The 72,089-nt window shown below is 45.9% G+C and overlaps 1 protein-coding gene across 1 annotated transcript; it reads left to right on the top strand.

Moving 5' to 3' along the window:
- The first annotated feature begins 26,518 nt into the window (after window positions 1–26,518).
- Window positions 26,519–68,041, top strand: LOC138283817 (RNA exonuclease 1 homolog). The gene is made up of 3 exons (XM_069221938.1): window positions 26,519–26,972; window positions 66,188–66,247; window positions 67,436–68,041. The coding sequence occupies exons 1-3, from the start codon at window positions 26,630–26,632 to the stop codon at window positions 67,921–67,923; spliced, it is 891 nt and encodes a 296-aa protein (XP_069078039.1). The 5' UTR covers window positions 26,519–26,629; the 3' UTR covers window positions 67,924–68,041.
- Window positions 68,042–72,089: the final 4,048 nt, after the last annotated feature.

The following is a 72,089-nucleotide window of genomic DNA, read 5'->3' as shown; positions in this document are numbered from 1 at the left end:
TCTCTGCTTCCTCAGTCCCCAGACCACAGCAAATGCTTCTCTCTCAATAGCACTCCACCTCTGTTCCTGTGGTAGTAGACTTCTGCTAAGAAAGACTACTGTTTAGTCTATGCCCTCCTCATTTAGCTGTGCTAGAACTGCCCCTATGCCATGTTCTGAAGTGTCTGTCTGCACAATAAATTCCTGGGAGTAGTCAGGTGCCTTGAGCACGTGGGCCATGCACATGGCTTCCTTCAGGGAGTGAAAGGCTTTCTGAAGAGCCTCTGTCCAATTCACAAACTTAGGTTGCTTTTTAAATGTGAGTTCTGTCAAGGGTGACACAATGGTTCCAGAGCCCTTCACAAACCTACAGTAATAACCAAAAAGGCCCTCACCTCGGTTTGTTGCCCTGGAGGGGCTGCACCTTTCCTCCACCTACTAGGTGTCCCAAGTACACCACGGAACCCTGCCCGATCTGGCACCTACTGGCCTTAATGGTCAGGCCTGCCGGTTGCAGGGCTTAAAGCACCTCCTTGAGGTGAAGCAGATGTTTCTCCCAGCTGGAACTATAAACGGCAATGTCGTCTAGGTAGGCTGCGCAGAAGGCATCCTTGCCAGCTACGACCCCGTTAACCAACCGTTGGAAGGTAGCGGGGCATTTTTCAACCCAAAGGGCATCACCCGGAATTGGTAATGGCCCTCACACGTGGATCTCTCTTTAGCCCCCTCAGTCAAGGCGATCTGTCAGTACCCTGATGTGAGATCAAAAGTACTGAGGAACTTGGCAGCGCCTAGCCTGTCTACGAACTCATCAGCTCAGGGGATGAAGTGAGCGTCAGTCCGTGTGACTGAGTTGTGACCCCGGCAGTCCACGCAGAACCGAAGTTCTGGATTGGCATCGGGTGCATCAGCCTTGGGTACCAGCACCACCGGGCTTGCCCAGGGACTACTGGACTTCTCAATAACCCCTAGGGCCAGAATCTAGGCTACTTCCTCCTTGATGCGGGCTTTCACTTCGTCTAACAACTTGTAAATGTTGTTCTTTACAGGGGGACTGTCTCCTGTATCAATATCGTGGACATTCCATGAGTGAGTGAAAGCAGGGAAGAGAACTGATCCAAAAAGTCATAGCAGTCTCCTCTCTGTTCTGGAGTCAGGGAGTCTGAGAGATCAACACCCTCCACTGACCCATCACTTTCTTTGGCAGAGGGAAGGTCGGGGGGAGGCTCACTCTCCTCTTCCATGTCCTCATCTGTCACAAGGAGCAGGTTGAGGTCAGACCTCTCAAAATGAGGCTTCAGCCTGTTGTGGTGGAGAACCCTTAGGGGGTTTCTTCGGGTCTTGAGGTCCACTAAGTGAGTGGCCTCCCCCTTTCGCTCATTCACTTCAAATGGGCCAGTCCAGCGGTCCTGGAAAGCTTTCGGCTCTACTGGCTCTATCACCCATTCTTTGTCTCCAGGTGAGAATTCTACCAGAGTGGCCTTCTGGTCATACCACTCCTTCATCACCTTTTGACTGGCCTCAAGGTTACTCTTGGCCTGTTTCCAGAAATGCTGTGACTGGTTGCGGAGGGCCAGCAGGTAACTGACCACATCCATGGAGGTTTCTTGGGTGCTTTCTCCCATCCCTCCTTGTCTATGCTTAATGGTCCCCTGACAAGGTAAGCATAGAGAAGTTCAAAGGGGCTGAACCCCAACCCTTTCTGGGGCACCTCTCTATAAGCAAAAAGAAGGCATGACAAAAGGACGTCCCACTTATGCCTCATGGCCTCAGTTAGGCCAGTAATCATGCCTTTTTAGGGTCTTGTTGAATCTCTCAATAAGCCCATTGGTTTGAGGATGGTAAGGGGTGACAAACCGGTAAGTTACCGCACACTCATCCCACATGGACTTCATGTATGCTGACATGAAGTTTGTGCCTCTGTCAGACACAACCTCCTTTGGGAACCCCACATGGGTAAATATCCCCATCAGAGTTCTGGTCACAACCAGTGCAGTCACTGTCCTCAGAGGGATTGCCTCTGGATAGCGGGTGGCATGGTCCACCAAAACCAGGATAAACCTTTTGCCCTGGTGGTTTTGGGGTTCAAGGGACCAATTACGTTGATGCCCACCCTTTCAAAGGGGGTGCCAATGATGGGGAGTGGGATCAGAGGGTCCTTAAGCCTTTTTTCCTGTCTTCCCACTAGCCTGGCAGGTTGGGCAGGCCCTACAGAAATCTGAGGCTACCCGCATTCTAGGCCAATGGAAGTGGGTGACAAGCCTTGGAAAGGTCTTGTCTTATCCCAGATGTCCTGCCAGGGGGATGTTGTGAGCCAGACCCACATGCTGCCCCAGTGGCCGGTACCTAGGCTCACTGCATGGGAGATCATTCTCCCAATATATGTGGTGATCACCAGAGGCTTCACAAGCTGATTGGGCTGCTGCCTGTTGCTTCAGACCCTCAAGATTGGGGCACTCATTCTGCCTTTTGCAGAATTCCCCCCTGGTTGGCCCACCCCCTACTTGCCAGCCAGCAATTTCAGACAGGTTACCTAGGTCAGCAATATCCTCACCAGTTGGCTCAGGGACCCCCTCCTCTGGGACCCGGTCCACCACTGTGGGAATATCTGGGGCTGGTTTCCCACACCCCTTGCCCTTCCTCTGTGCAGCTGTCTCGGCCATTGTTCCAGGCTCCAGACGCCCTTGACTCCCTTCCCGGGCAGCCATGGACCTTGGGGTCATATAGACCCACTCAGGCAAACCTAACATCTCTAGGTGGGATCGGAGCTCTACCTCATTCCAGGCATTATGCTCTCGATCATTGCCTAACAGACACTCTACAGGCATGGCGGGACTCACAGATACCTTTAGAGTACCAGAGAACCCCCCCCCGACTCACAGGGACCCAGAGCCACCGGTAGGTGACTCTCGTGATGGCAGCTACTATAACCTGGTGAAATGTATTAGGGATGATTTGCTCCGCTGACACCAGCTGACCCCTGACAGTAGTCATACTGACTCCTGTGTCACGCAGAGCCTCCACCCTTCACCCATCAATGGTGACCCACTGCCTACACTTGGAAGTATTGCTGGGCATGTGGGCTTTTGGCACCATTTCCTTATCTCCCAGGGACAGTAGTGACTCTTCTATTTGCTCCCCAAAGCTAACTGAGACTGTCTCCCCCCCAAGCGCTACACTAGCCAACCTGGGTGTCTGCCCTCCAGTGGGGGGCTCTGCCCTCCTGGGACACTGGGAGTCGTCCTTAGAGTTTCCATGCTGGTAACACTCTAAGCATTTGGAGATAAACTTCCCTTTCTTCTTGTCAAAGTATCCTGGCTTTCTGGTAGTTGCAGTGGAGACTGGATACCACCCCCCCAGGAAATTATTTTGGGGGCCTTTTGAGAACCCCTTATTTTTAAGTTTTTCTCCTCCCTCTTTCTTGTGTTGGGAACCCTGACCCCCTTTGTGTGTGTCCCCCCAGATACCTTCTTGGACACTCTGGTGCTAGCCCAGCGATCCCCCTCCCCAGCAAGCTTCCTAGGATCAGTCAGCTTACTGTCTATTAAATGCTGGCACAACTCTGTAACACAAATACTAAGCAGATGCTCTCTCAGATTCATTTACTTTGCTGCCCAACACCCATCCATTCAGTGCCTTATTGGAGAAATCAAAGCAGCCTACCCAAGTTTGTGTGGAGAGTTTGGTGCTGTCCCTGAAACTCTCACGGTATTTCTCAGGAGTCAGCCCAAACTTGGCAAGTAAAGCAGCTTTCATGGGTACATATCCATTTTGATCTTTTGGATCCAGTGTAAGAAGTGCGTCCCTCCCCACTACTGGTACATACCCCCACAAGGCCGTCCCCATTGCTCTTCAGAGACCCCATGAGCCCTTAGTACAACTTCATAAGCAGCCAACCATTTATCACTGCCATCTCCCACCACATTACTAGGCACTAGACTTTTAGGTATACGGACCTTCCTTTCCCCAGCCGGTCCTGAATGTATGCTGCCACCATCACTGTTGGACTCAGACTTCCTTGCCTTGATATCCAGCTCTTTGAGACTCAGTTCACGAGCCAGAAGAATCTTTTTCTCAGCCAAAGCCCTTTCAGCCTCAGCTTGTTGGGCCTCTCTTTCTGCTTTCCTCTCCTCTGCTTCCATGTTTAACCTTTCCATCTGTGGTTGAAATTCTATCTCCTCCCTCCTTTCCTCTGTGATCATGGCTAGAGACACTGGTCCCTGGTTTAGAAGGGGATACAATGACCGGCGTAACATCCCCCACTACAGGTAAGAAATCCTCAGAGGGGCCATCCTCTGGACCCTCCTCCTCAACATTTAATCAGAATGGGCTTCTGCCCAAGCCCCCAGCGCCTTTTGGTATTCCTCCTTTCTGGAGGCACCCTGGGTGGGTACTCCCATCTCCTTGCAGAACCCCTTCAGCTGTTTAACAGGATATGTCTCCAACTTGACTAGGTCAAAATCATCAGCTCCTGCATGAGACCCAGCCAGAGACATGTTCAATGAGGATTTAGTTAAAAATCAGGCATAAAATGAAATTGCAGAAAAAGATAAAAAATCAAGTTAACCTTCAACTGTGGGTAGGTAGTGAACACTTAGCTATTGTATGTCACCGCACAAATATAAGTCCTATCCTCACGGCTGATCACCAACTGTTAGAAATGGGGTCTTTGGTTGGCAGTCAGGTTATCCCCTGTCCAAGCAAGGACCCTCACTCTAGTCAGGGTATGTCACACACAATCCAAACTATCCTGTGCCCACCCTCTGGTAGCTTGGCACTGAGCAGTCAGGCTTAACTTAGAAGGCAATGTGTAAAGTATTTGTGCAACAAACCATGCAATAACATAGTATAACACCACAAAAATACACCACAGTGTTTAGAAAAATACATAATATTTATCTGGATAAATGCAGGTCAAAACGATCAAGAACCAATACATATAAGTTGAAATATCACAGTAAAAATGATATAATGCTTTAGAAAGCAACAAGTGTATCTTGCAAGCACAAAGTACCTGGTTTGAGTTCAAATTCTCCACAAGGGACCACAGAGGAGGAGATGCCTGGAAAATGGGGAGGTGTGCGTCGATTGTTCTGGTGCACGCAGATGATGCGTAGGTGAGTTTGCATGCAGGGCAGCCTTTGCATCGATTTCCGCCACATAGACTGTGATCCTCTTCAGGTTGCAGGATTTTTAGACGCCCGGGGATGATGTGTTGAAATCCTGGGCGTGCAAGACGAAGTCACAGGGGCTGTGTCGATCTGGTGGGCGATGCGTGGAAATTTCTGCCCCACAGCAGGCGTTGCGTCAAGTCCTCTCAGTAAGTCAGGCTGTGTCATTCCGGCTCAGCTTTGCATCGATCCGGTGGGCCATGCGTCGAAGTTCCGGTCGCAATGCTGGTGCTGCGTTGATCTTCTCTTGCGAAGTCAGGCTGCATCGATCTGGTTCGGCGTGCAGTGATTTTCTCACCGCAGTGCAGTCTGTGCGTCGTTTCTTGCAGGCTGTGCACAATACACAATTAGTTTTGATCCCTAATATCTCAAAAACTAATGAATGGATTTACCCCAGATCACAAAGAGCACAATGTGCAGACCAATATCTATCTTCATGTTAAGTTTGGTGTAATTCTGTTCAGCAGCTTTTGCTTTAGCCTGTCTTAAAAAAGTCACGCAAAATGCAAAGAGATTTTACACTTTGGGACCCTCTTTTTTTCCTCAGCCCCTATTTGATGGATAACCCTAACACTTTCTAGGTGGGAGTTGAGGTGGAGTAACTTTTTTTTCAAGGGTTTTTTGGAAGATTCATCAAACAGAGCCAAAGTTATTAGCTAACCAAAAAATGCTCTTTCAGGGGAAAAGAAGATCTAACTATACCTACCTAGTCTTTGTTGCCATTTACAGTTTTCTCATTAATGATTATAGTGCAGTGATATTGCAGTGATGTCATAGAACATGTCATGACTGATGTAATATGTGGGGTAATTAGAAGTGCATGGCAAGGGAGCAAGTTATAGTTACCTTAGGGCATGAGTTGCAGTTTCTTGAGACAAGTATAACTATAACTGCTGAATTTCTATTGTTTTGAGTGTGAAATAAGATTCTAACTGTAACGTCCCAAAACCTTTGTTTCTTTTGGTGAATTTCTAAGGTTTTTTTAAGTCCTATTTCCTATCTATAAGTACCTGTAATCTTTAGTGAATTCCTAAAGTTTTTTAACGTAAAGTAATAGTTAAGTACTATGCTTGAGTGGGTGTGTGAGTGGTTTTGTGGGTCTGTGAGTGGGTGTGTGAATGGCTGTTTGTGTATGGGAGTGGGTGTGTGAGTGGTTGTGTGGGCATTTAAGTGGGTGTGTGAGTGGGTGTGTGAGTGGGTGTGTCAGTGGCAGTGTGGGTCTGTGACTGGGTGTGGTAGTGGTTTTGTGGGTCTTTGAGTGGGTGTATGAGTGTGTGAATTGATGTGTGACTGAGGTTGTGAGTCTGTGTTTTTTTAAATAGGGTCTGAAACTGCTGAAGGCCATGTGTGGTGAGGGGTTGGATGGTTACAGGGGGTTGGCTGCAAGGCCAGACCACAGGTCAGGCCATGTGGCCAAACCCTGCTGCATATACATAAGTTAATGGCGGTCACCACTAGATAGTTATAGTTAGGACCAAGGGCCAGATGTAGGTGGGTTGGGTTTTGCGGCTCAAAAATTGTGAGTCGCGAAACCTTATGCACAACAGTGTCCCTGACACTGTTTGCGACTCGCAAGGGGGTCGCAAATGCCCACCTCATGAATATTCATGAGGTGGGTCGCAATTTGAGACCCCCTTGAGAATCGCGGCACTCACAGGGATGGTGGCCTGCTGGAGACAGCAGACCACTATGTCTGTGACTGCTTTGAAATAAAGCAGTTTTTTTTTTTTGTAATGCAGCCCGTTTTCCTTAAAGGAAAATGAGATGCATTACAAAACTAAAAAATGAAACGTTTTTGTTTCTTTTTTTCAGAGCAGGCAGTGGTCCATAGGACCACTGCCTGCTCTGGAAAAATGTTTTTAATGCCATTCACAAAGGGGAAGGGGTCCCATGGGGACCCCTTCCCTTTTGCGAATGGGGTAGCACCCTTTTGAAATGGGTGCTAACTGCGATTGTTTTGTGACCACGTTTGCGGTCACAAAACAATACAACATCGCGCTGCGACTCGCAATTAGGATGGAACACCCCTTCCTAATTGCGACTCGCAATCACGTTTTGCAATTCGGTAACCAGGTTACTGAATCGCAAAATGGGGTTTGGGCATCGCGATATGCTTTTTGCATGTCGCAAACAGCAGAATTCGCTGTTTGCGACTTGCAAAAAGTTTAGTACATCCGGCCCCTAGTTCCTATAGAAAAAGTTGTTTTTTGCTTGCCTATATCCTTGGCGCCACTTGATGAATCTTAACAAAAATGTCAAAAAAAATTGACAGCCGCATAAGCTGCTGTCTGGAAAGTTTTGGGGAGATCCATGAAGTGGGTGCTGAGATAAAGGGGGGGTGAAATTTAGAGCCATTCCGAGGTTAATTCCCATAGGAAAAATTGAACAGTGATAGCACCAAAACCACTGGCCTGAATTACACCAAATTTGGCAGAAAGGTAGCTCTTGGTCCAGAAAGAGCCCTCCTTGTTATTTGGTGTAAACCTGTTCAGTAGTTTTTGAGAAACTGAAGAAAATCCAAATTTGTAAATCTTGGGACATGAAGGATTTGTGTCCTGTTCCGCCCGATCATGTACTGAGATCTGTTTGGCTGCCAACACTTCAAACGTGGAAATGTTGGCAGACATCTTGGGACTTGGCTTGAGCTGAGTCCAGACAAAAATGTGAAAAAAAAAAGAAAAGGGCCCAGGATACTGACACCCTGACCCCTTATCTCTGTTGCTGGGGTCACGTAGGGACCCCCATCCCCGAGCGAAAAAGCTTTTTTTTTAAAGAATGATCCAGAAAAAATGTCAAAAAAGCGAAGCGCAGGCTCCCATGCTTTGTCTTCTCCGAGTCCCCGGGTAGGCAAATTCCAGAGGACAATGCTTATCAAAGTGTGCCCCTGCAGCCCTGGGGAACTCCACCTTCCCAAGGCTTATTTAAATATAAATAACAAGAGGGTACCTCCCCCCCTGCCTCCCTGGGGACTGCCACCTCCCCTGGGGCATTAGTTAAAATGAATGCGGGGGGACTGCCTGACCCCCTGCAGCCCTGAGGACCACCGCCTCCCTGGGGCATTATTTTGATTGTATGTGGGTGTGCATGGCACCCCTGCAGCCCCAGAGACCACCACCGCCCCAGCAAACTGAAAAAAATAGAAAGGGGGTCTGTTTCCAACACTTTGCAGCCCAGGGGACCACCACCTTCCCAGGGCTCTTTTGTGCTGGATATTGACTGCGTGGCCCCCCTGGAGTAGCCACAGATGGCCTTGGAGACTGCCAGCTCCCAGGGTTGGCTCCTGCTATGTCCCTCCCCTAGCTCTTTCTCTTTTTGTTGGCCCTGGGATACGTTTTTAACTCTTCTTTCTTCTTTCCTTTTTTCCCCCTTCTCTTTTCCTCTTCTCCCCCCTTTCTTGTTCTCCCCTACCCTTTTCTTCCCTCCCCACCCCTCCTGTTCTTACTCCCTCTGAACTAGCACCCTTCCCTCTCCTCCACGTTCTCCCTTTTTTCCCCACCCCCCTCTCATTCACAGTGAATCACGGTTCGCAGCTACATTAGTAACCATGGGACTACATTTCCCATGATTCTTTGTGGCCGCCGAACATTGCTACTCCACAGCGTCTGCAACCCTTGTGTAATCCGCACCCCAGGCAGCTATGGGACTACCTTTCCCATGCTCCCTGGCGATAGCCGGAAGAGTTTTCCGCTATCACGCCTTTGCATCCGGTGGAGCGCCGTGCTCCACGCACCCTCATTGCCAGCGCCATTACAGTGTATCTTGGCTGTAAAACTTCTGTTTCTCCCCGACCCTAAAACACAAGCGGTCGGGGAGGGGAACAGATTAGGTGTTCAGGAGGGTGCCAGCCTTTGGAGTAGTGAGTGTCACCTGGAACCTGCTTCGCGCAGCATCAGCACAGACGGCCTCCCGCACAGATAAAATTTGAGTGGTTACTTGGGTGATGAGCGATAGCCGTGCCTCATTGTGTGTGTGTGTGTGTCTGTGAGCTTTCCTCATATATTTTTTATAGTGTTACGCTTCCACTGTATTTTTTGTTACGCCTCCGCTGTATCCTTCACAGTGATATGCCCTCAATATATATGATCCCAGTGCATCTCTGGACCTTTGGTTGCAGCCTCTGCTTGTGTGTGCACCTACATAGACTTGATTATATCTCTCATACATTACCCTAGAGCCCTGGCTTTACAAACAGCTTCTTTTAGGAAAGACCTACATCCTTTGCACTGATTACAGTATACCGCTACCACGCACCAAAGGCGCATCTTTTCCTGATCTTACCCAGTTGCTAGCATAAGTACTGATCACCTTAGCCGACCCACCATCCTGTAGAGCTTACTTCTTGTCTTTATGTCTCTCCTTTTTTTAGTGTGTTACTATAAGGGGACTCCCCCCCTCCCATAGACCAGGGGCAAATAGCCCAGCACGAATGGGGTTCCTTGTCCCTTTATTTGGGGTTTTCTACCCCTTATATTGCGTCAGGTCTTCACTTTGCTAGTGCATGCACTTGTGATTCTTCTAAGCATGCTGTGTCACTGACTCGTGTGTTGTGGTTTGCTGTGTTACACCTTGATATAACTAGTATTGTTTCTGTTTTGGTTTTTATTTTATCTTAGTCTCCCGTGGTTTAGCTTCCCATAGGTAGGCTTTCCTCTTTTTTCACTAGAGCACCTCCTAATGAGGCAGCCCTACAACTCACCATCCCTTCACACTTGAATATTTAGTGCATATACTTAGGGATCCCAGGCTCTGATGAATGCCCCCAGACCTCCTTTGGCTCGCGGAAGTGGGCAAAAATATGTTGGCCATTAATCAACAAATAGGTGACCCTTCGAGCCATTATTCTCAGTAGGTATCCCATCATTTGTTTTTAACCATACCAGCAGTCACCATGAATAAAGGTGTACTATCACACAGGTGACTGACTAGGTGTTTTTATATTTTCCATAGCACAACTGGATCCCTTGTTTATCCAGATAATTCTAATTTCAGCACTCCCTTCAAGTTCTTTTAACTGTGAGGTTGAGTCCATCCAGGTGGCACTGTCCTACCCGGATTGGGCTAGGTGGTCATATGATGAAACAAGACGCTATATAGTGTGTGAGACCACCTAGTCTGTAAAGGAAAATTGCTTTCCCCCTTCACAGCTACTTTTGACACACTACCAAGTCTCAAAATCTGAGATTTAAGGGCCACTGGTCCCCAAATCACACACCATACTCCTTGTGTATATGGGTCTAACTGCAGGCCAGGCCTTGTGGGCAACCCCTACCACGCACTGGCAAAGGCCGTGCAAGTTTGGGTGCTTATAGGGGGTTGGCTTCCGGCCAGGCCCTGCATTGAACATTACTATGGTGGTCATTACAACCCTGGCGGACGGTGTTAAAGCGGCGGTAAGACCGCTAACAGGCCGGCGGTAAAGAAATTGGAATTACGACCGTGGCGGAAACCGCCAACAAAGACAGCCACTTTAACACACCGACCGCCACGGTGGTACAGACAAACAGCTTGGCGGTCACCGCCAACAGACAGGCGGAAGACAACGTACCGCCCACAGTATCACACCCTACCAATCCGCCACATTTTCCAGGGCGGATTTCCCGCGGACAAAAACACATCAGAAACAGGATTCCGAAGGGAAAACGCTCACCTCTACATACCCCACGAGGAATCCGGATGCCATGGAACCTGAGCTGCACATCCTGCCAGCTCTCATCTTCTTGCTCCTCTACCAGGAGCACGAATACCGGCGGCGAAGACAACGGTGAGTACTGCACCTACAACACAGGGGAGGAGGGAGGGAAAAACAGGGACACACACACGCAACACCCCACCCTCACCCACTACAACACACACACAAATACATATTTATACATTATAGTTACACCCACTAAACCCCCCGGAAGAATGCAAAGACAAAAGGAAATGAGTGTAACCATTGTAATATATTAAAATCAAGTAAGCAAAAATATATATATGCACCATAAACAAAATATACACCAAGCTTAGTAGTTGAGGTAGTGCTCCAATGAAGTCCGTGGAACATTGGGCCCACACGGTATGGGCGAGGCCCACACAAGATCTCCGACCATGACGGAGAGAACACTGCAGGGGCATCAGAGAGCAAGAAAACAGGCACCTCAGGGAGAGGGAAAGGGGGGACACCTCAGCCGGTTGAGTGCACGACGCCAAATCCATGAGGGGGCCAAAGGCCCACTGTTCCATCCTGGGGAGTGCAAAGCCACAGTCTCTCAAGTCTCTACAGTGGGTGGGTTGCCCACTGTTCAATCCTGGGGAGTGCAAAGCCACAGTCTCTCAAGTCTATACAGTGGGTGGGTTGCCCACTGTGCCATCCTGGGGAGTGCAAAGCCACAGTCTCTCAAGTCTATGCAGTGGGTGGGTTGCCCACTGTGCCATCCTGGGGAGTGCAAAGCCACAGTCTCTCAAGTCTCTCCAGTGGATGGGTTGCCCACTGTTCAATCCTGGGGAGTGCAAAGCCACAGTCTCTCAAGTCTATACAGTGGGTGGGTTGCCCACTGTACCATCCTGGGGAGTGCAAAGCCACAGTCTCTTAGGTCTATACAGTGGGTGGGTTGCCCACTGTGCCATCACGGGGAGTGCAAAGCCACAGTCTCTCAAGTGGATGACAGTCTCCACTGGTTCTGGAGGGGGCATGGTGCACAGAGTGCTTCATCCTGCTAAGGACAGAGGTAGTGGATGACAGTCTCCACTGGTTCTGGGGGGGGCATGGTGCCCAGAGTGCTTCATCCTGCTAAGGACAGAGGTAGTGGATGACAGTATCCACTGGTTCTGGAGGGGGCATGGTGCCTAGAGTGCTTCATCCTGCTAAGGACAGAGGTAGTGGTTGTATCTCTCCACTGGTTCTGGAGGGGGCATGGTGCCCAGAGTGCTTCATCCTGCCAAGGACAGAGGTAGTGGATGGGAATATCCACTGGTTCTGGAGGGGACTCTGTGCCCAGAGTGCTTCATCCTGCTCATGACGGACTCAGTAGCGTCAGTGCCCTTGGCGCTCATGGGCCAGCGGTGCTTGTAGCGGCGGTGCCCTGTTCAGCTGTGCTTGTAGCAGCGGTGCCCGGTTCAGCAGTGCTTGTAGTGGCGGTGCCCTGTTCAGCGGTGCTTGTAGCGGCGATGCCCTGTTCAGCGGTGCATGAGGCGGCGGCCTCCTTTGCAGTGACTCAGCTGCTGGCGGTCCTCTCTGTCCCAGCGGGGCTTGTGCTGGCGGTCCTCTCTGTCCCAGTGAGGCTTGTTCTGGCGGTCCTCACTAGCCCAGCGGGGCTTGTGCTGGCGGTGGCCTCCTGGGCAGCGGGGATGATGGCGGTGGCCTCCTGGGCAGCGCGGATTATGGCGGTGGCCTCCTGGGCAGCGGCGATGATGGCGGTCTCCTCCGCCGTGCTGCTCTTCCCAGACTTTCCAGGTTTCTTGTGGCCCTTCCCCACCTTGGAAGGTGTCGCAGCTGACTCCACATTCCCACTGGGACCCCTGGGAGTGGCTTTGGTGGCTGGAGTCTCCCCCTCTCCCACCGGGCACTGGCCAACTTTTGATTCTTGACAGGTGGGGGACTGTCCGTGCTGTGGCTCTGTGCCACACTGGCTGCCCTGGTGGCCGGTGCACTCCAGATTCCGGTGACTACAGGCACCACTGGTCCCGGAGATGTTGTGGCTGTGGTGCTAGGTTGGGACCTGGAGAGCCGGGCCCTAGGACACAGACGGGGTGGGGAGGTGTGGGAAAGGGGTCAAGGTTGGACAGGAAATGTTTTTGGGAGACACTTGGATGGGTAGCTGGAGGGGGTTTGGGAGTGGAGGAAGAGGTGTGGTTGTAGGAGGTGTTCGTTTGGTGACTTTGGGTGAAGGTGCATGCACTGGAGGCTGTCGTGAGGTGGATGGCTGTTGGGTGGGAGTGTGCCTCTTGGGAGGGGGCGTCACAGACAAACTGGGAGAGGACACAGGGGACGTGTGAATGGTAGTGGGGGTGGTGACTGCACGTGAGCGGGGTGTGGTGGTGGGTGTGCTGGAACGGGACGTAGTGGCTGTGGAGGTAGTGCATGCAGGTGTGAGTGTAGACGAGACTGGGAGGGTGGAGGGAGATGAGGAGGAGGGGGACATAGTGGAGGCAGTGGATGTTGGTGTGTCTGCATGTGTGGATGGCTGTTAGGTGGGTGTGTGTCTGCGTTTGTGTATCTTGGGAGGTGGCGTCCCAGACACACTGGGAGAGGACACAGGGGACGTGTGAATGGTAGTGGGGTGGTGACTGCACGTGAGCGGGGTGTGGTGGTGGGTGTGCTTGTGATGGCAGTAGTGGCTGTAGATGTAGTGCATGCAGGTGTGAGTGTAGATGAGACTGGGAGGGAGGAGGGAGACGAGGAGGAGGGGGACACAGTGGAGGCAGTGGATGTTGGTGTGTCTGCATGTGTGTGATGCTTGCGTGAGTGCCTGTGGGATGTGTGGTGCTTATGTTTGCCTGAGCTTCCCTTGTGTGTTGACGTGTGTGCATGCTGGTCTGAAGGTGTGTTTGGGATAGGTTGGGGTACAGGGGATTGGGTCTGGGTGGAGGAAGTTTGGAGGGGGGAGGCTAGAGACAGGGACAATGGCTGCCATCAGTGCTGAGGCCAGAGTCTGAAAAGCTCGCTGAAGAAGGGCCGCCTGACCAGAATGAATGCCCTCGAGGAATGCATTGGTTTGTTGCAACTGCCTTTCGACACCCTGGATGGAATTCAAAATGGTAGACTGCCCAACAGTGATGGACCTGAGGAGGTCAATGGCCTCCTTACTGAGGGCAGCAGGGGTGACTGGGGCAGGGGCTGAGGTGCCTGGGGCGAAGGTGTTGCCCACCCTCCTGGGTGAGCGGGCATGGGGCAAAGGCTGAGGGGCTGCTGGGAGGGCGGTGCTGGTAGGGGGGGTGGCGGCTGTAACTGTAGATGCGGGGAGCACAGATGTTGCCGCCACCACAAGGGAGCTCCCATCAGAGGACGAGTCCGTGTCGCTGGTCTCAGCTCCTGTCCCTGCCGTGGAGCTCCCCTAGCCCTCCGTCCCACTGGTGAATTCAGAGCCCGTCGTGTCGCCCTCCAGGGCCATGTGGGATGCAACTCCCTCGTGGTCCGGTGCCACTGCTCCTCCGCCTGATGATGCTAATGCACACAAGAACAGGGAGACCACAAAAAGGGGGGACGACAGAAGAAGGACATGCTCAGTGCATGCATTACCGCTACCGTTGGCGGACACGACAGACACAGAAGCCCCCTGCACTATGCCGCGCTCTTGGGCTCCACTGTTCAATCCCTGGGAAATGGCCTACTAGGCTTTGGACGACATCTGTACACATGGATGACACAGGGGCATGACTAGGTGTATTTGGCAGGTGGGGTGGGGTGCCACATGGGCTGCCTTACGGAGGGACCTTGTCTACTAAACTCGCCCTGGCCTAGGGAAACCCACAGCCCACCTCCCCCACCCAGACACCTCACTTCGTGCAAAATCAGCAGGATGAGAGTGTACTCACCCTCTTGTGGCTGCTGTGATGCCCTCAAGCGCCCATCCAACTCCGGGTATGCCACCGCCAGGATCCTGAACATCAGGGGGGTCATGGTGCGACGGGCACCCCTCCCACGTTGGGAGGCAATCCCCAGCTGAGCCTCAGTCGTCTTCTTGCTCCAGCGGCGAATGTCCTCCCATCTTTTCTGGCAGTGGGTGCTCCGTCTGTGGTAGACCCCCAGGGTCCGGACTTCCTTGGCGATGGCACGCCAAATATCTTTTTTCTGGTGGGCGCTGACCTACATGAATTGTACATGGGGAAAAGAAAAGTTATTAACAACTGCACCGTCACAGTCATTGGCCCCCATCCCTACCCTTGCCATGTGGCACATGCACTCACCGTCGTTTCATGCACGCCGCAATCTCCCCCCCTTCTTACATCCACCCCGCTCCACACAGGCATAGCCCATACAGCATGCTCCCAGTGTACTTACCTGTTTGTCTGGAGGACCGTAGAGTAGCGTGTACTGGGGGAGGACCCCGTCCACGAGTTTCTCCAACGCCTCTGATGTGAAGGCATGGGCCCTTTCCCCAGACACTCGAGCCATTGTCTCTTCCAGACCGAGGTCACAGCAGCACTTGGAGTGTAGGTCCTCTCCTGTCGAAAATCAGGTATCGAGTGATTGAACAGATAGAAAATGGCGGTCACATCCACGGCGGTGCGTACCGTCACCGCCAGCGTACATCCTCATTGGCTCCTGGGACCCATAGGGTCCAATGTTAACCAATGCAGCATTGCTCTGCGGTCTTCGACCGCCTACCGCGACGGTGTACAACGCCAGCGCAGTTACCTCACATCCCATTGTCCCACTTTAGAGGTCAGGCAGCCGCCATTTCAGGGGCCCACATGGCTTCATTTTTAAGTGTGTCACACATACCTAGGCCTAGACTCAACACACATACAGGCCACTTTTCGGATTAGGATTTGTGTTCTGTGTAAGCTGTGGGTACGTACCTCTGAGTTGTTTGACTCTGTGCTCGCTGTTGTCCTTCACAGGCACCGTCCGCTGGGACGTGTGAGGAGATGGCGACATCCTCCGGTGTACAGACCGCTGGTGGACCTGTCAACAATGGAGGAAAGGCATGTGATCATTACATACAGGCTTGACCGTCCAACAATCCAGGAACTGTGTACCCAGCTGGAGCCAGACCTGATGTCAGCTATCCGCCATCCCACAGGAATCCCCCCTCAAGTGCAGGTGCTGTCAGTGCTCCTTTTCCTTGCAAGTGGGTCATTTCAAACAACAGTGCCATAGCATCAGGGATGTCCCAGCCTATGTTTTCCAACGTTATGTCCAGAGTGTTGTCTGCCCTGCTGAAACACATGCAGAGCTACATCGTTTTCCCTCAGGTGGAGGATTTGCCTACAGTGAAAGGTGATTTCTATGCCCTGGGACATATCCCCAACATCATAGGTGCCATTGATGGGACACATGTGGCTTTGGTCCCCCCCGCAGGAGTGAATAGGTGTACAGAAACCGGAAGAGTTATCATTCCATGAATGTGCAGATGGTGTGTTTGGCAGACCAGTACATCTCCCATGTGAATGCCAAGTTCCCTGGCTCATGTCATGACGCCTACATCCTGCGGAATAGCAGCATCCCTTATGTGATGGATCAACTCCAGAGGCACTGTGTGTGGCTATTAGGTGAGCACCTGGAAGCAAGACAGTGGGAATGGTTGTCTGGGTCTGGGGTTATCCCTACAGGTTAGTGTGTGTCTAACAGTTGTCCCTCGCCATTTGCAGGTGACTCTGGTTACCCCAACCTGTCATGGCTACTGACCCCAGTGAGGAATCCCAGGACAAGGGCAGAGGAACACTACAATGAGGCCCATGGGTGAACTCGGAGGATAATCAAGCGGACCTTCGGCCTCTTGAAGGCCAGGTTCAGTTGCCTCCATATGACAGGTGGATCCCTATTCTACTCACCAAAGAAGGTGTGCCAGATCATCGGGGCCTGCTGTATGCTTCACAACTTGGCTTTGCGACGACAGGTGCCTTTTCTGCAGGAGGATGGTCCAGATGGTGGTGTTGTTGCAGCTGTGGAGCCTGTGGACAGTGAAGACGAGGAAGCAGAAGAAGAGGAAATGGACAACAGGGACTCGGTGATCCAGCAATATTTCCAGTGAGACACAGGTAAGAATACAAACCTGCCTACTACATGTACTTTAACACTACTACTTCTCTACTGTCTGTCGTTTTCACCCAGTGTATGGTCACTGAGTTGTCACTTTCCCTTACGATTTCACAGATGTGTCTGACATCTGCTTTGATTCCTCAAGGACTAGAGCTGTGTGACATAGGTATGTTGACATTACATTTGAAAGATCTTTTTGCCACAGTAATTGCTAATACACTATTCCGAAATCACAGACTGACTCCAGATTGTTTTGTGCGTGCAAAATATTGGGGGGGGTTGCAAAATGGTGAGTGGTGATGGTGGAGGAATGTCCATGGCAGAGTCCAGTCTATTAGTCTCACAGGTGCATTGCCCAAATGGGCATAGGAAGTGGAGCTAGGGCAGTTTAAGGATGGATAGGGTGACAAAGTGGGACAGAAGGATGACATTCAGGGTGGTCTCATTTCTTGGCGGGGGTCTTGGCATCGTTCTCTGTCTTTGTCCTGGATCTCAGGGACCGTTTGCGGGGTGGTTCTCCCTCTGCAAGGGCGTGGGGTGCTGGTGTGGTGGTCCTGTGGCGGTGCCTCCTGTCCACTAGCGCCGGCGGAGGTGGTGGGCAGTTCATCGTCCATGCTAGTGTCAGGGGCCCCTTGTTGTGCCACAGTGTCCCTCCTGGTGTTGAGTACTTCCTTTTAGCACCCCAACGATGGTGCCCAGGGTGGAATTGATGGCTCTGAGTTCCTCCTTGAAGCCCAAATACTGTTCCTCCTGCAGGCGCTGGGTCTCCTGAAACTTGGCCAGTACCGTTCCCATCATCTCCTGGGAGTGGTGGTAGGCTCCCATGATGGAGGAGAGGGCCTTGTGGAGAGTGGGTTCCCTTGGCCTGTCCTCCCCCTGTCGCCCCTGTTCCCCTGTGTACCTGTGCCTCCGCCCCCTGGACCGTGTGCGCACTGCCACTGCCCCCAGGTCCCTGTTGTTGTTGGGGTGGTGGGTTAGCCTGGGTTCCCTTTAGTGGTGGACACACTGCTGATTGACGTGTCCTGGGGACAGAGGTATGGGCCCACTGGGTGGGTGCTGTGCTGGTGTTTCCAGAGGGGGGAAGCTCTGTAGTGGCCTGTGACTGTGTCAGGGGAACCGACTGTCCCGAGGTCCCTGATGGGCCGGGCTGGTCATCTAGATCCAGTTGGACAGAGCTGCTGTCATCACTGTGGGCCTCTTCTGTTGGTGGTGTGGACATGTGTGGACCCTCCTGTCCGGTGACGTTGGGTAGGGGTCCTGCAGGTGTATAAAAGGATGTTTATTACATCTGTGTGTGGCATAGTGTGCAATGGGTGGGTGACCATGTACCTCAGTGCTTGCATTCCTGTGTGGGACCTTGTGTGATGATGGTTTAGGGGGGTGTATGGGTTTGTGCAGTGGGCATGCTTTGGTGATGGGTGTCCATGCTTTGGTGTTGCATGCAGGGCTTGGTTTTGGGATGTGTGGTTTGTGATAGTGGGACATCTGTGAGGAGTTGGAGTGATGGGGGTGAGGGTGGGTGTATGTGATGGCATGCAGGTAGGGTGGGGGATGTAGTAGTTAAGATTTGACTTACCAGAGTCCAGTCCGCCATCTACTCCTGCGAGGCCCTCAGGATGCAGAATCGCCAAGACCTGCTCCTCCCATGTTGTTAATTATGGGGGAGGAGGCGGGGGTCTGCCACCAGTCCGCTAAACCGCAAGGTGGTGTCTTGAGACCATGGAACGCACCTTCCCCCATAGGCCGTTCCACCTCTTCCTGATCTCATCCGATTTCTTGGGTGCTATCCCACTGCGTTGACCCTGTCCACTATTCTTCGCCATAGCTCCATCTTCCTTGCAATGGACGTGTGCTGCACCTGTGATCCGAATAGCGGTGGCTCTACCCGGACGATTTCCTCCACCATGACCCTGATCTCCTCCTCCGAGCACCTGGGGTGTCTTTGCTGTGCCATGGGGTGGTGTGGGTGATGTGTGGGGTGGTGTGTGTGGTGATAAGTGTGCTGATATGTGGTGGGGTGTTGTGTGAGGTGCGTGGAAGTTATGTGGGTGATGGTCTGGTGTGCCTGTGAATGCTAGTATTGTTGATGGTGGTGTCTCTCTCTGTGCTTCTTTCTCAATTGTTGTAGGGGTTTGTGGGGGATGTGGGTGTGTGTTTTATATTGTATTGGGTGTGTGGGAGTGGTGTGTGTATGTGTATCAGGTGTGTGTATTTTGAATTGTCCAATGTGGCTGTGTTTTGTATGTGTGTGTGTATTTTGAGATCAGCGGTGTGTACCGCCAATGGAATACCGCGGTTGAAAGACCGCCGCGTGGATTCGTGTGTCATGATAGTGTAGCGGACTTGTGTGGGTGTCTGAATTTTGGCGGATTCCGTATTGTGGGTGATAATAGCTGTGGCGGATTCCCACGGCTGTGGCGGTGTGTTGGCGGTCTTCTGCACGGCGGTAAGTGCCTTTTACCACCAATGTTGTAATGAGGGCCTATATGTTAAACAAAACATAGACATTCACTGAAATAACAAAGGTTACAAAGAAGTTATGGTTAGGAAGAAGAATTAGAAAAACACCATAGAAATTCACTGAAAAAAATAAAGGTTACTGGGATGTTATAGTTCGGCTCTTATTTGAAATGTACAAAACCATAGAAATTCATCAGTCATAGTTAGATTTATCGCAAGTAACTGTATCTTGTGCCCTAAGGTAACTATAACTAGCGCCCTCGCCATGCACTGCTAATTACCCTACAAATTATGGCACCTATGACGTCTTTGATAACATCATTAATACTATCACTGTAATATTTGCTGTCAAATCTTTGACAAAAAAACTGTGCATGGCGGAGCGCGAGTTGTAGTTAACTTAGGCCACGAGTTATAGTTATTTAAGATAGCTCTAACTATAACTGGTGAATTTGAATGGTTTGTATGTTTAAAATGTGAGCCTAACTATAACGTCCCTATAGCCTTTGTTTTTTGTTTTGTTTAAGTAAGTAGTTATCGGTAGGACCTAGTTTCCATAGGAAAAGTGTTTTTAGTTTTGTCAGTAACTTTGGTGATCTTTGACGAATCCAGATGACATTTTCAAAACTAGTTAGCCACTCACTTCAGCTGCTGTCTTGAAAGTTTTGAGGTGATTCATCAAGTGGAGCAGAGCAAAAGGAGGGATCCCAAAATGCTTTTTCCCCCATGCAATTTCCATAGGGATATTTAGACCCAACTATAGCCAGAACCACTAGATAGAATTACACCAAATTTGGCAGAAAGGTAGAAAGGTAGCTTTTGGTCCTGAAAGTGCCCTTTTTGTGATTTGGTGTAAATCTCTTGTCTCATTATCCTCTTAGGCCTAGCCCTCTTAGCTCTTGTATTACTGCTTGGGATCATCCTTGCCTTACGGGCCCTGTGCTGTGCCCTCAAGGTCATTCTGGCACTGCATCCAATTGTCTGGGCCCGGTTGATCCTGGTTCTCTTGTTTGGGTCCTTCTGAGTCTCGTCATCTTGGTCCTGGTCTTCCTGGACATACAGGTCAAGTCCCCTTAGTCTTCTTGGCTTTTCTGGTCTTCCTGATTTTCCTCACCCCGGTACTGCTACCCCAAGATACAGGCCTTTTTTTGCTCTACTTGCTACTGTGGGCCCTGGCTCTGTGGTTATGGTCCCCATGGCACTCCTACACCTGTTCCTGTTCCTATTGGTGCTGATCCTGATAATCCTCATTACTCTGGTATTGGCCTACCTGGTATTCTTGGTACTGGCTCCCTCGTGTTCCTTGATTAATCAGGTTCCTGGGCCTCCTTGCCAGGATCTTCTCTTCCTGGATCTGGTCCTAAACCTCTTGGCCCTGATCTCTCTGCTGCTTGTCCTTTTGCTGCTACACAAACTCATCATAGTCTACCTTCATATGGTCCTCCTGGGCCTGCCCATCCTATTGCTCATCTTTCTGGCCATCCTGTTCCTAGCGCTGTGGTTTGAACCTCAAGACCGTGATCATCCTGCCCCTGTTATCCCTGGTCCTGGTCACCCTGATCCTCCATTTCCTCTTTACCCTGGTCATATGTGACCTGATACTCAAGGTCCTGGTCCCCTTAGCCCTGATTTCCCTGGTCCCCTTAGTCCTTTGTGGCCTTGTCCTCTTAGAAATGTTTCTTCTGAATCTGGCTGTCTGTGTCCTTGGTCTCATCTACCTGGCACTCCTGTTCAAGGTCATGCTATTCTTGTTTTTCATAGTCCTTATCCTTCTCAAAATTCATTGCTCATTTCCCTGATCCTCTTGGTCCTGTCCTTTATAGGTTGGGTTCTCCTGGATCTGACCCACTGGCTATCTTAGTCCTGGTCTCCTTGGTGCTGGCAGTCCATGTCCTTCTTGTGTTATTGTGCTTGTTATCATAAACTTTGCCTTTTGCCCATCATGGATCTTCATTCCAGGTTCACACCGTTTTGGCCCAGCTTGCCCTGTTCCTTTGTGGTCCTCTTAATCCTAGTGATGTTTGTCCTGGGTCTCCATATCGTCCACCTCCTAGGCACTCTAAGTCTTAATTCTACTAGTCTGGGTTGTTGTAGTTCTCCTGGGTCTGTTCCTTGTCTGTTTTTGTCATGCTGGTGTGGTAGCCATTGTTTGAGGTCCTCTTCATCCATGTTCTCCTTATTTAGGTACTCCTGAGCCTGGTCATTTTGGTATTGGTCCTCCTGTCCACCCTTATTCCACTAAGTCTTCAAGATGTTGGTTGGGCTTCAGATTCTTCTCACCCTGGTCCTGCTACTTGTAATGCTTTCTCTGCCCCACTTGTTAAATCATGTCCTGGTCCCCTAGGTCCTGATCTTCATGACCCTCTTAGCCCTGTTTCAGGTCATCTTGGTGATAATCCCTTTAGTTTACTGATTCCTCTTGCTCTGATCTTCTGGGACTCCTTAGTACTTCCTCTTTGGTCTTTCTAATCCCTGTCCTGCTTATACATGTATCATGGACATATTGGCCAATGGCCTTCCGGTCTTGATCTGGTATTCCTCTTTAATCTGCTTCTGATTCTTCTGGCCCTCATCTTCTTGACTGTATGGCTCTGCAATAGCTTGTCTTATCACAGATCATCCTAGTCTTTCCTAGTTCTGATGTTCCTTGACGTCCAGTTCATGAGAGTCTAAGAGCTTCCTGGCCCTGTACATTTTGGTCCTGGTTTGACTGGTCATCATTCCCATGTGCTGCTGCCCATTGTCATTTAAGTCCTGGGTCTCAAGTTTCACAGGCTCCTGGTCATGAATCTTTTCATCCACTGCACCATAATTGTCATCCATCAGTCCTCACAGTCCTGCTTCCCTGTTTTATCTATGTAGGAGGCTGTTTGTAGTGGTTACCAAAGGTACTTACACCTTATACCAGGTCCAGTTATCCATTATTAGTGAAATGTAGTCAGTATCTAGCAGCTAGGCTGTCTAGAGGTAGCTGTAGCCGTGCAGGCAAGGCAAAGCTCTTGCAATACCACTGTAGTCACACAGTACTCACACACATGAAAGAAAATACTCAGTGTTACAAAAATAAAGGTACTTTATTTTGGTGACACAAATGCCAAAAATACCTTAGAGACTATACTTCCTTAGGAGGTAAGTAATATACACAGTATATACACTATAATCCAAAACAGGTAAGTAAACAGTTAGAAAACAGTGCAAATAGTGAAAATCAAAATAGGTTGTAATGGGCCTGGGGGAACACAAACCATATACTAAAATAGTGGAATGCGAAAATCAGTTTCCCACCTAGGAAAGTGTAGTGTGTAGAGGGGTGCTGGGAGTATAAGAAAACACCACAGGTAAGTAATAGACCCCACCCAGAGCCCAGGAAAACAGGAGTAAACCACAGTAAGTTTCCTGAAACACACAAGAAGTTGTGATGGAAGATTATGCAAGAACCAGAAGAGACTGCAAGACACCAATGATGGATTCCTGGACCTGGAGACCTGTGGAACTTGGGACCAAGTCCAAGAAGCACTGAAGAGTCCAGGGAGAACTGGAGCCCGTGCTAACCCGGATGAAGGTGCAAAAGAAGAACCACCGGTGAGAAGACAAAGTCAGTTATGCACCCAAGAAGACAGATGCGAGTTCCTGGTTTTTGCAGAAGATGTCCCACCCAGGATAGATGATTGCAGTCTGGTTAGAATCACTGGATTCCGGCAACAAACCTTGTCACGTACAAAACTCGTGGTGAGCAGAAGATGGCACTGCCTGGGACCAGGAGGAACCTGGTGGCCTCTACCCAGGAGGGGGAGAGAGACGGGGCTTGCAGCAACTCAGAGAGCCCCCAGAATACCAGGCAGCATGTACAGGAGTCCCACTGCACTGGAACAAAGAAGGTGCAAATGGAGGCCCATGCAGCACAACACAAAGGGTTCCCACACTTCCAGAGAACCACTCAGGATGCTGTGCATCACAGGATGGAGTGTTGGGGGCCTAACCTATGCTATGCAGGAAGAACTTCTTGGAAGGTTGCACACAAGCCTTGGGAACTGCAAGTCATAAGGTGCATGGGGGTACTGTTTTGCTTGGGGAGCCAAGCTCTTACCTCCACCAAAGTTGGACAGGTAGACCTTGGGACTGTTGGGGTCACTTTAGTCCACCACCTGTGCTGCTGCGTACACGCTTGTCGTTTGGAGAGGGGACCCACGCCACCAGTCGTTGCTGCAGAGAGGTGCCTGCTGAAGCAGGGAAGTGACTCTGTCACTGCCCGGGAGATTCCTTCTGTTCTTCTGGTGCTGGTTAAAGATAGGCAGTCCTCAAAGGATGTACAACCTGGAAACTGTTGCAGTTCCTGGCAGGAGCTGAAGATACAATGTTGCAGAAGTCTTCTTTGTTGCAGTTTGTAGAGCTCCTGGAGGGTTCAGCTGCGGTTCCATTGGTAGAAGATGAAGTAAAGGATGCAGAGGATTCCTGCTGGAGTCTTGCAATCCGAATCTGAAGGAACACCCAGAGGAGAGACCCTAAATAGCCCTGAAAGGGGGATTGGTCACCTAATCAGGTAAACACCTATCAGAGGAGGGCTCTGACGTCACTTGCTGGCACTGGCCATTCAGATGCTCCTAGAGTGCCCCACCACCTTGGAATCCAAGATGTCAAAACCCAGGGACACTCTGGAGGAGCACTGGGCACCACCCCTGGGGTGGTGATGGACGGGTGAGTGGTCACTCTCCTTTCCTTTGACCAGTTTCGTGCCCAAGCAGGGACTGGGGGGTCCCTGAACCGGTGTAGACTGGATTGTGCAAGAAGGGCACCATCTGTGCCCTTCAAAGCATTTCCAGAGGCTCTGGGAGGCTACCCCTCCCATGCCTGTAGCATCTATTTCCAAAGGGAAAGGGTGTAACACCCCTCTACCAAAGGAAAATCCTTTGTTCTGCCATCCTGGGCTTGAGCTACTCAAGGAAAAGGAGGGTAGAAACCTGTCTGTGAGGTGGCAGCAGCTGGGGCTGCCTGAAAAACCTCAGAAGGCTGGTATGGCAGTATTGGGGGTCCACTGTGGAGCCCCCAGAGTGCATGGGATTGTACAACCTATACTGGAATCAGTATTAGGGTACGATTTCCAGTTGTTGGACACCTTACATGACCATATTAGGGGTTATGATTGTGAAGCAGGACATAGGTACTGACCTATGTCCAGTGCATGAGTAAAATCGTGTCCCTGCACTCACAAAGTCTGGGAACATCATCCTGGACAATGTGGGGGCACCTCTGCTAGTGCAGGGGGGCCCTCACACACAGGGACTTTGCACCCAGCTTTCAGGGTTGGAATGGCTGACATATAGGTGACTTATAAGTGCCCTGGTGCATTATAAATGGCTGTGAAATGGTGCATGCACCATTTCACACAGGCTAACATGGCAGTCCTGTAGATGCCTTTGCAAGGGCTCCCTATGGGTGGCAAAAGTAATGCTGCAGCCCTTAGGGAGCGCCTGGAACCCCAATGCCCTGGGTACCTAAGTACCATATACTAGGGACTTATAAGGGGGCACCAGTATGCAAATTTAGGTTGAAATACTGGGTTACCACTATGTAGTGAGAAATTTGGGAACAGAGAGAGCATAAGCACTGGGATCATGGTTAGCAGGATCCTAGTGACACAGTCAAGATTACTGACAAAAACAGTGAAACATACTGACAAGTAGGCCACAAACCATAAGCACTGGGGTCCTGACTAGCAGGATCCCTGTGACACAGTAAAACACACTGACAAACAGGCCAAAAATGGGGATAACCATGCTAGAAAGAGGCTACTTTCTCACAATCTAGCCCCCTCATTTGCCTGTACCTAATCCGTCTGATCCTGGTCACCTTGGTCCATGTAGTCCCAGTCCTAATTGTGGTAAAGCTTGGTCTGGCACTCCTATATTGGGTCTTCTGGTGCTAATCCCACTGATCCTGGTTTCCCTAGCCCTATTAGTCCCCAGTTCTCCTTCCCTATGCCCTTCTACTGGACCTCCTGGTCCCGTGGCTAGCTTTTTCTAGTTTGTTCTAGTTCATCTGACCATTTGTGATAAAGTCCCCTCTCTACCAAACTGGGGGGCATATTTATACTCTGTTTGCGCCGGAATTGTGTCGTTTTTTTTTACGCAATTCCGACGCAAAACTAACTCCATATTTATACTTTGGCGTTAGACGCGTCTAGCGCCAAAGTCCATGGAGTTTGCGTCATTTTTTAGCGTGAACACCTACTTTGCGTTAATTATATGCAAGGTAGGCGTTCCCGTCTAAAAAATTTACTCCGAGGCATGTGCGCCGTATTTACACTCCCGGGCAAAATTCACGCCCGGGAGTGGGCGGGTCAAAAAAAATGACGTACAGCCGCTTTTGCGCCGTTTTTTAGCGCCTGGAAAAGGCAGGCGTTAAGGGACCTGTGGGCTCGGAAGGAGCCCAGAGGTGCCCTCCCATGCCCCCAGGGACACCCCCTGTCACCCTTGCCCACCCCAGGAGGACACCCAAGGCTGGAGGGACCCATCCCAGGGACATTAAGGTAAGTTCTGGTAAGTATTTTATTTATTTTTTTTGTGGCATAGGGGGGCCTGATTTGTGCCCCCCTACATGCCACTATGCCCAATGATCATGCCCAGGGGACAGAAGTCCCCTGGGCATGGCCATTGGGCAAGGGGGCATGACTCCTGTCTTTGCTCAGACAGGAGTCATTTCTATGGGGGTTGGGAGTGGGAAAAAATGGCGCAAATCGGGTTGAGGCGAAAAATTTGCCTCAGCCTGACTTGCCCCATTTTTTCACGCCCAAGCTCCATATCCCCCTATGCCGGCGCTGCCTGGTGTACGTCGTTTTTTTCAACGCACACCAGGCAGCGCTGGCGGCTAACGCCGGCTAACGTCATTGCTTAAATACGGCGCCCGCATGGCGCTTCAGAATGGCGTTAGCCGGCGCTAATTTTTTTGACGCAAAACTGCGTTAGCGCAGTTTTGCGTCAAAAAGTATAAATATGGGCCCAAATGTGGTTATCTGGTCATGCCAAACCGGGACAAAGTCACAAGTTAAGGTAAAGGCTGGATACAGGGACCAAGTTAGTCCCACAGAGTTGTTCCTTATGTCTTTGATGCAAGGCTCTGCATTACTCAGAGTTGGTTCCAATCACGAGCTGCGCGGTGCTGTGAGGCAAAGTCCTGCGCTGAGTTGCGTCACTCTGTAACAGATCTGAGAGGAACTGCAAAGGCTGAGATACGAGGTCCTGCATCAAGTTGCATCACATTGCATCAGTTTTGATCAGGAGCTACGAGGGGCTGAAATGGAAAGTACTGTGTCGAGTTGCCTCACACTGCATTGGATTTGATGGAACCCATATGTGACGGATCTCTGTTTCGGCAAGCAGATCCGTCAGGCCGAGAACAAACTGTCTCCGCCTCTCCTGACGCGGAAGAGCACAAAACCTCGGCCAATCGAAGGGCAGGAGCAGGCATTGGGCGTCCTCTGCTGGGACAAAAAAGAGGACCTGGGAATGGACGGCGGCGACGGAGAGGAAAGCAGGAAGAAGGAGCCGAGGAGTGTCTCTGGAGGCGAACAAGACATCGTGAAGATGGAGGAACAACAGGAAGAGTTGCCCGTCGAGTCCGAGGCGCGGGAGGCACCCTGCGCAAGTCCCGGCCATGCTTAAAGGAAAGCGTGGCCAGCACAGGTGCGTGGGGTACGGCAAGGAAGGAGGGGAAGGAACAGTGAAAGGGTGGTGAGGGCGGCGTGGGAAAACAAAAAAAGAACCCGAGAGAGAAATAATTGTGTTATTCTGATTTACGTACGGCACATTTACATAATTGTTATTTTTCTTTTGGGTTTATTGTTATTTTTCCTTCACATACACTGGGGTTGGATACGCTGAGACACCCAAAAACCCAGGGGAGGGGACCTCAGTTCCTGATAAGCTATATCTTGACAGGCAACCCAGCAGATTAAGGGGACAGGGAAGAGAGGCAGGAAACGGAGGGGTCGCTCGACATACAGAGAAGGCAGGAAGAAAAAGCAGCCCTATTGTAAGTCCAAGGAAAGAAAGGCAAGAAGAGGGTGTAGAGGAAGGAAAAACTCAGATAGCTAAAGAAAGGAAGAACCCCAGGCGGCCCACAAACAAGCAAAGAGAGAAAAGAAAAGAGGAGATCAACAGAACAGGGCACAGGAAAGGAGAAGAAGGGACAGACAGAGGTCCAGAAAAGACGGAGAAAGATGAAAGAACAGAAAGAGAAAAGAGAAGAACGATAGGAAAGAAATAGGAACCTTGCCAAATAACAGAAACACTTACCTGTGTTTTTCTCCTTCTTGTTTCCCCATGCGCCTCCTGGGAGCCCTGTAACGAGACGACGGACAGAAGATTAAAGAGACATTCAAGCACCCATATGGATGATCTGAACTGTATGACTTAAATAGACAATCAATAAAAATGCCCAGGCACCACTGCTGCTGACTACTTGTCCTCATTGCGCCAACCTGTCACACCATAGTTACGCAAGGAGGAGTACATTCTAATGCCAGCCAAGGATCCAAGACATAGAGGGCACCTCTTGGGAATCAGGACTCACTCCAAGCAGAGGCCAGCAGCAGTGCTCAGGCACGTACAAGCAGGTCCAGTGCAGCAGGGTACTGGGCAGTTGCAGAGAGGCCACTGAAGCCTGTTGTGCCCCTTTAACTCACACAGGTCAGCCAAATGCCAGTGAAGTCACTTTAGGTAGCCAAGGATGAAGTCAAGAAGGTAAAATTTTCCTTTTCAGACAGCAAATCAGTCTTTCCACCAGATCAGTCCTTCTACTTTAACTTGCATGGATCTAGGAGTGGTCTATCTAGTGACTTTGAAGGTCCACTATTTATAACTGGTGCCAGCCTTTTTTTGGGGAAAGTCCTTGTCTCACCCCAACTGCTTTCAAAAAGTTGATCCCCTTCCCTTATTATGATTCAAAACTGTGGGGTGACATAAGACAGGGCAGGCCTGGTGTCAGATTCCTTTGTGTGTGTAGAAGGCAAAGCACTTTGAAAAGTAAGTGGGGCTGGGAACAGTCGCCTTAGTTATTCTGCAAGGATGACCCATCCTGTCCACGCCTAGGACTCCTTTTTGTTACTTTCTGAAACTAATACTTACATACCAGCAGCAAAACCATTTATAGTCATGCAACCCAGGACACTGGCAGAAGGCACAGATGGTTAGGACAAGAAATTACCAGAGTTCTAAAAGTGTCACTCTCAGAATGAAAATCTGGCCTCAACTTTGAAGAGGATTTTAAATTGCAACTCATTTGAGCAGAAACAACATATCTTTATCTGCTTCCAATCCAAAGAAATCACTTAAATATAATAAATAACCCCAGTATTAGTCACCGGGAGAGATAGGCCCTGTGACAGGTAAAAAATGACTCTAGGAGTTTTTCACTTCCAGAACAGGTAAAATGTGAGCACATGTCCTAGTATTTAAATACAATGCACCCTGCCTTTGAGCCTTTAGGGCCTACCTTATGGGTGACATATAAATATTTACAAGGAGGGTTTAGGTCTGCCAAAAGGTATATTTTGTCAGGTCGATAACACAGTTTATATCTGCATTATAGGAGACAGTGGCAGACCTGACATATGTTTTAAAAGGCTACTTTGGGGAGTGGCACAATGAGTGCTACTCGTCCCTTAGTAACATTTAATTTATAGGCCCTGGGTACATGTACATTGTAGGAAAGTCCTCCTTTTTGCCCTGGTCACCCCCAAACTTTTTGGACAGATACTGGTGGTTATTGACTATTGGCTGTGCCCTGGGTACTGCTTACCAGTCCCAGGGCCAGTGCTCTGGGTAAAGTGGATATGCAAATTAGGCTAATTATAATTGGCAAAAGTAACCTACCTATAAGTCCCTAGTATATGGTAGGGCATGGAGGTTTAGGGACCCCAGCATAGGTAGTTCCCCCATAGGTGCACTGCTGAGGTGCCCAGTGTCATTTTAAAGGCATGCCAGCCTTGCTGGCTGCTTTTAAAGTAAAGTTACATGCAAATTCAACTTTGGAATTAAAAGTAGTTCCAAAGTCTTAAACTACCTTATTTTTACATATAAGTCACCCCTAAGGTGTGCCCTATGTGCCCCTAGGGCTGGGTGCCATGTAACTATAAGCAGGGACCTTATAGAAATAGTGTTATAAGTCCTGGTGAGGTAAAACAGCCAAATTTGTGTTTCCCTTATTGTAGTGAATGGCCTCCATAGGCTAGAAAGTTGAGACTTTATTTTAATTTTAAAAGTCCCCTTAAGTAACAGATACCAAAAGTTTGGCATACAATTATTTGCTATAATAAATCCCATAACTTCCAGTTGTTGGATTTAATATAACTTGTTCAGGTAAAGAGTTTTAAACTTTACCTGAAAAGTTGCCAATTTCAGCCCTGCAGTGTTTTTGCTGCTGTGCTCTGATTGGCCAGCCTCTGGCAGCCTGGCCAGGCTGCCTTGATGAGGTGTGAAGTGGCCTTTGCTTCACAGAAAGAGATGTGCCTGGGGGAGGATATCTCCCCTCAGCAGATGGTGAAGCAGGAAGGGGGAGGGCTGCCAAACTGGTCTTCAAAGGCAGAGAAGGACATTTGGAGCAACCCAGCAACACCCTCACATCCTGCAAACCCAGGCAAATAGGTGCCCCCTTGATTAGATTAGGAGAGGGCAGGAGAGGGGTGTGTTTAGGATTTTTAGCCACACCAGTGGGTGGGCTCAGCCAGATGTAACCTCCAAAAATCACTTTCAGCCATAAAGGATTTTTGAGGAATGTTGCTCCCTGGGATTGATTTTTGCCACATTTCCCAGGAAGGGGTCATCACAGGGGGAAGGACCCTGCACCTGATCGGAGAACCAGGACACCCCCCCCCCTGTGTTTCACCCAGGAGCAGGGATACAACTGGCAGACCTGCACCCACACCTCAGATCCCCATCAGATTCCAACAAGGAAGAACTACAGGAGAAGAAGGACTGCCCTGCTGGACCCTTGGCCTGCACCTGGACCCTGCACTCTGAAGGACTGCACCAGCTGCACACTTGGGCTTCACCACAAGAAGGATTTTGCCTGGCTTCAACTGGTTCAAGGAAGGACTCTCTGTTTGCTACAGGTGCTAACCAGAGTCCCCTGCACCAACTCCTGAAGAAACCAACCAGCTGACCAGTGACCAAAAAGGAGTTTGGCCAGGTGCATTCTGGAAGTTGTAGTCCACACCCCCAAGGAGCATCTCAGAGCTTCTGGAACCTTGAGGTGAGCTGTGGACCCCAAACGAACTTTGGAGAACTTTTGGAAAAAAGCTCCATAGAGGGACCAACCCGCAGCGGCAACTCTAGCCTGCTTGCCTCAACCGCGACTCGGCCTGACTTGCAGGTTCGTCCCGGTGAAGAAAATCTCCAAAAAAGAGACTAAGTCCGAACGTAGGAAGTTGACCGGGACCTCCCAGCCCGCGTACCCGCAGAGGGCTCCAAGGACGTCGGATCAAGATCCAGGTTTGCCCCAGTCGAAGGATTTTCACTTCGAAAAAACAACTACGACTGAAGGTAAAAATCTCAATTGGGGGCTCCCGTGATGCGAATCCAAGGAAGAGTTCCAGAAAGTCGGATTGGACTGGCAGGTTCGTCCCGCTGAAGAAAATCTTCAGAAAAACAACTAAGTCCTAAGGTAAACTTTTGACCGAGGCCTACCGCGGGCTGTACCCAAGCCGGGCTCCATCGCGGTCGGCCTTAAACTTTTTACTTTGCCCAGGTTGAGGTGCGACCAGATGACCAGATTGGCGCTTTTTATTTCTAGGCACGAGAAAACAATATATCTCCGGTTTCCCTTATCCGATTTTATTTGTTTTTGTGTCATTTTAAAGATAAAAATATAATCTATTTTTATAAATTGATTTAAGATTTTTAACCTGTTTCCTGTGTTTTATTTAATCACTGTTTTGTGATATTTGAATGCTTTACACTCTGTCTCCTAAGTTAAGCCTTGTCGCTCGTTGCCAAGCTACCAAGGGTTGAGCTGGGTTTAATTTACTGAGACCTAACTGACCTAAGTGGAGGTTGGTAGCCTGTTGCTAAGTGTAGGTACGTACCTGCCCTTACCAATAGCCCATTTTCCAACATACATGCGTTGTGTTGCTGGTGACTTGCAAGTCGATTAAATATACCAGTCAGGTAGATGCCAATTGAAACCATGTTTAAGGGAGTGAGCACAAATAATTTACCACTTGTTAGCAGGAAAAAGTGCTAAGAGTCCTAATGCCAACAATAAAAGTTCAGCAACGTAAGACAATAATCTAGGGGAGACCCTGCAAAAAGGGCCAGGTTCAACAATCAAAATATGTAACTTATTAAAAATAAATATATATATATATATAATTGTAACATATTCCTGAATAAAATAATTAAAATAAACTGAATAAAATAAGACTTAGTGACAATTTTTTCATATGTAAATGTTTGTCCTGATGGCCAATATAAAAAAGCAATACAACAGTAAGTCTGTGAGACCCTTCTACTTGCAGGAATATATAATGTTTGTTTGATGACTGTAAGCATCCTTGGCGTGGTCTTCCATAACTTTTTGCCTCTGCTTCCCAGGTTGATGATGTGTGCTGGACTCTGTTTTTGCTGTTTTTGATACTCTGGGCACTTTACCACTGTAAACCAGAGCTAAAGTGCAGGTGTTCCTGTGTAAAATGTATGTGTAATTGGCTTTTCCATCATTGGCATTTTTGATTTACCAGTAAGTCTCTAGTAAAGTGCACTAGAGGTGCCTAGGGCTTGTAAATCAAATGCTACTAGTGGGCCTGCAGCACTTGTTGTGCCACCCACACAAGTAGCCCTGTAAACATGGCTCAGACCTGCCACTGCAGTGTCTGTGTGTGCAGCCTTAAACTGCCAGTTGGACTTGGCAAGTGTACCCACTTGACAGGTCTAAACCTTCCCTTTTTTTTCATGTGTGGCACCTCAAAGGTAGGTCCTATGTAGCCCAAGGGGCATGGTGCAGTGTATGTTAGAGGTGGGACATGTGCTGATGTGTTTTACATGTCCTAACAGTGAAATACTGCTAAATCTGGTTTTCACTTTGCAAGGCTTATCTCTCTCAAAGGTTAACATGGAGGCTGCCTTTAAATATTATTAAAGTGCAGACTCCCTTTGAAAGCAGATAAAATTATGGAGTTTGAGGTCTCTGAACTCACAATTTAAAAATACATTCTTTAGTGAAGTTGGGTTTTATATTGTTAGTTTGAAAAAGCCACTTAGAAATATAACATCTCATCATATCCTAGTGTGCATGGGCATATCTGTCACTCTTATGCTGAGTGAATTTGGTGTAGAACTCAGCCTGTCTCACCGCACTTCCTGCAGACCCCCACAACATAAAAAAAATATTGATGGTGCGAAAGCCCCGTTTTGGGGCACCACCAGGAACCAAACATAACTAAGTAAAACCCATTTAGCATGTTATGAGGTGCTCCTCCAGCAGAATCAGTTCATTTGAAATAAGTAGCAACTCTGGTAATTTCATATTCACTGCTATATCCTTTACTACAGTGCTGCTATTTTCTTAATTATATTTGATATAGAAGTGCTGAAAGCCCACTCACAGGCTGCCATGTTTTTTTTTAATGTAGGCCACAGAGGGAACTCACTGCTGTGATAATTGTTTTTTTTCATCTTTAAGGGCAGCTCAGGGAGCCCACTCATGTGCTGCTCAACATACTGTTTTTAAATATTTTGTTGCATAGGGAATGTGCTGCTTGTGGGATCTGGCATTCCTAGTTTGATTCCGGCTGGGAAAGCTATTCTTTCTGCTCCCACTGGAAAGCAATCCTGTTTCCTGCCCATCTAGTGGAAGCTTTTCTGCTCCCGCCATTTGGGAACAGTGCACTTTTGCTCCTTATGCTCTGGTCGGCTGTGAGCAAGTAGGGTACTGTGAGTGGGCTCCCCAGGCCACTGTACTAAATTACTGGATTCAGGGGATGGGTTGTCGAGGCCATATTTGCGCCTAACACATGCTCCCCCCTTTATAAATATTGTTGCCTCAGAGCCAAAGCCGTTTTTGGCTCTGGGAGAGGGACCCATGCATGTCTCTCTGCCCAAACAAAGAAATAATTAAAATAGCATGACCTCAAAGCCCTGGGTCCCTGAGGGCCTGAGGGTCATTTTTAATGAAAAAGAATAAACCACTGCAACTTTTTGTACTGCAATTCCACTGGAGAACCACAGGATTGCAGACAAACCATTTAATATTGGCCCCAGGTGCTAGGGGGTCAGGTATCCCTACCCTGACCTTATATATATATATAACCAACCATTTTCAAGACAGTGGATCAAGTCCTGTAATGGCAGCACCAGCATTTCTTTTCATGTTGAGGCCAGCCAATCAGAATATTTGCTCTGAGAAAGCCTCCTCATCCAATGAAATGGCATGATTTTTGTAATTTTGACAAAGGGTCCCCATATGTACAAATTTAAAACCTTAATATCTCAAAATCTATTAACAGATTTACACAAGTCACAAAAGCACACTCCCTGGACCAAGATTTAGTTTCCTGCCACATTTGGTTTGATTTTGTTTAGCAGTTTTTGTGGGATTATGTCCGAAAAGAAAGTATGAAATATGCATGGGGATGTTTGATTTTGGGAACCTTCTTTTTTCTCTGAGATGAGGTCGATGAACTTTTGTTTAGCAAAGTTTTGTGAAGATTCAGTCTTTAGAATAGCACACTTAACATATCTACACAAGTTTGAAAGTGTTTTGCTTCAACAGTGTCATCCTGTGACAAACACTCAGAATAAAATCAAAACAGAACACATGCATTTTAGTATCAATGAGAATGAAATGAACATAATTAGAATATTCCTAGCAGCCTAACACCCGAAAGGCTACTTCTATATGCTACACTGTGATAGCATGGCGTGGCTAACCTGCCTCTCGAGTTCCTTGGGGCCCAGCACACTGTATATTTGTTCACAACGGATCAGCTGTGGTAATCAGACTTCTTCAGAGAGACTATTCCCTTGGAATGAAAACACACGATCAGCCCGACTCAGTTCCTCTTATCTCTTTATTGACTTTTGGCATAAGAATGGATGCTGCCGCAGTCTGGTAGGACCTCCCCTGATAACCTGTTACAAAGACCTATCAAATTCAGTGGACAATTCATGGGGTTTATATATGGTTGACCACTGACTTTTAATGTGTCCAATGACCCAAAACATAACAGGTCTGAACCAGCATGATGAAAATATGTCCGCTTTGACTACATGTCTATTTTACACATTTACTCTCAGACCTTGAAACATAGATATAGTGTAACATGTAGCAAAGTCATTGTTTAGATGAGTTGATGTATTTTAGTATCCTATAAAATATAAAGGCATGCTGACTGTGTACCAAAGACAAACATACTAAAATAACATGCCTAAAATGCAGTTTAGCTTTGGAGGTTTATGACAACGTCATCTTCATAGGAGGTGGCTTTGATGAATTGAGGATGTTAGCAAAGTCTGTCAGAGACAGATGGATAACCATTATGTGATGCACTGTGAAGGGGAGGGTGTCAGGGGAGAAGCAGGCTTAGCGTTGTTGAGCTGCTATTATTTCTTCTGATTTTTTTCACTGAAGAATAGGCTTATGGAATTAAAAGTACCTGTGGAATCTGGGATAAGAGGGTGATGCAATGGATGGTTGACATACATGTGTGTGATTGCGTGTGTGCTTTTATGTCTGTATGTATGTGTGTATGTATACAGAAATATTTATAAACTTGAATTAGCAGAAAATAGGCAATACAATTCAAAGTTGTTCCGAACAGGAGGCCCCAAAATCTGTCTGGTTCAGGGCCCCAAAAAATCTTAAAATGTCACTGGTTGGTGATGTGATGAGTTTTCTTCATGTTGTGCAGCAGCAGCTTTAATGGGGTGAAGTTTTGTGTTTCTTCAATGCTTTTCAATGTTCCACAATGTTCTCTTTTATTTGAGGATGAAGCATTTTTCATGGTGAAGTCTAGAGTACCATTGTGCTGAAGGTTGAAGATGCCTGCCATAAATGCACGCATTATATAAGAAATATTAAGGATTATGCTAGAACCATAACGATACTTGTAGTGGACACAATCAGGTCAGGGACACTCACAATATGTCAAGAATTACTAGGTATGCCAAGGAAGCATTAGCCCAATGATTTGCACTATTATGCTACTTAGGCCCACCTTTGCTAAACATAACAGGGCCAACAGTGTACATGAGATTGGCAGTGGGCATTATTTGCTCATACTTGAAAAACACACACACACACACTGACATACATCTACATGTGTTAGAAATGGGGTCTTTGGTTGGTAGTGATAACGCGTCCAGCCCTTATAAATTACCTGTACCTGGACACGTTGGAGGTCGGTGAATCTTTTAACCGAGTCGGGCTCTCCTCATCCTAAAATAGTCGAGTCACTCAGATCAATAATCAATAACTATTGCAGTTGGTAATCAATACTCAATTAATAGATCAATATAGCACATTAAAATCAATAACAGTCGGTATTTCGGCGCACCATGACCTTTCAGTCATGAATAACCACACCAGTTTATTAAAAGTTAGTGAATTTATTTCCCTATATTTACAAAGCTAGCACGATGTATATATGTCTCAAAACCAATTGATATATGTATATGAACATTACTAGCTGTCCATAACGGCGGAAGAAACGCAATCTACGTAAAATCTGAATAATGATACACTCTGTTATCGCAATGCAAATCACCAATATGACTAACTGTATTTGACTAATTGCATACATTGGTCAGCATAACAAGATTTCAATTTAGCATGGTACATTGAATGAATACCTCGACTAACCTCTAATTAGCATCGACATGTGGGGCTTCATGCAAAACGGATTTAGTCAACACAAATTTGAAAAACTTCTAGCTAGGATCCTATCAAAATTAGCAGTTGGTACCTAAAAGGAAAAACACAATGCATAATACATTTATCCTTACATATTTACCAAATACAATCAGCATTTAAGAAAAGTCTTCGTCCTTCAGGTACCGGTTGATCAGCATGGGGCAAGTTTCAAACGGGCAAAGTTAAGGGCAAGCTTCCTTGCAGCGGCAAGGAGAATGGGGCGAAGTTACTGCATGGGCAAGACGGGGGCAAATCAAAGTTAAAAGTCTCTAGGGTGAGAATTCTTAAAGTCTCTTTCTCTCAGATAGAGAAAAGGGCATCAGGGTGTCGTCCAAAATGGAGTCTGGCATCAGGATTCAAACTGGCATCGAGGAAAATGGCTGACTTCTCTTTGTCCGGTGGGTTTAAGTAAGAAACATTCCAAATTCTGCAGGGTCTTCCATTGGAGGGTTCATAGGTTGGCTTCAAATTGTCCAATCAAAATTGTCTCTTACTAGCGCTCATTTATGCATACACTGTCCTTGGAGCCTTGGAACACAAATTGTAACATGGTTTGCCAATTATTTTACTATCTGTACCTTCATTGTCCGCACCTGCAGACTGACCTTGTATCAAAGGGGATGAAACCGGCCTAGTACGAAACCTTGGAGATAAGTGTACCAGTCAGCTCTACTGGAAAAATACAACTTCAAGCAAGAATATATGTTTCATTAGTTCAAGGAAAAAAAAACCACGCAGTTAGAATTTGAAACCAGGCAACTAGGCCAAAGCCTGTACTAAATTTAAGCTAAGCAAAACAGTTTTCAAACAAGAAATCATGGCATATATTTGCGATTATGACGGATTACTACATTTTCAATACTTTATGATTAATAAAGCTCATTTACAATGATGGCGAACTACCCCGAGGGCACAATTTCCCTCGTACATTATTTCTTTACTAAAATCACACTTCATTATATGTATTGATTACACGGTATGTATGAATATATGTCGGACCTTCTTTTTCTGTGTCATCAATCCCTCCTCTGATGACTAATTATGTCATCACATCAAATCTACCCACAAATTTTATTCCATTAAAATTCTGTATAGTAATTTGGCACTTCAGTCAATTCCCTTTTTCTTTTAGTCCCTTTTGACTTTTCTCGATATATTTCCACCATTTTGTTCTCTATTTTCTCTTCTCTTTTCCTTTTGTTCCTTGCTTTTAACATTTTGAAAGCTTTCCATGTTCCCCAAGAACCTAATAGACAAATTAATATTATTATTATTCCCTTTACTATTTTTAGTAACAATCCATTCCAAACGTTGCTGAGCCAATTTCCCACAGAAGCAAATCCTTTTCCAACTTTCTCCCAAACTCCGGGTTCTTTCAATTCCTTTAAATCTACGCTTTCTTTAGTTAAATTTGTAAGCATCGTTCTAATGTTTCCACTGCTGTCTGGTATATATGTACAACAGTGACGTGTACCAAGCATTTTGCAAACGCCGCCATCCTTTGCTAAAAGAATGTCTAAGGCAAGCCGATTTTGAAGAGTCATAGCTCTTTCTGCAGCAAGTTCAGCATCCATCAGGATTATAGCTCCTGAAAACTTTGTCAGCATGTTATCCACAATAGTAGACAACTTTCGTATTTTAATTGAATTCAATATGACTCCTACTGAAGGAACCAATGCCCCAAATATATCTCCTACCACACCAGAAGCTGTCTCCCTTTTCTGAACATGATGTGATTCAGACAGCCTTGGAAATTTCTTTAAGTCGTCTACCTGGTAAACCTTTGGGAACACTATTCCAAAATAACACCTCCCATACCATCCTTTAGGAAGACGATAATAGGCGTTGAGTCCACAAATATAATATACTCCAGGAATAACTGGGTCTTGTCCATTCAGCATGAACGTCCACTTAGATTGAAATGCATACGTATGTTTGCATTCACTGGTTCCCACAAAAACTGTGTCATAATATGATTGAAATCTATGTATACAAAATCTTCCCACATGCAATGTATCCAAATCTATTTTCCCTTGTGTCTTTATTGCAGCAAAAGCATAATTATCCACAGACGTTCTTTCGTGTAATTCCCTCTCTAATTTCTCCTTCATTTCATTCTTCCTATCATCAGTGCGGTCTAAAAATTCTATTTCTACTGGTGAAAGCAAGCATGTAAGGTTCTCTCTATGTGCGTGAGCTGTGTGAAAAGGTGACATCGGTTTGAAGAATTCCCTCATTAATTTGGCATAATAATCTCGAGCTATCTTACTTAGGTGCCCTATTATGGGGATATATGCAAAAGTAACATCGTAATTAGTGTAGAAATAATGAATGTCCTTTTGACCATAAAATCTGGAAGCTATTTTACTACATGTAATTCCATACGTAAGAGGCATGCTGTGATAAGTTACCCCTTCCACTACTGAGGTAGGTATTTGTGTACACGCATAACAATCTTTTGCATCCATTGTCTCAACATACTCACTCAGTAAGCGATAGAAAACGTTAGATGAAAGTTCCTTCTTATCATGCAAGTGTCTCTCGTCTTGCTCGAGTCTCTTCAGAGCTGTTAGTTCAGTAACGATAATAGGTTTAGAAGTAGAAGCATCATTCGTCTCACTCTCATTTTTACCATGCATTCCAAGAACTATTGCTACAATGATTAGTACGCATGCAGTTATTAAGCCTATACACATGTATTTACAACACTTCATCTTACGCCCCTGTGTAGTGAAGCTAGTCATGATCTGTATAGAATCAGAGAGCTGAAGGCACTTTATCAAAGCGTATTTGCAGGTATTTACAAAGCTGAACGAGTTCAATTTTCACACAGTTTTCTTTAGCAGCTTTTGTCTCTCCTCGGTTAGCGGCGTTGTCTCAAGATCGGTTTCAAAGTCAATCAAGTTAGCAATGTCTTAGCCGGTTGAAAAGTCAATCAGGTGATCAATGTTTTCAATCAACAGAGTCCATAAAGTTTTTATTTCCAAAATGAAGTTCTGCCTCTTCGTTCTCAAGACTGAGGGATACGAATTTGTCTGACCAATCGTTATTGGCTACGTATGCCCACTCCGGACCGGAATACCTCCTGCTCGGTATCCTTTTTCTTTTCAATTTTGCATCTCTCTTTGATTCTTTCTCACTGGTACTTTCCTCTTTGGCCAAGTCCTTTTCTTCACTTGGTGTTGGTACTACAACAGACACTTCCTTTCTTTTCTCTTTCACTCTTGGCCCTTCACTGTCATTCAACGTTTCTCTAGTTCTTAGTTTTACTGGCAATATGCTTTGTCTACGTTTTGCACTGGGTCCACTTGACGGACCCGCAACCTCTTCCGAAGGAGTTTGAACAGTTTCTCTCTGTCTTGTTTCGTCTTCTCCCTCTGGGAAATCAATCAGGGTTTCCTTTTCTTTTTCTGTTTCGTCTGCTTCTGGGAAAGCCCTCCTCTGATCAGGCTCTCCTGCTCCTTCACCTGTTTCGAGCCCTTTGTCACCGTTACTCTCTTCAGGCTCTTTGTCACTTTCAGCTGCTTCAGGCTCTTTGTTACCTTCAGCTGCTTCGTCGCTGTCTGAGGCTCCTCCTTGGTCTTCCCCAAGTGAATCAGTTGCTTCGTCCTCAGAGAATATTTCTCCCTCCTCTGTTTCTGCCTGTTCGCTTCTAGTTCTTTTTCGCTCTGTCTCAGCGCTTGGTACTTTGTTATCAGGTACTGGCAACTTCAGCGCTTCAACTTCCTCGTCTGTGGGACACAATACCCTCTTTGTGTGACTGGCGTGAATCCAGTTGGGAACTCCCGCACACTTCACAGCGGTGGTAGTCGTCAAAATTACTTAAAAAGGTCCTTTCCAACGGGGTTCCAAACACGACTTCCTCACGTGCTTCTTTATCACGACCCAGTCACCTGCTTTCAGGGCGTGTCCTGGACCTTGGATCGGTGGCAAGGTGGTTGCCTCCACCTGGTGAGAAAAAGAGCGAACCACATCAGCTAGACCTTTGCAGTAGTCTAACACCATATCATCTGTAATATTCTAAAGCGCATTTGCAGGAACTGCTGGAAGTCTCATAGCTCTGCCCATGAGAATCTCGTGTGGGGACAGTCCAGTCTTTCTGTCAGGGGTGTTTCTCATTGACTTTAGCACCAAAGGCAATGCGTCAGGCCATTTCAGATTCGTTGATGCGCATATTTTTGCCATTCTTGATTTCAATGTGCCATTCATTTGCTCCACTAGACCTGATGCTTCAGGGCGGTAGCTACAATGCAGCTTTTGCTCAATGTTCAGTGCTGCACAAAGCAATTTTATTACTTCGTTATTGAAGTGACTTCCCCTATCTGATTCTAAAGAGATCGGGAATCCAAAACGTGGTATTAACTCTCTCAAGAGTAGTTTTGCAACTGTGAGACTGTCATTTCTGCGTGTAGGGTATGCTTCAATCCAGTGACTAAAAATGCACACAACCACCAACACATACTTCAAGCCTCCATGCACAGGCATCTCAATGAAGTCCATTTGCATCCTGCTGAATGGACCCCCTGCTCTTCCAATGTGGCTCAAATTTACTACGGTTCCCTTCCCTACTTTCATCTGTTGGCAAATGACGCAACGGTGGCAAACCGCCTCAGCAACTTGACGGAATTTGGGCTTAAACCAATCAGTTTTAAACAACCTAATCATGGCATCCCTCCCAAGATGAGCTTGTCCATGGTAAAATCTGGCTATCTGTGTCAAAAGGCTGTTTGGAAGAACGAATTTCCCTTCACTTGAAACCCATAATTCATCTAGTCTCTTTACACATTGTGATTTGGTCCACGAGAGTTTCTCATCCTCACTGACATCATTCTGTAAGGATTTCAATTCGTCCATCGTATCTACTACTTTTAGAGCAAATATCTCACTTGGTTCGAGTTCTGGTTCACTTATCAAATTCCATTCATCCCTAAGCAATATACAGTTGAATGCGCAAAACCTTGCGACTTGATCCGCATATCCATTTCCCAGAGAAACATAGTCTTGTCCCTTCGAGTGTGCACTGCATTTTACCACTGCTACTTCTCCTGGTAATTGGATGGCATGTAACAATTCCCTTATTCTTTCACCATTTTTCACTGGTGATCCTGAAGAGGTCATGAAGCCTCTCTGTGACCACAATTGTCCGAAATCATGCACTATTCCAAACCCGTACTGGCTGTCAGTGTAAATGGTAACTTTCATTAATGCGGAGAGTTGGCAAGCTCTGGTAAGGGCTACCAATTCTGCTACCTGTGCAGAGTAAACTCCTTGAAGCCAAGATGCTTCCAAAACACCTGTTACTGTACACACAGTGTACCCTGCTTTCAATATACCCAGTGCAACTCTTAAACATGAACCATCAACAAAAATAATTTGATCATTTTCTTCCAATCGGGTATCTTTGATATCAGGTCTTGGTTTGGTGCAAAATTCAGTCACCTGAAGACAGTCATGCTCGATGTCTTCAGCGTTCTCAATTTCGGCATTTTCACTGGGAAACAAGGTTGCTGGATTCAACGTAGTGCACCTTTTCAGCTGCACGTTAGGTGATCCCAGAATTATTGTTTCGTACCTTGTGAGTCTAGCACCAGTCATGTGCTGTGTTCGGGAACGTGTCAAAAGTATCTCGACTGAGGGAGGGACCATGACTGTTAAAGGGTGTCCCATCACTATTCCTTCACTCTGAGTGAGGCTGATACCAACTGCGGCTATGGCGCGCAAACACCCTGGCAGTGCTGCTGCGACCGGATCCAAAGTAGCTGAAAAATATGCTATTGGTCTGTTTACGCCACCATGGGCTTGGGTCAAGACAGACAAGGAACATGCATCACGTTCATGACAAAACAATGTGAAAGGCTTTGTGTAGTCAGGCATACCTAAAGCTGGAGCCCTGCACATGCATTCTTTCAATTCAATAAAAGCATCCATCTCATCTCCTTTCAGCTCAATTTCATCCAATGCATCCTTCTGGGTCAGTTTCAGTAAAGGTTTTGCTAGAGTTGAGAAGTTGGGAATCCATTGGCGACAGTAGCTCACCATTCCCAAAAACTTCCTCACCTCCCTCCTCGTCTTTAGGGGACTCATTTGAAGTACACTTGTTATTCTTTCCTTCATTATCCTACGTGACCCTTTCTCTATTTGGTGACCCAAATATTTCACTTTCTTCTGGCAGAATTGTAATTTTGAAGGAGACACCTTGTGTCCATTCCTTCCCAAATGGTTCAATAGGGCAATGGTGTCGGCTGTGCAGTCACTTTCTGTCTTGGATGCAATCAGTAAGTCATCAATGTACTGTACTAGGGTTGACTCGAATGGCAATTCCAACGCTTCCAAATCTTTCTTTAGAATCTGATTGAAAATTGACAGTGACTCCGAAAATCCTTGAGGAATTCGACACCAACTGTAAACTCTGTCTAAGAATTTGAAACAAAAGAGAAATTGGCTGTCCTCATGAAGAGGCACCGAAAAGAATGCTTGTGACAAGTCGATGACTGAGAACCACTCAGCATCACAAGGGACTTGAAACATTATCACAGCTGGATTCGGTACTACGGGAAAACATTTGATTATTATGTCATTTATTTTCCTCAAATCCTGAACAATTCGGACCTTCCCACTCGGTTTTATTAGTCCCATAATTGGTGAATTACATGGACTGCTTAACACCTCTTTCAGTACTCCCTGTTTTACAAACTCATCAATGAGTTGGGCGACTTTCATGAGGGTGTCTTGTGCCATATGGTACTGTGGGGTCTGGGGAAAGGTTACATTGGGTTTTACACTCACTTTCACTGGTTCCACTCCTTTCACCAATCCCACCTCTTTTCCTGTCATATCCCACACTTCTTTCCCGACTGTTTCCTGTAACTCAGCAGGAAGATCTGCTTCAGTGATTATTGGGTAAAGGGTAATCAGGGGATACTCTTCATCGACAGTCTTCATCTCATCCCCTTCTACACTGTCCTCTTCTTCCCCATCACTGCTCGTCTGAATTCTAATTCCATCGTTCGAACACATAATCGAACATCCCAATTTGCACAATAGGTCTCTCCCTAACAGTGATATCGGGCTTGAGTCACATACCACAAAATTATGTGTCCCTTGATAGTTACCAATTCTGACTTGTACTGGATCTGTGATTGGGTTCGTCAGGTACCTGTTTGCTACTCCCACTACTTGAACTGTTCTCCTTGAAAGTGGCACAGTGGAACGTGTAGCTCCTGTGTCAACCAAGAATGAAACGCGATCACCCATAACTCTTCCCTCCACATACGGACCCTTTTGATCAACTTCCAAAGATGCTGCAACCACACAATTTCCCTCCTCATCTGAACCTTCACTCTCCCATACATCGTTTATTCCATTCTCGCTGTGTAGTGGGAATTGGTGTATTGTGTCATTTTGACTCATTCCCTGACCCGTGACCTGTTGAGGAAGCATTGCTTGCTGCTGATTCATTGGTGCTAAGGGTATTTGCATTTGCTGATTAGGCACCATAGGAAACTGCTGTTGCATTGGCTGCAATTGTGTCATTTGCACACGGGGCATTTGCACCTGTTGCGGTTGCATGGGTTGTAAACCCTGCAGCTTGTTCATATTGTTTTGAAAATTTGGGTTTGGACCTCTCAGTTTCGGTCCTCTCATAGTCTGGAATGCATTGACATCATTGTTTTGCTGACCTACACCTTCCTGCACCATCATTGGGCACTCCCGTTTCCAATGCCCGACAATTCCGCACGTGTGACATGGCATCACCTTCTTCATTGCCTGTATACCATTGGGAATCATAACGGTATTCAAATCAGGACCATTATTCACAAAACCTCCTCGGCCTCTGCCTCTCATCTGCGGCTGAAACATAGCATTTCCCTGCTGCTGCGGCATCTGTTGTTGAAAACCTTGCAATCCTTGTAAACCTGTCTGAGCTGCCCTGAGCTGCATCACCATCACCTTTTCTTTCAATCTTTTCTGTTTGGTCTCAATCTCATCACTGCAGTATTTCGCATAATTCAACACTTCATCGATTGACTTTGACTGCCAACAAATCAAATGCGATTTAATCATCTGGCTAATTTCGGGTCTCAGCCCTTCCACAAACCTGATACAAAATGGAGCATGTCCTTTGGCTCAATCGTTTCCGTGCCACTGTAATTTTTAAACGCTTTCAACAACCTCTCATAATACGCATGTATAGATTCTTTAACCTCTTGGGCGGTCCTGTCAATCCTCTGCCAATCCACATTTTTCGACGCAACCTTGGTTTTCAAGTGCTCGATCACCTTGTGGTACAAGCTCATTACCGTAGGTGATGGCGCACCTGTGTCCCTATCTCTCTCTGGTTCACACGTTGGCCAACCTACAGCCCTTTTACAATCTTCCCACAAATCTGCCGGAACCACAATTTCAAATAAAGTATTCAGGTCTTCCCAGAGACATTTCGCGAGTTTCACAAATCTATCTGTCTGTTGATACCACTCAATCGGCTTCTCTCTCAATTTGGGAAAGTCATCCGTAAAGGATTGAATATCGCACCTGTGCCATGGGACATGTACAAAAATTTTCCCCCTGCTGTCTCTCTCATTGGTAACATGGTTATCAGATCGTCATTCTGTTGTTTTTTCTCATTCCGTTCTGGAGTATTTTCTTTCTTTTTGTCCTTTTTCTTAACCCATCTACTTTCCCACTTGTCTAAACATCCCCAGACCTGTGCACTCTGCAGTATCTCCTTAAGGTGTGTTTTCATCCCTGCGGATCTCATGTGTTCAAAATCTTTTGTCTCAAAGTCTAACCTGTAACTTCTGCTCAGGTGTTTAGTCTTACCTATATCGATCTCATTTCTGTCTGCAATTTCTTGTAACTTCTTATGTATGTTGCTTATTTCTCTTGTAATCCTAGGGCACATGTATCTTAGTTCTTCCTCTGTGTATGATTCTAATCTGTTCAAACCCATTGTTCCCCCAACCAGTTCATCTGCCTCCATACCCAACCTTATTTTATTCAGGTATTCTTCTCCCTTCCCGCTAGATGCACTCTGTGGGGAGTTCAGGCTGTTGAACCATTGTGTTAACTGTTGCGCGTTCAGTCCCATCAGTGTAGCAGTTACATCAACTGCCACTGACGGTTTCTGTAATGTTTCAGTCTGTGAGGTTAACGGTACTAATAGTGGTGGCTGTGACCTCACCACGGTTGACGGAGCACAAATTGGAATTGGACTAAATTCCGACAAGGACCCAGATCCACTTGGCAGTGCCACTATCGGAGTTGTCTCTGGAGTGGTTTCTATGCATCTTCTCCCTGTCCCATTCTGTATCATTAACCCTTGGTCGCTGGTGCTTGAATTTGCCTGTATGTACAGTGGTACTGGTGGACCTACAGTGATAGGTAGAGATATTGCATCTGGATTCTGTCTGCTCCCCGAATTCTGTGGTATGTTAATCCCCACATTGTGATTCGTCATTGCTGGCATACCTAACTGGCTTTCTATTACTCGCACTTCTTGTGTCTGCTTTTGGGGCATCGAGAACTGTGTTGATTCAGCTTGAATCAATGTCGGCCTCTGATAGTTTTGTCCTCCCTGCGCCATTGAATCAGAAGTCATTCCCATATTATGTTCATCGCAACAGTGCCTTTGAACCTGTGGCTGATAGTTATCAGCAGGTTTCAATGTCGGCACGTCTGGGTACATTCTCTGAATCCGTGGTATTCGTGGTGAGAAAGGCATGTCGGAGCTGCTCGGTCTCTGAGATATCCTCAAATTTGGTGCTACATTACCCTGTATTGGTTCTGGAGGGGCAGTACTAATGCTTGAGCCTTTTTTCGCTTTCCACGTATGGTGGTGGGCGATCATTCAGCAATTGTATAATGAACTCCTCATCATCTGACTCGTCTCCCCTTTTCGAGTTTCTATTGCTCTCTCTCTCTCTGGACTGACTCCTGTTTGTCTTATAGGTGGCTTTCCTTCCTTCCGTCTCCGCTTCATCAGGAATCGCTGGAAACAATTTAATCCCCTGCAATACGTCTGATCTCCAAACCTTTTGTGTGCTGTCCCATCTAGCATCCGCTAGTGTCTTTTCTACTTTTCTTATTCTTGTCTCAAATTTCTTTTGTTGTTGGTTTCTAGCTATTAGCTCCCAAATTGCTAGGGCCTCAAACTGTGCTGGTCTTGGAGGTACTTTCATGTCGTATAGCGCAAATCTCAGATTTTCTAAAACTCTTAGATTAAACGACCCGTGGATAGGGAACGCTACACTTCCATGTTTCTCTGTTAATTTGCACCATTGTTTTAACCAAAGACATGGCGCTACACCCTTTTCTTCAATGACAATGTAAGCTGGTGTACCCTCAGGCGGTGTTTCTTCTCCTACATTTGCTTTAATATAAACATCTCCCCTCATGGCACTCTTAAATGCTTTGAAAAATTTCATCTTTCCGTCTTTTGTTTTTCTAAAATATGTAATCAATAGGCGACTTTAATTCCCGGAATACTCTTCGCTTGCCTTTCCCCTTCCAATTGCGCTTCACGGACTGCGTCCAATCCGTGCGCGACCCTTCTCACCAACCGACCTATCCCAGCGCGGCTCCTAGTGAAGTCACACTCACACACTGCGGCTGACAAAGTCCCGCAGCTTGTCCTCTTTTCATTCGGCTTCACTCATAAACTAATTTCTGCAGTATAACGTGAGCACTTAACCAAAAGAATAAAACAGATCTGTCGGTTTACTACAGGAAAGGTAATACAATCGCTTCAGAAACCTTAGGGATTTTTCACTAGCCTCGGCAGTTATTCCATCTTTCTCAGTTTCCCACTTTCGCAAGCAAAATTTGACCCGCAAACTTTACTCTCAACTGATCAATGAACTATTCTAGTGCACTTTAGAATTCGTCAAATCTCAAAGTCGAAGTTTTCTTTCACTCTGCAACATTCATACCGACTTGTTGACCACGCCCGATCAACCTATTAAACCTGACCAGATCACAACATCAAACAAGTGTCACATACACTTTTCAACATACTCCGGAGTCTCTTGACCTCGCAGGGCCCATCTCAACATCAACTACCACGTGGACAATTTTTCTGCTCAAAGTGCTACACACATGTGAAGTTCGACGACTTCCCTACTCTCACACCTTTGGAGTAACACTCCTCTAATATCTTTTAACCCCCCTAAAATCCTCACAAACTTCTCAATTAATCTGCGGCGATAAGCTATGCAAGCACAAAACCCTAACTTCACTCATACCGTCACTAGAAACGCTGAGACCATTCTCATACCTCCATGTTCCTCATTCGCAAGCTCCGAGATTCCGGGAAAGTCATTGGGGACTTAGGGCATCATCATCTCTCCAACATGTTTTATCAAAGAAAATTCTAACTTGACTCTGTCTATTGTTCGGATGAGGTCCCAAAGGGCTAAACCATCAATCTCTGCTACCATCTACTGATAACGCGTCCAGCCCTTATAAATTACCTGTACCTGGACACGTTGGAGGTCGGTGAATCTTTTAACCGAGTCGGGCTCTCCTCATCCTAAAATAGTCGAGTCACTCAGATCAATAATCAATAACTATTGTAGTTGGTAATCAATACTCAATTAATAGATCAATATAGCACATTAAAATCAATAACAGTCGGTATTTCGGCGCACCATGACCTTTCAGTCATGAATAACCACACCAGTTTATTAAAAGTTAGTGAATTTATTTCCCTATATTAACAAAGCTAGCACGATGTATATATGTCTCAAAACCAATTGATATATGTATATGAACGTTACTAGCTGTCCATAACGGCAGAAGAAACGCAATCTACGTAAAATCTGAATAATGATACACTCTGTTATCGCAATGCAAATCACCAATATGACTAACTGTATTTGACTAATTGCATACATTGGTCAGCATAACAAGATTTCAATTTAGCATGGTACATTGAATGAATACCTCGACTAACCTCTAATTAGCATCGGCATGTGGGGCTTCATGCAAAACGAATTTAGTCACCACAAATTTGAAAAACTTCTAGCTAGGATCCTATCAAAATTAGCAGTTGGTACCTAAAAGGAAAAACACAATGCATAATACATTTATCCTTTCATATTTACCAAATACAATCAGCATTCAAGAAAAGTCTTCGTCCTTCAGGTACCGGTTGATCAGCATGGGGCAAGTGTCAAAGGGGCAAAGTTAAGGGCAAGCTTCCTTGCAGCGGCAAGGAGAATGGGGCGAAGTTACTGCATGGGCAAGACGGGGGCAAATCAAAGTTAAAAGTCTCTAGGGTGAGAATTCTTAAAGTCTCTTTCTCTCAGATAGAGAAAAGGGCATCAGGGTGTCGTCCAAAATGGAGTCTGGCATCAGGCTTCAAACTGGCATCGAGGAAAATGGCTGACTTCTCTTTGTCCGGTGGGTTTAAGTAAGAAACATTCCAAATTCTGCAGGGTCTTCAATTGGAGGGTTCATAGGTTGGCTTCAAATTGTCCAATCAAAATTGTCTCTTACTAGCACTCATTTATGCATACACTGTCCTTGGAGCCTTGGAACACAAATTGTAACATGGTTTGCCAATTATTTTACTATCTGTACCTTCATTGTCCGCACCTGCAGACTGACCTTGTATCAAAGGGGATGAAACCGGCCTAGTACGAAACCTTGGAGATAAGTGTACCAGTCAGCTCTACTGGAAAAATACAACTTCAAGCAAGAATATATGTTTCATTAGTTCAAGGAAAAAAAAAACACGCAGTTAGAATTTGAAACCAGGCAACTAGGCCAAAGCCTGTACTAAATTTAAGCTAAGCAAAACAGTTTTCAAACAAGAAATCATGGCATATATTTGCGATTATGATGGATTACTACATTTTCAATACTTTATGATTAATAAAGCTCGTTTACATTGATGGCGAACTACCCCGAGGGCACAATTTCCCTCGTACATTATTTCTTTACTAAAATCACACTTCATTATATGAGTTGATTACACGGTATGTATGAATATATGTCGGACCTTCTTTTTCTGCGTCATCAGTAGTCAGATTACCCCGTGTCCAAGCAAGGACCCTCACTCTAGTCAGGGTAAAAGAGAATCACCCTCAGCTAACCCCTGCTCACCCACTTGGTAGCTTGGCAGGCTTAACTTCCGAGTGCTAACTGTAAAGTATTTGTACCAACACATACAGTAACTTAATGAAAACACTACAAAATTACACAACCCAGGTTTAGAAAAATAGTGAATATTTATCTAAACCAAACAAGACCAAAATGACAAAAATCCACAATACACAAGTCAAGTTTCCAATCAAAAAGCAAAAAGAGTCTACATGTAGTTTTAAACACACATTAACACTGTTAGCATGAAAATGTACCTTGAGTACGTCAAAAATAACTCTGAACGGATGGGTGTGCATCAAAAAGGGCTTGTGATGCGTTGATTTCACTCACGAGCGAGACCTTGTGTTGTTTCTCCTTCCTCCAGGTTGGGGCTCGTCGTTTCTTCTCTCCGCAGGAGAGTGATGTGTCGATCCGGTCAGCACTCTTGGGTCAGGGTAGGCTTTGCATTGTTTTTACACGCCCAGCAGTACTTGCGTCGGAAATCCAGACGCACGATGATCCGAAAACCACACTGCGAGGGTTGCGATCTCACCAGCCTCCGTCAGCGATGCCGGGTGTCATTCCTCCAGCTCCGTGCGTCGATTCTTCAGTAGGTTTGCAGGCGAGTGTCGATTTTCAGCCACAAAGCCGGCGGCGCGTTGATTTTTCTGCAGCAGATCGGAGTCGCATTGATCTTTTTCCCACACGGCATTCTGTGTGTGGATTTCTTCCTCTTAGGCTGCCAGCTTCTCCTTTCAGGGTCCCAGGAACTGGATGGGCACCATTTAGCAGAGTAGGAGTCTCTCCAAAGACTCCAGGTGTTGGCAGGGAGAAGTCTTTGCTGTCCCTGAGACTTTAAACAACCGGAGGCAAGCTCTAAATCAAGCCCTTGGAGATCTTCACAAGATGGAAGGCATACAAAGTCCAGTCTTCGCCCTCTTAGTCTGGCAGAAGCAGCAACTGCAGGATAGCTCCACAAAGCACAGGTAGGGCACCTCTTCTTCCTCAGCTCTTCAGCTCTTCTCCAGGAAGAGGCTCCTCTTGGTTTCCAGAAGTGTTCTAAAGTCTGTGGTTTTGGGTGCCCTTCTTATACCCAATTTATCCTTTGAAGTAGGCCTACTTCAAAGCGAAGTCTCTCTTGAATGTGAAATCCTGCCTTGCCCAGACCAGGCCAAAGACACTCACCAGGGGGTTGGGGACTGCACTGTGTGAGAACAGGCACAGCCCATTCAGGTGTAAGTGACCACTCCTCCCCTCCCTCCTAGCACAGATGGCTCATCGGGAAATGCAGACTACACCCCAGCTCCCTTTGTGTCACTGTCTAGTGTGAGATGCAAACAGCCCAACTGTCAGACTGACCCAGACAGGGAATCCACAAACAGGCAGAGTCACAGAAATGGGACAAGTAAGAAAATGCTCACTTTCTCGAATTGGCATTTTCAAACACACAATCTTAAAATCAACTTTACTAAAAGATGTATTTTTAAATTGTGAGCTCAGAGACCACAAACTCCACATGCCTATCCACTCCCAAAGGGAATCTACACTTTAATCAGATTTAAAGGTAGCCCCCTTGAGAGGGACAGGCCTTGCAACAGTGAAAAACGGATTTAGTAATATTTCACTGTTAGGACATACAAAACACATTACTATATATCCTACCTTAACCATACTCTGCACCCTGCCTTTGGGGCTCTCTAGGGCCTACGTTAGGGGTGTCTTAAATGAAAGAAAAGGGAAGGTTTAGGCCTGACAAGTGGGTACACTTGCCAAGTCGAATTTACAGTTAAAGCTGCACACACAGACACTGCAGTGGCAGGTCTGAGACATGATTAAAGAGCTACTTATGTTGGTGGCACAACCAGTGCTGCAGGTCCACTAGTAGCATTTGATTTACAGGCTCTGGGCACCTCTAGTGCACTTTACTAGGGACTTACTAGTAAATCAAATATGCCAACCATGGATAAGCCAATAACATACACATTTTGAATAGGAGCACTTGCACTTTAGCACTGGTTAGTAGTGGTAAAGTGCCCAGAGTAACAAAAACAGCAAAATCAGAGTCCAGCTCACATCAACAACCTGGGAAACAGAGGCAAAAAGTTAAGGGAAGCCACACCAAGGATGAAAAGTCTAACAACAGGCATACAAGAAAAACAAAAAAACCCACCATAATTACACTTTTCTTTTTACCAGTGTCTCTCATTCTGGTAATCATATTATGTAAGTGCTGCCCCTATCAAATGTTGCATCCCTATTGCATAGAAGGATCAGCTTCACATTGACAGTCTGATTAAAATGCAGGGCCTGATTGACTGCCATGATTGTCGCACTGTAGTGTCCCTCCCAGACTCAGTACCCACCAATGAAATCCCCAATGATAGAGCTCTATCATTAGAAGTCTTTATTGATCAGCATGTCAAACTCAACATTCTAAACTTGCCCTCACTGTAACACATTTTAACGCTTGTGTCATCATGCTACAGAGTCCTTCAGCATCCAAAAAGTCTCCATCATTCAGACTCATCAGACACAACAGGGACTACAGTCACTGTCTTTGTGTGTTGGAGGACCTGTCATTGGTTTCTGGCTGCTGAGGTACAGTACTATACGAGAGAGCTGCGGACTCAATTTAATGCATCTTGCCTGTTGCAAAGTTCTGCACATCTGCACTCTGAAAAATACAAATTAGGCATGGTCTTCTGGGTTAATGAACCACTGGCCATGTATGGTGTTGTTTTCTCACTTCAAGGTTCTGGAGATGCACTGCAGAAGTGGCTATCACGTTCAGAACTTCAGGGCTAATGGGGGAAAGGGGAGTGGCAGTGCCTGAACACACTAAAGATGTTGCCACTGTTTTACACCTACAGCTTTCTATTCCTTTTCTCACCCTTTCCCCATCTCTCCTTTCATCTCTCTCTTCTCCCTTTTCTCTGCTGCCTCTCGCATGACTCTTTTCCCTTGCCCTGCTTTCTGTGTCTCTCATTTCAATCTTACGTCCAGTCGTTCTTGCTCTCCCATCCCTGTCTTCTGCCCTCTGTTTGTCTCCTACCTCTGTTCAGCAGGTGAAGTTCACTTCTCAATACATCTGTCAGTGAATTGTCTTTCTCACTGCCTCTCACAAATCGCTATCTAGTCTCCTTTTATTCTCACCTTCCGTTCTCCTTCGTTTGGTCATTATTCTCCACTGATCTCTGCCGTATCTTTCGTTTTTTTCTCTCCGCTTGAATTCTTTATGACAGTGAGAGACACAGGGAAACCTTTTCACAGCACCACTGTACACCATAAAACATAAAACAATAGTAATAGCTCAGGGAAGGCATTGGGGAAAGGACATTCCGCCAGCAGGCTATGACCCAAGAGGCACCTGCTGCCCTTCACCTGTAGCCTGTGTAGCCGGATAGAGGATCTATCCTCAAAAAGCTAATTTTGGACCCCCACCACACACCCACCACCACCATGGGGGAAGGGATACTTGTTGATACCCTTAAAGCTTCTCCCCCTTGAGGGCACGTCTTGTATCACCTCGAATCAAGAAATCATGAAAACACATCTGGTCCAAATGCGCTTCAGAAGATGTTAAAGGCTACTGTAGCCTGAAGCAGCAATTTCAAGGCAGTCTGCCTCCTGCCCATTTATAACCATCCTCTTCCCTACACTCTGCTGGCACTTTGAACCTGCCTCTGGAATACATTTACAATGCAGCAATTTTTAGTGTTCAATAACAATTTTAAAACAATGTATCTCCCTTATGGAGTTGATAATGTACGTTTGTGAATTCACATTCGGAAATCATATAAATATGATGGCAACCTTCAAAACCTTAAGATTTTGAAATATATTTTCTTCACATTTAAGAAGAATAATTAAACGTGAGACATAGTGAAAGCTATGACTACAATCATAAGTTGACAGAAAATTAAGCTAATAGATTGATGGGCAGCAGACAGGCAATGCAGCAGACAGACATCGAGGCATCTTTAAACAATATTAAATCTACTCTGAAATTGTTACATGGCTGCATAATGATTCCAGGTGCATTTTGATGTTCAGGATGAATTCCCAAGAACGGTCGTATTTAATATAGAGGATTTATTGTTTTATTACTATGTCTTAGAGACGGTATTATTTATTGCCTTTAGACTTTGTTAGCCCTAAAAGTTTGTTGTTTGTGCCACCAAGAACTTTTTCAGAGTTCAGTTAAAGAAATTCAAACAAATACACTTTGTGGTGATTCTGTATAAAAATGTATGATTGCCAACTATAGTCATACATCGCTTGCATTAGATTACTAATGATAGCTGTTTTTTTTCATGCAACCATTCAGCACTTCTGCGTACTATAAGTAACGGGCGTGGTTATGTAATACTACTCAATGTATCAATCGCAGGAGGTTGAACAGTGTAGTGACCTTGTCGTCACTCCAACAAGTGACCTCTAGATCGAGTCAGATGTCTGGAACAAACTTTCAATCACTCGGCCATCATGAACATTAACTGGATTAATACAATATACAAAGTTTTTACAGCATTACAACTAAATATTGATATCAACATACAATGCTATATTCCAAAATGATGGGCTTTTCATTACTCATTCTTCATTGTAGCAAATTCCTTTTAATTTATGACAACATAGTTATGTTGGTGGATTCTGTGTACAGTTGGATGAGAACAAGTTCAATTACGTTGTGAACATAAATAGTCAAACATATCAAGCCATAAAAATTAGAATGACAATTTTCTGACAGCTCTGCTATAAAATTGTTGAGGCCTGTCTGGTAACTTTTATCATGGCGCGGTATATAAGGATGACTTCTTAATCGACAAAATATTTTAGTTCCCTCTTTAAAGCACCCGATAATTAATAAACCACCTGGAAAGTCTACTTTAAAATGCATCGTCCTTGTTAAATTTAATATGTGGCGCTTTATGATTAGTTCAAGGTTTTCAACCCGTACCCGTCGAACAACTTTGACCATATTCATGTAGGGAGATTTATATATGGAAATGCCATATGTAGATTTCACATGTAGATGTTTGCAGACGTTTGTATATATATATATATATATATATATATATATATATATATATAGTGTAGGTCTGTCCCCAGCCCCTTATACGAGGGGGGCAGAGAATTGTATGGCTGAAATTGTAACCATAAGTTTACTACTACTATCTTTACAGCTCTATTTTAGGCATGCTCCTACTACAGGAGGAATTGTCTGCAGTGGAGGCAGAGGTCTCCACCAATGCTTCCAAAAACAACATGGAAACAGCATTCTCCTGACTCAAAAACATTGACCGTACAAACTGAAGCAATCAGAGCATGTGCCCTAAACTCTGCCATCTGCCTCTTAGACTCAATGACATTGTGGATGCTACAGACCAGGTAAAGCCTTCAGGATGCAGCCCACCCCACTCAAGAGGAATGTAGTAACATTTGTTGTAGATTACTGAAATTAACCATATGGTCTGCATGCTTACACCCTCGGTAGAGGAAGAAGGAAGCCATGTGGCAGAAGCTAACAGAGTCTGTTATGTGCAAAATATGACAAGATGAAAGGATGCATGAAAAGAATGAAATCATTTTCTGAGGTCTTTCTGTTTATTTCATGTATGATCTTGCATAGTTTAGAAGACATTGCCACTGCTAAACAGTAGTAAAGTGGCAGTGCTTCCCTCATAAAACACATTCTGTAGACTGGAACTCCCTGTATGGCATTTATGTTCACAGTAAAAGGTTCCAGAAATGTACCTATGGCATGAAAGGCTGAATGTAATATGTAGGCTGCAGGGGATACTTACACCACCGATATATCTGTCATAATATCTATCTATCTATCTACATAGTCTTGTGGTCTAACTAGCCTGCAGTTTAAAAGCAATGCAGTAACACATGGCTTTTGCAATGACTGTAACCCTATTTTTATATATTAATGTCACTCTAAAGGTTTTCCTTGTAATTTACAAGGTAGGGTGACTAATATATGAAAAAGTGGCACACTTTATATTTAAACATTATGCTCTCACAGCAACTGAAGGCCTAACACTATTTCAATACATTGGCTCAGCTATATTTTTCATAAGACAGGTCCTGGTGTGAATAAAATATTTAATTGTATATCTCTACAAGAGAAACACTAGCAAATTCCTTCAAAGTTATTTGCTCCTTAATTTTCAAAATCTAATTTAATGATGAAATCAGATTTTGAATAACTTCAGGGAGAATTTAGGGCCTCATTCAAAAAGGTAAACTTTTTCTTTTGTGTAAGTTTATGATTGTTTGGTTTTCACAAAAGGATTTACAATTAGTATCTTTATGAGCACAGAATCTCAGCGCATAAAAAAACTATCAGGAGCTCCTGTTTTAATATGGCAGAACTTTTCTGCCACTGGGCAGATGGCTCTTCAGCTCCTAAGCTACTCCCCTAATTAAATTAGCTCTTCTCTCTATTATGATTAGAGCGTACCTGTCAAGGAGAGTCCTAAGTTGATTAAAAGAAGCCTTCTCTGGCATCTCCAGGTCAAAAAAGGTAGTGCTATGGTAATCCTTTGTTCTGCTGGAGTGTTCTTTCCACTCCCAAATAGATAATCCCTACTAAATGGTCAGCAGTTAATACCACCCTAACCTTCCTGAGCTCAAAGGCAAGCCATCATCTTCTGTGCCCAGGGTGGTAACCTTCCGAGGCAAGGATGTGTATTCGACCATGTCTATTCAAGCTCTGCTACTGTGATGAGTGACAAAACTGGTTTTAAGACATATCTGGCTCAGGCAACCTGAAGTACACTTTTAGGGTTGAGCGCGCAAGCACTCTGGCCTTGTTGTAATCTCTCTATGGGCTTTTAACCACACCCATGACACACCCATCAGTTTGGTTGGTTCATGGGCTTGCCTTTTAAAAATCGGTTGATTTCATTAGTGAAAGGCATGCATACGTCATGACTTTTCCGGTGTTTAGCCCTCCTTGAGAGCACCAGTAAGCTACTGAAAACATCTGAGGCTCTGTGTTTTCCGCATGGCTTCTGGATGACTTTTTCTTTTATTTCCTATGCAGCCCGATCTCGCTGGGCAGTAGTCAAGTGATTTGCATGACATCGACCCTGTTACATGGATAATTGCACTTTTGCCGATTACATGGATAATTGCACTTTTACTGATACGTTTGACTGAAAGCAAACTTCTGTTTCCTTTTGTATGCCTCCTTAATGCTCATGGTGGCTGTCTGTTCGCTTATATGAAACTGTTTTATTTTTCATTTTCAGTTTATGTGGCAAGAAAAGTGCGGTTAGGAGTTTACAACGCTAATAGCTCAAACTGGAGAAAATGCCAGACCCATTGCATTGCAAATGCTTGTTGTTTAGTTCGGACTTGATTCACAAGGGTAAACCTATACTTTACTGTAAGTTTACCATTGTTTGCTATTCACAAAGGGATTCAAGAGCAGTGTGTTTTGGAGTACAGAGTATCTGCACATAAAAAGGTGGTCTTTTTATGAGCCAAGACTATGCACTCATAAAGATAGTACTTGGAAAAGGTAATCTTTTTACAGTCTTTTTACGGTTTAATAAACATTGTCAGCACTAACAGCCCAGGTGAAACTGAGGGCTCATATCTTGCAGATCATGACCAATATTCAGGGGCATATTTATACTCTGTTTGTGCCGAATGTGCGTCAAAATTTTTGACGCACAATCGGCGCAAACCCTGCCCCATATTTATACTTTGACGTCCGACCCCGCGGGCGTCAAAGTTCCACCATGTGCGTCATTTTTTGGAAGGGGGAACCAGCCTTGCGTTAATTATATGCAAGGTAGGGGTTCCCTTCCAAAAAATGACTTTAAGGCCTGTGCCCCATATTTATACTCTGACGTCATTTTGACGCACAGGAGGGGGCAGGCCTTAAAAAACGGCGCCCAACCTGATGGGTGCCGTTTTTTAACGCCTGAGTCAGGGCAGGGGTTAAGGGACCTGTGGGCTCAGAAGGAGCCCAGAGGTGCCCTCCCATGCCCCCAGGGACACCCCCTGCCACCCTTGCTCACCCCAGGAGGACACCCAAGGATGGAGGGACCCATCCCAGGGAAGTTGAGGTAAGTTGGGGTAAGTATTTTTTTCGGGTTTTTTTGTGGCATAGGGGGGCCAGATTTGGGCCCCCCTACATGCCACTATGCCCAATGACGGCCATTGGGCAAGGGGGCATGACTTCTGTCTTTGCTAAGACAGGAGTCATGTCAATGGAGGTTGGGCATAAAAAAAAATGGCGCAAATCGGGTTGAGGCCTGAATTTTGCCTCAGACATGACTTGCCCCATTTTTTGATGCCCAACCTCCATTTTCCCCTACGCCGGCGCTGCCTGGTGTGCGTCATTTTTTTGACGCACACCAGTCCGCAGCGCCGGCTAACGTCATTCAATAAATAAGGCGCCCGCATGGTGCTTTGGAATGGCGTTAGCCGGCGGTAAAAATTTTGACGCACAACTGCGTTGGCGCAGTTGTGCGTCAAAAAGTATAAATATGGGCCTCAGTGTCTCCTCATCCTTGATTCCAAGCATACTCAAAGCCTGCAGATCATCAATTTCCACTATATCAAACAACTCAGATTAGGCACATGGCATTGGAGGTGCCCTCATGGAGACAAGCTTGACTGTGCTGGTGAGAGGGTGGTGGAGGAGGGGGGTAACAACTGAACAGTATACATATTAAGGTCACACTCCTGGGTGGCATGATTGCTTTCATACAGTGTGGGTGACATCTTGAGGGGTAATGCTGTGAGGAAAGGGGGGGGGGGAATGACATTAATACCCAGTACCAGAGGTGGAGAATGGGAATGGAGGCTAGCACCTGTAACACACAGTGACACTTAGCTGATAATGTATCTTTGTATCAATTTAAAGCACTGTGATTGGCTTTCTTGTAAGATTCTCATTGAGTCCCTTGTGACACTCTGGACATATCCAGTGACCAGTAAGTAGCAAATAGCCACTATTTCGACATGTGCAGAGCTGATCTTCCAGTCTTCCACAAATAAGTTATAATGAAAGTCTAGAGATTTATGTCCAGAGCTTTGTGAATAGCATATGTGAGATATATACGAGAACGTGTGTTTTGGGCATGTGAATGTGAGACACTTTGGCCCATATTTATACTCCCTTTGCGCCGGATTAGCGTAATTTTTTTTTACACTAATCCAGCGCAAACTTAACACCATATTTATATTTTGACGCTAGACCAGTCTAGTGTCGAAATTTCTGAGTTTGCGTCATTTTCTGGATGCATGAAACCACCTTGCATCAATGAGATGCAAGGTAGGCGTTCCCGTCCAAAAAATGACTCAAACACCTGTGCGCCATATTTATCCTACCGGGCAAAAATGACGCACGGCTGGGAAGCGGACCTGGAAAATGAAGCAAATCCCGATTTGCATCAAATTTTAACGCCTGGGTCAGGGCAGGCATTAAAATGAGGCAAACACACCACTACTTAAGGAAAACTCACATAAGCAACATCATTGCTCAAGAAGGATGACATGGAGGTGCTACTCATCCAGGATGCCAGAAGATGCAGAGCACAGGACCAACAGCAGCAGCTACCACCACATCAACGTGGACCCCAAAGGCAACGCAGAAGGCAGGAGAGGCTATATAGAACCAGGACAACCGCCCTGGGCCTCAGGGAACATGATATCATCCAGAGGTACAGACTCGACTGGCAAGCCATATAGCAGCTGCTGCACCAAATTGAGCCACAGTTAACAGCCAGCCTGCAGACACCCCATATTATTCCACCAGAGACCAAGCTGCTAACTGTCCTGCACATGTTGGCAAGTGGCTCATTTCAAACTACCGGTGCCCTGGTTGCCGGGGTCTCACAGCCCTCATTCTCCGCCTTCCTTCCCAAGGTACTTGATGCCATCATCTCCCTCACAGCCTGCCACATCAGCTTCCCCAACACACAGTAGAAGCAGCAGGAGACCAAACAGGGGTTTTACCAAATTAATGGCTTCCCGCACATGCTTGGTGCCATTGACTGCACACATGTCCGGATTGTGCCACCTGCTGGAACCAAACACCTATACTGCAACAGAAAGCACACCCACTCCATCAATGTGCAGGCCATTGTTGATCACCAGGGATTGTTCACCAACATCATGGCAAAGTATCCTGGGTGTGTACATGATTCCTTCATCTTCCGCCACAGCACCATCAATCAGCACTTCCAGGATGGACGATATGGCAATGGCCTTCTTGTTCATAAGTCCAGAACCCTAGTAATATACACACAGCACAGCAACCCAGTAGGACGAACAAGACATACACCACTACATTGTCACATCAATCCCACACCCTTCCAAACAATATGTCCTGTGTAAGGGGTGTGCAATGTGTGTTGCTGCAGGTCAAACACCATGAGACACATAGAATGATGATGCTGACTTACATGTAGAGACAGTCCCAACATCACACATCACTCCAGGGCTGGCGTTGCCAGGAAGCAATAAGGAAGTGGAATGTGCTATGAACACATATTGATGTGCAACTAATGCGAACTGCACACTGCTGCACACATTAAAAGAGACAATTGTCCTTCTAAATAACAGATGTACATGGAGATGGACCTTCCTACAAAAAAACATCCACCCCCACAACCATCTTAGCCAGCTCACCGGAGCAAGTTCAGTAGTGTAGGTCCAGGGTTGCACATGTGCCAGCTGGGTGAGGGAACAAAAACAGGTTTGCATAGAACTAGTCACACGTGATAATTGTGCATTGTCAATACTGAACACCTCAGTGCTGCCAACTTATGGAGATGTGTTGTGCATTGTCACCCAACCTAATCAAAGGGCCTCACTGTTGCATTTCATCTGCAATTCCATATGTCTAACTGGATGGGATGTCCAGGCCATGTAGTCCAACCATGTTACCACCTCAGTGGAATCTATTGTGGGTGTGGAAGTATCATGTCACCTCCAGTGAATGCCCACGAAAACATCTTGCTCACTGCATAACACATGGGAGATACACACTGAACTGCAAGTTTTAAAATATACCAGAGACATCAGGTCAATTAGCCAAACACAAGTTTTGCTAGTCAAACAACCCAATGCAAAAAGAACCTCACAGAAGCCTAGGATCCCACACAATACCACAAATACATATGAGTTACAGACGACACAAGATAAGAACTGCCATGCAAAATGACATTCCTAGTGCAACCAACAACACAATACTTACCGCTATTTTCTCCTTCGGCTGATCAGGGTTACGGATACAGCCATGGATCATGACCCCTTTTGCCAACCCAAGCACAGCAGCAGAGCGTGCCTATAATGAGGCACATCAGAGGACTTGCACCATAGTTGAACTGACTTTTGGCATCCTGAAGTCCAGATTCAGGTGCCTGGACATCACCAGAGGCAGCCTCCTATATTCCCCAGAAATGGTCTGCAAGATCATTTTGACCTGTGCCATCCTGCACAACATTTGTGTTAGGAGGAACATTCCCCTATATGAACCTGAACAACTGCCTGAAGAGGAGGAGGATGCTGTCCAGGAAAATGAGGGGAACATCCTAACACAGCTGCAGGAATGGGTCGCAGACAACATATAGAACAAAAATGTTTCCAGTAATAGTCACTATTACCAATTTGTAATGATACGGAATTGAACAGCTCACTTTATCACTCATTCATGCTCTGTGTAATTATTTATGCATAACATGATCTCTAGGAATCCTAATCAGAGTATTACCTCAGGGAGCATTGCAGAAAGACATAATTTGCATACTTCAGATGCCACATCACAGTAGATAGGTATGAATGTACAGCAGACATCACATACAGTTTTTATGAAATACATTTTGCCTATGTCATATTTGAAGGGCAATTTCATAGTACCAGAGCTATGAGACACATCCATGTTGCCAACATGGTCCATTGCAGCATATGACACCCAACTATGACACCATCAATCATAAGGTAAAAAAGTGCATCATACATCAGGCAGTGGATGTGAAATTGCATTGGTAACAGGAACGTATGACCAGATCCTTGACAGCAGTAAGTGTGACATCAGCTATCTCTGCAAGGAACATGTATGACAAGAAGTGCATCGAACCTGAAAATGGATAGCACACGTGCCCCAGGTATGACAAGCAATGCTCACAAGACATGCCCTGAGCAGTCCATCCCAGGTAATAAGTCCTGCTACTGCCATGTTTTAAGTCTCTGCCCACCCTTCTCTAGAGGACACTGTAAATGGACTATCTGTACCCTGGGAATCATCATCTACATTCACCTAGACTCCCATTCTGACTACAGTATGCTTCCCTTTTCAGTTTAGCATGCTATAGTTCTACTTCATCAGCCTGCATGGGCTTCAGGCCCCATAATGCACTACCTGGTAGTCAGTAAGACCTGTTATCTGCTGTCCATTGCTTCCCATGTGAAAAGTCCGGTTGGCCCCTCATACTGGATTCTCAACTCCAGGACTTGTGAGAGACTGAAGCTGCACACACCTGTGAGCACTCTCAGGCAGCACAGCCATTTGACTCTGCCCTGCCCTTGCTGCTGCCTGGAACTGCTTATAAGCTGCCATTTCCTGAAGCTCCTTGTTGTGCATTGGAGTACAATTCATTTGGGTTCCAGAGCTCTTGTTGGATTGTGTTACAGTGCTGAGTACACCTGAAGCTGCTCTTTGTTTCCACAGTGTTGTTCCTGCTTGTTCCAGTCAGACTCTGCTCACTGACAGAGCCTGCATCCTGTTAGCCATACTGGTTCCATTCTTTGCGTTAACCTGAGATGTTCCCTGTGGCTACATTTGCCTCATAGTTGGTTTACATGCCCTCTGTTTCCTCTTGGGGTATTGTGTCTGGTAAGTCTACGATCAGTCCTCAACTATATAGAATAGTTAAATTTGTTTTCTTTGTACGGGACATGTTTTCCAGTGGGCGGATCCAGCCCCCATCCTTTGTCTGGTTTTGCATGTATTCATTAGTGCCAAACAGTGACAGTGTGCTATGGCTGTATGCCTAGATTTGGTACTGTGCCTCCAGCCCAACAAACAAGGGCTGCTAATATGTATGTAATGACAATACATGTTTGTGCCCTGACGGTCCAGACACAGATTCCCTTCTGTCGCCACCTTTTGATGAGGCTTGCGTGGTGACTAGCTGTGAGATTAATCTGTACAGAGGCACTGATGTTCCCTGTTGCTGTGGGAAGTTCAGAGCCCTACCCTGTGTACAAATGTAGTTATGAAACCTGACTGTTTGTCTATTACTGATCCATAACATATTTGACCACAACAAGGTTGCTCTGTCGTCACCCTTCTGTAATTTCTGCTGTACCATAGCTGCCCTATACCCTTGTATGTTGTTAGCTGATCTTTGGCTTTAGATCAAATCTGCTTTGAAGGATACTCTGTTAATTCAAGGATTGGCTCCACAGACCCTGACTAGACCTGCACGTAACCGTTACACCATGGAGGCCAATACTGACTCAGGGATACATGGCCACACACCTGAACTGGACATTTTTGTGCAATGAACCACTGGAAATATGTGAACACATGCAGCCTGGGCTGCTGGTCCACCACAGCCACAGGAGGAACATTGGTCATTTACATGAGTCAAACTGTTGTGTACATAACAATGTTACGATTGGATTTGAGGCTCTGTGTCACAAACACTGTACCTCCCTAACATGTTCAAATTCCTGACTCATGGGTAGTATACACACAAGGGACCATGAAGTGGTAGCCAACATTTCATGAGATGTGAGGGGTAACATATCTGACATAGTCCTCATCAGCCGTCCTTGATCTTTCCTGTGTGTTGTTTGTCATGGGAAATGTATTGTCCCAAAAGTCAAGCAACTACACACAGCAAAAATGCAACAGATATTACAAACACATATTATGACTGATGTACCTCATTGATTGGCATCTGACGGTGATATCCATTTGTAACACATTCATACATGAACATTACGCCAAATGTATTGCATGCCGTTCCCACTGAGGCACACAAATAGTTTTAACAGTCAATTCACAGACAAAACACACAGCCCATGAATAAATGTTTTGTAGCGTAGCCTTGTTGGCCTTTATTGGTGCAACACCTGCACAAACTTTAAAAATCCATTTTAATTTCCAAAGTTTGTGCTGTTGTTGCATCAGTTAAGAGAGCTAAACCTGCACAATGATATGAGTATTATGGGCTGCTGTAGTATAGTCTGCCAAATGTGCCCAAACACTAGAGCACACACTGCAGGTCATATCATCCTATCTTTGTCTAGTTATAGGCTGCATGCATGTTAAAATTTTAAAAATGACGCAAACACAGTTTGAACCAGAAATATTGATGCAAACGCGTCAAAAAATGACGCACATGCACAATATACATCAATGGGTCCCTAGTGTTAATTTCACCAGCGCACCCCAGGCATGCGGATATCCATTGAAAATGTGTTGATCCATGAATGTGTGAGATTTTGACACAAATGCGTCAACATTTTTTTACGCAAACTAAGTAAGCGTCAAAAATTTAAACACAAGACAAAAACGGGCCGCAAATTAGACAGGAAGAGATGTAATAGAATATCCTGTTTACAGAAATGGTACAGTGGGTGTACTTTCACTTTCAGTTTGCAGTCTGTGATTTTTCTAGACTGTGTGGCTGTGTTTTGGATTGCTTCTCTGCGGATTTTGTCTCCTGTGTGGTCTATATTTTGTCTTTTGGTGTTTAGTAAGTGTATTTTGTATCCTGTGTGTTTTTGTGTCCTGAATTATAGTTAAATTTGTATTTGTACTGTTGGGAGTCTGTTTGTGGGTAGGATTAGTTGGGGTAGTTTTGGGCTTTCATTGGGTTAGATAAGTTTCCTTTTTCTACCTCCTTTCCCTGTTTTTCCCTCTTTAATTTTGAAATACTGTTTTGTGTGATGTCGGGAAGGCCACAGCTGGGACGCATGGGTGAGGAGGAGCAAGAGGCATTTGTGTGGCTGGTGTGCCAATTCCTCCCCATGATGTTGGAGGCTGGTGGCCATGTGATACAGGGGTATCACATGGAAGCAAGATGGCTGAGGCGGGCAAAGGTGCTGTTCCACCTGAGGCGGATTTTCAACACGCAACGGAATGAGCACCAGCTGAAGCATCACTGGGCTGATCTGGTGGCCCAAGAGCAGGACCTGGTGTATCACCTGGGTGTGGTGATTGGTGGCCTTGTTGGGGAGTACCAAATTGACTAATGTGTACAGTACAGTGCTCTAGAGTGACAGTACCAGATGTTGTGACATGCTGCATGCAATGTCTGTGGACATGTGGAATGCAAGTTGAACAAACTGTAAGTGTACCAGAAATGGGATGTATTACACATGGTAAAACATGGTAACAATGCAGTCCACAGTTATGTTGAACCATGCCCGAACAGTTTTCAGGGCCATACGTACCAAGCTCTTCATAACCTTCACTATTATCTTAGGCCCATATTTCTACTTTTTTCGCACTGCATTTGCGTAATTTCTGGACGCAAAGGTATCGCACACTTGCAACATACAAATTTATTTTGCTAATTTGCGCAGCTGTTGCGTCAACAAATGATGCAAATGCGACACAAAATATAATGGACATCTGGGACTAAGTTCACTGTATCTGTGTGTTTACGTCAGGACAAATAATCATTCACATCGCCAAACACTAATGGGCTATTATGCTACCAGATTGCACTAGCACAATTGCCGGGACTGAGCTATTGCAGTTACCATCTGTGTCACACTGGTGTCAACCCATGTTCGAAAGTGAAAAGGTCAGCATGGGATCCCTGCTCTTAGTGAATACATGGTCACAAACTATTTCTGAGTATGATGTTGTGCAAGGGACCACTGACTGCTTCCATAATACTATTTTAGTGAACAAATAGGTTGTTAAATTACTTTCTGTACACCCCTTCTGAAATATTGCAGCATTTCTACAAATGTAAACATCTCAGTATGAAGGCAGTCACAGACATGGTGGTCTGCTGAGTTCAGCAGGCCAGCATTCCTGTGAGTGGCGCCATTCCCAAGGGGTTTTCAAATTGAGACCTATCTCATCATTATTGAAGAAGTAGGACATTTGCTACCCCATTTTTCATTTGCAAACAGTGTCAATTCGGGTGTACTACCTCTGATCACCCAACTTGCTAATTGCAAGTTGCTGAATCTTGCAATGTGTGATTCACAATACCTGATATAGGTACACATGGCCCTGAGTGACCCATTTCAGGTGCAATGACTACACCTGTGCCCATGCATTCTGTCAACGATGATCAACTAAGAGAGCATACATTTATTTTGCAGTTTTGGAACAGAAACGTGGCCAATTCATTTTTAGAGCTGCATTGTCATCATTTCACACACAGGATCCCTGCCATCATGTTGTCATGGGGGCATATACGGCTTAGGGGACACTGCCAATGGTAACCTACATACAACACTGGCACACCTATTATGGGCCACTAAAAGCACAATAATTCCTGAAAGCAAATCAACCCACATGTCAAACACACAGTTACTCATTGTCCCTTGATGCACAATACCTGAGTCACTGGTATTGTAGTGCACCAGGAATGTGGCATTGCATTTGTCTCCCAATAACAAATGATGAAATGGAGTACCATCCGGAATGTATTATCCACAAAATTGTGTAGTCAGGTTTGGCACCAAATGATTGTTAGGGCCAGTGCATGTGTGCATATGTGTGTCTATCACTCACTGGTATGATAGTGTCAATGCATGTTTGCAGTGGTATGTCTGTTGGAGTGTCTACATGCCTGATATGCAGCTCTATCATATGAAATGTCACACACAGTGATTTGTTGTTCCCACTTTTGTACAGTGATCAGACATTGAGCATATATCACCCTTCCATGTTTTACAGGTGGACCAGCCCCCTACACCATAGGTGAAGCGGCTCAATTCAAGGACCCAGACATATCCAGTAAGTGTGAAAAATGTTTGTCCTCTGTTGTGTTTGCAGCTCTTGTGTGATTGCCTCCTGTGTGTTGGACTCATTGCAAGATATGATGAGCTTGCACGTGATATGATATGTGACTTGACTGGAGGTTGACATAGTGTTCCATGGAAGAGTTAGACATTAACTGGCAGAGAGTCATATATTGGGAGCCTAGTGCTGCACAATAGGCATGGGCAGGTGAACAAGGTGATTTGTAGCCACATGTATACCCACAATTGATTTGGAGGTGGCCAGTGTCATAAGATAGTCAGCAGGTCATACCCTAATTCACACAAAACCGTGATGCATCAGTTTTACACACAAACTTATGCATCCTTGTAATGTAATGAACATGTAGGACTGCATGGGTGACTGTCCCCCAGCATCTAGCCCCACATGCTGTACTCCATTTACGTGGCACTTAAGTGATATGTTATAGGCGTGCATGCAGGTCAAGGCCAGATGTATGCTTGCATCAATGTGGTTGATTTGGGAAATGTGTCAGTGAGATCTGATGTTGACGGATGTCCACAAATGGAAACATGAATGTAGATGTGATTGACCAATGGTTGACTCACTTCTAGTTGGCAGGCCTCCTTACCTGTGTCACACTGACTAAATTCATGTACAGCTGGACAAAGCTTTGTGGTTGTCCTTGACGTTTGAAAAATGTATTGCATGTCCATCTCCCCTGAGGCACAGGGTTAGGGGGAGAAAATATATGTAGCTAGGTGTGCTGGTCACAGTGTAGATGACAGACCTGTAATTCAAGCATTCATGTGTGCCAAACTACAATGACAACTTATGATTACCAACTGCACACCAAACTGCCAGTTCCATATACAAATCACAGGTCTTGTGTGCCTTGAAGTTGATCCTGAAGATAGGGATTATTTGTCCTGAAACATGTTGAGTACTTGCAGCATTTGTAATGTGACCAATAGCACTACATATATGCAGAGATCAATAAATTTGGTACCCACCATGTTGTATATTGCTGTGCAGTTAGATAGTTGATGGGTAGACTGCGTTGGCATGCCATTCCTCAGGGACATTCTATCATCTGGACTGTGATTTGGACTGCATGTGCTATTTGTGAGGAAGTGTTAGATTATCATCTGTACATGTATCACACGATGAGGACACTAATGTTTGCCTGTCTCTTTTTTACAGCTGCCCACATGAATGCCCAGGAAATTCATGAGTTTCAGAGGCGGGCAGTGCAGTACAGGCACATCATCGATGTGGAGGCTGGATACCGCATGATGGGAAGGCGATATCGGCAAGAAAGAGCCACAGGTGCATGGAGGGCTTTTAGCCAAGGGGGGCCAGCACTGGACACAACAGCCACCACCACACTGAGTGCAGCCACAGTGGACAAAGGGAAATCAGCCACTCCAGCTCGACCCTCAACATCAGCAGCACAAGGAACAACTGCTGCACCATCTGTAGCACCACCTCCAACCATGGCACCAGCATCTGCAGCCACGAGTGCAACACAAACCACTACAGCAGGTGTTATGGACATGACAGCATTGCGCCACCTCCAACGGGTCATGCATCGGATGATGAGGCGCATGGACAGTTTCCAACAAGAGGTGGCTCGCAACAGCAGGAGACTGAGGTCTATCAAAAAGATCCTGAGGAGGGCAAACCTTTGAGTACATTGCTCCTCACCCCTAATTCCGTCCCCTCCCTCCTCTTTCCTCATACTGTTTTTTAGTGGGTTCAGGGGGGTTTAGTGATATGTTAGAGTAGGCTATTCGTTTAGTTAGGATAAGTGGGTTGGGGTGGGTGGGGTTATATTGTTACATGTTGGTTTGTGGGTAGATGGGTGGGAGTTGATGTTGGGTTTTATTCCAAAACAATTACAAAAAAAATAATAATATATATATATATATATATTTGTTTAGGATTCGTTAGTATGTGTTTAGGTTAGTAAATGTTGTCCTACACGTGTCCCATCATATAAGGGAGTAGGGGGATGATGTTTAGAGTGTTTAGATACATATGGTAAGTAAGTTTAGCATAGGGAAGTTAGGGCCAGTTGAGGGTAATGTATAGTTAGGATAGGTTAGGTTAGTATAGGTGTTTGACATTGTTTAAGTTTCCTGTCATACATATATATTAAAGTTTTATATACTCCTTTACAGTGTGTGTCATATGCTTAGGGATCTGGGCCTTTGCATGAGTGTACAGTGTCAAATTTGTGTTTGGCTGTGTGTTCCATCCTGCATCCACATCCCATTCTTGACATGGTTATTCCCACTTCCAAATGAGCTGTCACATTGGCAGCTACAACAAAGCTACCTGTCTATGCATCTGCCATCCATTGAACCCACCACTCAAGGTGACAATGGTTCCCATGTATTGTAGAGGTAGGTGTGATTTTAAAGCTATAATCGTTTGAGTCCTGTGTTGGAATCTTGGGCACTGTGGGACGTCTGCCTGCAGCCTGATATTCATGTGAACCCTGATAAATTGAGTGGTGTCATAATCTTATGAAGTTCAGTATACATATATCACAGCTATGATTTTTTACATTTTCCTCCCAGGTGACGTTATTGTCCAAACACTCGTACAAATCCATTCCTGTTGCATGGTGTGGGTGTGGGATTTAAGTTTAGAGTCATATGTCACATACACAATGATTGTCTTGTAGGGGATGTGGGCAGCATTGAGTTTCATCTTGTAGATACTTTGGGTCTGGCATATACATTTTTTACACAGCATTATACTGTTTGTGATGCTTTAACTTCAGAAATAAGCCACAAGCAGCACAGATGATGATAACAGCCAGAGCTGTGTGCATAGATATCAGCCCACATTCTTTCTACATCATTGTATTGACATTCTGTGGCCATTGACATGTTACATGCTTCACAAAACTCATGCACAGTTGATGTGTCACATTACACAAAGACAAAGTGGTTGTGTAGGTGCTGTTTATTTTAAAGTGCTGTATTGCAATATTTATATAGTCCAGGATTGTAAGTCCATTAGTGTGACACATTCTATTGTGACGCAACACAAGTGCAATGGTGAGGAACATGTCATTGGACATGCTGTGATGGAGTGTCATTCAGTGCAGAGGATCATGATTTGGCAATTAGGTTGTGAGAGACAATTGCAGTCCATAGAGGTAAGGTAAACAGTATGTTGAAGAACAGTGCATGTTACCACCTGGAGCAAGACTGGTATGTTATCAAGCACAGGACATAGGAAAATCACTGCCCATGTGGCATGGACTGGTGCTACCGGGTACTCCTATGGGTGAAGGTGATCTGTTCCACGTCTTCATCTGCTGATGTGTGTGTAGTTTCCTCTGCTCTTGGTGGTGGTGGGTTTGAGGGGGCAACACACACTTCAGTGTTTGGAGAAGTGGACTCTGAATTCTTGGTAGGTGCCAACTGTGGAACTATTGAGGGCATAACTGCAGCAAGGAGGAGCTGCTGGTTATTGAGTATAGCAGCAACATTGCTGTGGTAGGCAGCCAGGTTGGCCCTGAGAGGGTCATCATTGTAGTCATGCATGAAGTGAAAAGTTTGTGAGGCCAGGTTTTGTGGTAACTCCCTCACTGCAGTGGTGAAGTCCCTCACACATTGTTGTAGTCCTTGCAGTAGTGATTGTTGGACTTGCATGGCTGCTGACTGTTCTGTGGATGTCATCATGCACATGCGCATCCCCTCAAGGCTGGCTGTCATATTTTGCATCCTCACCCGCACCTCCTTGGCCAGGTCCCTCTGTACTCCCACAAATGTCCTCTCAAAGGTGGTCCCAGTGTCATCAGAGTACTCAGCTGTGTTTGAGGTGGCAGGTCGTACTATTGGGGTGGTGGGTGGGTCCTCTGTGATGGCTGCTACATCTGTATTCTTCTTTGCGACTGAAGGTGGGGTCTGGAGGGTTCCCAGGACATCTTGAAGGGTTTCCTGGCTAATGGTTGTCAGCTCTTCATCAATGTCATCAGGGTAGTCCAGGACAGGAATATCCACAGGAGAGCCATCATCCTCTGAAATGAGATGTTGTACAATTAGTGTGTCTGGTGTGGCAGTGTAATGTAACTGTCACAGTGCCCTTTCTTCAGGACCTGCTCACTGCTGAACAAAAGGCCCACCTCCCGGCGTCACCAACTCAGAAACCTATTATAACACAGGGTTATGATGAAGCCAGGCAGGGGGAAGGGAATTAGGGTAGGGAACTGCAGGGAGAGAGATCTGAAAAGAAAAGGTTAGAACAAATATGCATATACTCATTCATAACAGTATAACTCGCCAATAAACTCTTGAATAAAGGCGTCTCCGTGATATCAGATTGAGACCCTTTGTGAATTGGGCTTAGCCCCTTCTTTGAATCATGGAACAAGAACAAACTGCAACCTCTGAACCTAGAGATGGCAAAAAGCTTGGACTATGGACATACTCTGAATATCAATCATGTAACAACTATACATTCATAAACATAAACGTTTGATCTCAACCAAAAAATTCTCAAAGAATTAAATCTGTATCTCACATATTATGCTTTCTAAAAAAAAATGAAACTATAATTTGCTTATCTACGAAACATTTTCACATTTACTACCAAGGCCTGAAAGTTTTACTCGTAGAACTTGAAGCGCTTTGTTCATTGGGCAGAAGCCCCTTGCTTGTTATTCATGAAGCGCTTTGATCATCATACATGAAGCGCTTTGTTCAATATACCAGAGAGCGCTTTTACTTGCTTTGTCTGAAGCGCTAAGCTCGTTATGCTAAGGGGCTCTTTACTCATGTGGCCTGAAGCGTTTTGATCCTCGTGTCAAGACCGCTTTACTCATGTGACCTGAAACGCTTTGATTGTCGTGCTAAGGGCGTTTTACTCATGTAGACTGAAGTTCTTTGATTGCCGTGCCAAGGGCGCTTTACTCAAGTGGACTAAAGCCCTTTGATTGCCGTGCCAAGGGTGCTTTACTCATGTGGACTGAAGCCCTTTGATTGCCGTGCCAAGAGCGCTTTACAAGTGTGGCCTGAAGCGCTTTGCTCATTGTGCTAAGGGGTGCTTTACTCATGTGATCCGAAGCGCTTTGATTGTCACGCCAAGGCCGCTTTACTCTTTGAACTAAAAACGCTTTACTCGTTGTGCTAAGGGGCGATTTACTTTTGGAAGTAACAACTCCCTTCAAGATTGGGCTCATCAAGACCTTACCGCTATGAGTACGACCTATTCGTATCTGAATTCACCATGGAAACAAGGATACTCCGATTTACTGTCAATCTGCCATGCAGGAAATCTGCTCTTCTTCAGAGGAACCACACCGAGGTCTGACAGCATCAAAGTCTTCAAAATAGTGAGCAATGTGCTTGGGTTTGACTGGGCTTTATACGCCTGCCACACAACAAGATGGCCACTGCCTCTAGAAACCTGGGAATTGTAGTCCATTCCTAAAATAGCACTGATAAGTGCATCTTGTCCACCAATGTCCGGACCCTGCAGCTACATGAGCTTTACAACAGGGCAGGCAACGCTGATGACCACTTTTAGAACAAGAGGGGATGACAAGTGGTGCGCATGAAGGGCCGCAAATATGCGCAGCGGAGTTTGGGAGGGACCTGGACCACGCACAGCTTTATTCCTGACAGTAATGTCACTGACTTCCTATTACTGGAACATTGTAATCTGAGTTTCTGTTCATTGTTCCTGTAATTGATATTAGCATTCTCTCAGCCCTATGCCATATCTGCATGTCACATGTAGTGTGGCAAGTTTGGGGAATTGGCTCCGTCACATCCTCTAGGTGTAGGTTCTGTCCAAATTTTATCTTGCTACCTTCTTGTCCTACTCAACCCGCCCT

The sequence above is a fragment of the Pleurodeles waltl genome, chromosome 3_1 (assembly GCF_031143425.1).
Source record: "Pleurodeles waltl isolate 20211129_DDA chromosome 3_1, aPleWal1.hap1.20221129, whole genome shotgun sequence".
Classification (NCBI taxonomy): domain Eukaryota; kingdom Metazoa; phylum Chordata; class Amphibia; order Caudata; family Salamandridae; genus Pleurodeles; species Pleurodeles waltl.
Note: the sequence above shows the minus strand (reverse complement) of the source record. Positions and strands in the feature narration are given on the sequence as shown.

What these genes read in the sequence shown, in the direction of transcription:
- LOC138283817 (XM_069221938.1), top strand. Translation starts at nt 26,630, where the DNA reads ATGGAACCCATATGTGACGGATCTCTGTTTCGGCAAGCAGATCCGTCA. An exon ending in GGAAAGCGTGGCCAGCACAG is followed by an intron (nt 26,973 to 66,187) that starts GTGCGTGGGGTA and finishes CATGTTTTACAG; the next exon opens with GTGGACCAGCCCCCTACACC. An exon ending in CAAGGACCCAGACATATCCA is followed by an intron (nt 66,248 to 67,435) that starts GTAAGTGTGAAA and finishes TCTTTTTTACAG; the next exon opens with CTGCCCACATGAATGCCCAG.